Raw genomic sequence first — 72,089 nt, forward strand, 5'->3', positions numbered from 1 at the left:
GACATGTAGTCAGACTTTTTTAAAGAATGAAGAGAGTATGTTACATTTTAAAAAAAGTGTCATCACATAGCTGTTTTTGTCAACTCTATATCTGGCTATAGAGGAAAGAATATAAAGAAATGTGTAAATTCATAGATAAAAATGTGTTTTAAAGTGTAGAATGGAGGATTAGTGGGCTAAAAGGAGTCTTGGGGTGGGGGGGATCAGGACCATTAAAATATCAATATGTTATGTTACTTTAGACTAATGGTCAGATGAAGAATAAAATTGAGGTCACAAAATGGTTAGGCTTGGCTCTAGGAAAGGACAGGGATTTGTAATTATGGAAATAGAAGCTTTGATTCTTACAGACATGGGGACATTTAAGGTAGGCGATCAGTGTATAGGAAGCATATGGAGGCAACAAAAATACCTATCGTTGAAACATGAATATAGAGATTCCAGTAGTATTTTCTCCAGTTTCTGAAACTATTTTTACCCTGATTATTTTTAGTCATTTCTTTTCTACCTCCCTCTCCTGAGGCATGATTCATCTCGTTTATCAAAATTCCTGCCTTAGGCTAGTTCTAACAGCCCATTCTTCCTTTTCATTATGAGAATGTGACCACAAATCCTTCTGATGTTGACAGAGAAGGTGGGGCACTACCAGGTCTCATTGCATTGAATCAATATAATAACCTATAAAAAATGATGGCAGTCTTATATTCATGTGAAACATTTTGTGGGCTACGGTCACAGCTCTTTCAGCCCCTAGGAAGTGAGGGGGTATATTAATTCAAGATATCAATGGTATTATTATTTATATTATCAGTATTAAATATTAGGTGACTTTCCAACTCTTTCTGCAGTTTTATCCTTTTAGGTATGACTGGTTCTATTATCTTTGATTTACAATGTCATCATACTAGATATATGATCCTTTGAAACTAAGGAAGGATAAGCAAGATATTCAAAATGTCCCCATGTCTGTCACCACTACAGCAACTATTTCTATAATACAAAATCCCCATCCTTTTCTAGAGCCAAGCCTAATCATTTGGTCACCTCAGTTTTATTCTCTATTAGATCATTAGTCTAAACTAACATTACGAATTTTTTGTATTTTAACAGTCCCTTCCAGAAACTCTTTTTATTCCACTAATCCTTCATTCTATACTTTAAAACATTTTTTTAATTCTATAAATTTACACAGTTCTCTACAATTTTTCCTCTATAGCCAGAAATAGAGTTGACAGAAACAGTTATGCAGATACTTTTTAAAAATTAACACTCTCCTTTCCTTGACCAGTGTCTTACTATATCTCTAAAATACATAAAACACCTTTTTAAATCTCTGAAATAAAATATTAAATTATATTATGTTAGACTTTTAAAAATTACTGTCAACTTTTTCCATACAAAGATATTGAAATCTATCCAAATCTAAAGTTTTTCTTATCTCTTTAATATTTTCTATTTCATCTTCATGTTCTTATTTGCTTAATTTGTTCTATGCCTTAAAGATCTATGTGTTTGTTTTTATTTTTAAGTTGAGTGCAGAGTTGACTTAATATATTCCTCAGCCCATTGCACATTGTCATCATTGGTCAATTCAAGGCTTCCACCTTATCTATTGTTATTTTTCTTCTTCTTCTCAATGTCTGCCCCCATTCCCCTCTTACACATGGGCACCACCCTATTTGTGATACAGGTCTTAAATATGCACATATTCCTGTAATATTATTATGTGACGGTATTTTTAATCTTGTGTATAGGATATTTTGCTGCTTAAGCTTCTCTGCTTCTTACTTTTCGTGCTTAACACATTTGAAATTTTACTCTGTGGTATTTCCTTCCTTCCTTCCTATAGTTGGTTTTTCCATTGACTTCATGGTCCATATTTTACATGTTTTTGATCAATAACAACACAGATTGTTTCCAGCTTCCTGCCATTCCTAAAAATTATTTTTTGCCATTCTGACTGTGTAAACTGATATATTATTGTTCTTTAATTTTTCCTTTATCTGATTAATAGTAGGGTCGAGTATTCTTTCATATATGTTCCTGTTAGCCATGGTATTATCTACCTATACACTGCTTGTTCGCCTATTTTCCCCATTTTTCTATTGAGATTTCTGTCTTTTTCTTATTGACTTACAAATGTCTTTCTTATTATGCCATCTATCTGTTGATTTTGTCTGTTGTCTATTAGACGGAAATCCTTAATTTCAATGTAATCAAATGATCCATATATTTTTGCCATACAGTTTATATGTTGGGGTTTTATTTAAAAAGTTTTTTCTATGCCTGAATTACAAAACTTTTGTTTACACTTTTATTCGTTTTATTTAATAACAAGTTTTAAATCTGTCTACCATCTATGCCATGGAAATGTGCACTGTTAGCTTTATTTTTCTTCATATACTAATTCTGTTTTCCAAATACCATTCCTAAATGATCATTTTTCCCTGTTACTTTGTGGTGCTATGTTGAAAGCTAAACATTGTTCCCATCCATTGGTTTATTTGTCTATTCCTGAGTTAATACTATACCGACTTTTATCACTAGAGATTTGGTTACATTTTAATATAGGTAGAATAAGCCCCTCCTCTCTAACTGTCCCATACACCTTTAATTTTCTTTTTTTTAAAATTGGCTTTTATTCTTCCATATGAATTTGAGCATGAGTTTGCCAAGTTCCAAAAAATCTGTTTTTAAATATGTCTCTTAATGATTATATATAACAGCATATTTTTGGATTTTGATTTAAAATCAGAAACCTATCTCCTACAACATTTTGAAAATATTATATCACTGTGTTCTACACTCAAGCATGCCTTTTTGAAGTCTGAGGCCAATATGACTTGTTTCCCTTTATGGAGAGTCTCCTTTTCTCTCTAGAAACTTTTAAGTTTTTCTCCTTGTCTTCAATAGCCATGTATTTTACAATGTTTTTAGGTTTGGGTTTCTTATTCTCTATGCTGTTTCATTCTGAAGCCCTTTCAATCAGAAGTTTTCCAACCTTTTTCAATTAGAGAAATTTTTCGATGTCATTTCTTGAAATATTTCCTTTTCTGTGTCTACATACATTTTTTTTCTTTCCAAATGGAATTTCTTTTTAAAAATACTTTGATATTCCTATTGCTGACTGCAAGTATGTTGACTTTTTTTTCCTCTCTCTTTATTCTCTCCTAGGACATTTTGGGAGAATTTTCTAGCCCACTTTTCCATATTCTGTCCTATTATTTGGCTGTATCTTTTAGCTATTTATCCAAGGTATTGGTAATTTATTTAAACTAACATTTTTCACACCAAGTGTGCCTACTTGGTTCTTATTTATAAATGCATATTCCAACCATTCTATCTTAATTCTTTAAGAATGTTTACTAGTTTTGTTTAGAGTTTTTGGCTAGAATTTTCAGAAGCAGTGCTAATGCTGGGTCACCTAGTACGTGCAGTTTGGATGGCTGCCTTTCTTTGCAACAATTATGCTCCTCGGGTGTACAGTTATTTTTGTTTTTGAACTTGTTTTGCTCTGGCTGTTATTGGAAGATGGAGGCCCAGGTTCTAGCTTGTGCTCCTGAGGGTTGAAGAGTAGGTGAATGTGGATGTTGATCATTGGCAGAAAACCCACCATGCCACAATTTGAACATGACCATCCCTCTTTGCACTTTCCTCACCAGATGACTGTCAACCCTTGATGGTAGTCAGATAATGCTGGGGATGGGTTTGGAGATGGTATGGGGTTTGGAGATGCTATGGGGTTTGCCATGCTCACAGGTCTCTTTGTTATCTCTCCTAACACTTGTCAGGTTCCTGTGTAGCCTGAATGCTATCTGCTGGCCCTGTGGCACTGGGTAGTCAATGCTGTTTTTCTGTCCCTTGAGCTACCATGTGGCCAGGAAAGTTCTTAAAGATACAGATTAAAAGCCCACCCTATCTTTTTCCTCCACCATGGTACTTTGTTCCTCTACCACATCCATGTTCAAGCACCCCTCTCAATCTTTGTCTGCTTTTTTTTTTTTCCTTTAAATCCATTTTATTTTACATCTACTACATCTTCTGGGGTGAGAGAAAAGGAGAATAATGGCATTTAAGAAAATTTTCGTTTTGTTGAGTTCTATTCACATTGTTTTCAAATGATTGATTTCAAAATAGTGCCAACTTTCATTGAATGCTATGTTTATACTAGGCCTGTGCTAAGAGTTTTGTACATATTACATCATCTAATTCTCATAAAAACTCTAGGAAATAGATGCTTTCATTGTTCTCATTTTACAAAGGACAGAAATGAAGTCTAGACAAGGTACTTCACGTAGGAAGTAACAGAGCCAAGGTGCAAATTTAAGCTGTCAGATTCCAAAGTCTATTCCTTCCAGTCGATAGTGTAATTAGTGTAATTTAAATTAGGTTTGTTCTGGGCATCCGTGGATTGACTTCATAATATCCAAAAACCTTCTAAAATTGCGTCCAAAATTTTTGTGTTTATATATACGAGGTTTTTTGTTTGTTTGTTTTTTGTTTTTTGTTTTTTTTTTTAACTACAGATTGAATTCATTGCTTTAACTGGATTGTCAAAGGTTTCTATGAGTCTCCATGAGATGAAAACTGACTTTAGGTGAAGTCAAATTACACAGGTGCTTTGGCACTGAAGTCAGCCAGTAATGTTAAAATTGCATATAGTGATTTACCTCTGAAACTTTCTTAAATGACCCTTATGTTGCCTAGACTAGGTCACTGGAAGCTCAAAAGCCAAGGATTAGTATGTATTTTTCATTTCTCTTTGCTTTTAGGTGCCAGTATTTTTTTCTTGGGACAGTGGAGGACAACTAACTTTGAAAATGTGATGGGGATTGACAAAAGGGGGCATAAATAAAAGATTATCTCTCAAGAAACGTGTTTAATTGTGTTTATTCCAATGCTTACATTGAGGCGAAAAATATGTTTAAAACTCAACTTCAACCTGGTATGAAGACAAAAGAAATAGCAATATGTTCAGTAGCTTGTTCTGCATGCCCTAAAGCCTGTCTGTCTAGTCATAATCAGCCCCAGGAGGTGTCAATTTGGCCTTCTTGAGTGCTCAGCTGATCCTATTCACTCCAGCAGAATCTGGTAGGTTTTCTATTCATGGGTTCTAGGGAAGATGAGTCCTGTTGAAAAACTTCTAACAATTTTCTCCTGTTAATGGAAGATTTTATGATGAAGCTTAGATAAAGATCTCTTTGAGGTGCCATTGATTCAACTTGTCTCAATTTCAGAGCTGACTATAGCTCTCAGGGCTCCTTTGTACCATGAGTTCCCTCAGTTCAATTTCCCCAGCCCCGTTTTCAGGGCAACTTAATGTCTCATCCCCAAGGGAAGTCTAGAACTAAACTAACTTCAGAAAACAGGTAATTATGCTGGGCAATTAGATTAAACTTTGCTCTTCTGAAGTAAGCTCTAAGGCACAATCATATTCATAGAAAAATACTTAAATGATAGACATGTAGTACTTTTAAAATATTGAAAGAGGGTAGCATGCATAGTTTCTTTAATGGAAATGGAGCACAGTATGCTATCTAAGTAAAATGAAGGGTAATTAGTTTACATGTCTATTTCAGAAATTGAGAGGGTAGAAAATATCAAAACTTACCACATACTGCTTTCAGAATTCAATTATTCATTTAAAACAATACTGATCCGTAATACTGAAAGAAAAGAAAAGAAGTCTGCCAGCTTCAGCCTTGAGATATTTTGTGTTCTCTAGAGTCAATTTATTGGTTTTTGGTGTCTGGTCCCACATGGACCTTAAATAAAACTTTTCTATGAGGTGTTAGCCAGTAGCTTGTAGAAAATGTTTTCTTGCCAAAGGCACAGAATGTGAATCTTGAGTTTTCCCACAACGAGTAACTGAATCTGAAGGTGTCAGGAGTAAAATGACTCCATCTTATAATCTCTCCCAGGGGCAAGGAGCTTCTCACTTCCAGAATAAATTGATGATGAGGTCCACTTTCTACCTGCCAGCATGATGATCAGCAAAGCTTTCACTCCAGCTTGCTGACAAGAGAAAAGTGCCTGTCCCAATTGGTAGGTGTATGTTATTTATGGAATGGAAGGCTTTATAACCTGGTATGCACAATGGTTCCACTGAAAGTCTTCATGTGTTATAAGCACAGCTATTTGTAAATTGCACTCACAGAGGGATACCACTCCTCCTTCCCACATACATGAATTTTATTCTTCCTTCTCTTCGCAGTTTCCCAATGTGATACTCTATTTGATAGCCCCTAAGCATCTCATTCTAAAACCCCAATCTGGTATCCTCATGTGTAAACTATAATACAGCTTACGTGAAATGTAAAGGGCTTTCACATTTGTTTTCTATATCCATTTAACTCTGAGCAAATATCACCATCTCAGTTTACAGCTGAGGACACACAGACGCAAGACAGGAGCTATCACTACACAATCTGTGTTCTCTACTTTTCTACTGTTTTCCTTGAAATGAAGTTCTCAAAGGTATGTAAGATTCATTCAAGTTGTTTGCTAAATGTAATAGGAATTCTAGTTAATATGATGCTTAATATCACCAGGCACTCTTTTAAGCACGTCACATATATCAACTGAATTTTTCCTCACAACAGCTCTGAGTTAAGGACTATGATTTTCGCATTTCACAGGGAAGAAAGTGTAAGTACAAATAGGTTTTTTAATTGCTTAAGGATTAACATTTAGTAAAATCTGGAGCTGGAATTCAAGCCAAGGCAGCCTGGTTGCAGAGTCTACCCACTACACTGGTCCCTAAGAAGAGTCCTTGTTCCCTCTTCTACAGATTTTTTTAAAATTAGCATCTGAGGGTAGATCTCTGGAATCCAAATTTTCTTTTTTTTTTTTTTTTTGTACTGGTTCCTTTATTCAAATTAAGATATTACAATACAAAAACATTGTTCTAAATGTAGGCTTATAATGAAAATCATACTATTCCATACACTTGCATAAATGACTTAAACAATTGAGAGACAATATTTCCCAAATAGTATATCATAGAGTTAATAACTGAAACACACCATGAAAATGCTCTGTGGTCAAACAGATTTGGGCAATGCTGGTTAAGTAAAGTTAAAGAGTTGGTTTTGCAATATGACTTCTCAGAGCTATTAATATGTTAGTATATATTTGAATACTCAAGAGGGAGCTATAAGCAGTAAGCAAAATTTTTTTTAGAATATATTTGATGAAGAAATTATTTTTAGATGGAAATCTATAAGGCTGTTTTATATAAAAAAGGAAGGCACTAATCTTTCTCTTCTGAAATGCCAAACTTCAATGATGAGTCCTGCAAACTGGTTCCTTATGGCACGATGCTATCCAGGAATAGGATAGCATTGATGTAGGATTGGCTATGTGTTCGTATCTGAGTGTTAGCATGACATTTGCATGCTATGTCATGGACTGAGAATCTGGGTTAGGTTGTCCTGACAGCAAACGCAATTGTGATATTGTCAGTATACCACTCTCTCTATTTACTCATCTAAATGAACCACTCTACAAGAAACCTTTGAAATTTAATAAATTCAACTCATATTGAACTCACAATTTAATTTTAATTCATATTTACGAGCTATTGAAAAAACATTCCACTCACTTGAAAATTCAAAACAAAAATAAGAGTATTCTTTATTCCATAATTGCACCGACTGAAAATATTAAATAAAAACAAGACGAGAACTTGTCTCTAAAGAACTTTAAGGAGTCCATTTCTCAAAAAACTATGCCATACTATAGATTCTTCAATATGACCTACAAAGAGACTTAGACTCCCACACATTAATAATGGGAGACTTTAACACCCCAAATTTTCAACATGCACTTCCCCAAACCCTCAGGTGGCTCTCATGCCAGGGTTCTCAGATCACACTTTGAAAAACATTGGCTTTAGGATTCAAACACACTGTTTGGTCTTCAGTAATAATATATTGCAATAAAAGTGTTCCAAGGGGGCATTACAAACTAACTGTTTATAAGCAACGGAGCAAAACAGGAGGATGGGACAAGAAACAGTGCTTGAGGGTTTAAAAAGGTAAGAAGTTAATAGAGTTAAAGGAGAAAATTGATATTAAGAAAAGCCACGGGAGAAAAACAGATACAACACCCCCCTAATAATTTTCCTTGGAGCTGGACTACTCAATACCAAGGTTGGAAATTAAAAGTTAATTTTTTTTCTCAAGTGGTTTTGAGAAAAAAAAAAGTGGAAACAATGGCAGAGGGCTTGGGTTAAAATTATTTACTAAATAGTAACAAGCCAAGTTTCTTGACTTGTAGGATCTATAGCTACACTGTCTAAAATGGTAACCACTAGCCATATTATTTAAATGAATTGAAATTAAATAAAATTTAATATTTAGTTTCTCTATCACCCTTGCCACATTGCAAGTATTCAATAAGCACATATGGCTAGTGGACAGCACACAGATCTAAAATCTTGCCTTTTTTGCAGAAAGTTCTATTGGACAGCACTAATCCATAGAACTTCTCCCAACTATTCTTTTAATTTTTTTCTTACTGTTAGCAAAATCCTATCTGTTAGAGCAATTAAATAAAGAACATTTAGCATTCGCATTTTGCCTGCCTCAAGAACACTGAAAAGTTTAATATGTCAGTTTACAGTCCTGGTCACTTATCAGCATATCTCAACAAGGACTTGTTATTTTTCCACTGTTAAAGATGGAGTTATGTGGGGTTGGAGGGAGGATGATGGTGTGTGAATTATAAACCATAGCAATCTTCCCTCAAATGTGAATGGGTGATTTCCCAGGCAAATGTCACAGGCTAAGGGAGTTCCAGGTGGACAGGTATTCCAGGATGCATGCACCATGAGGGCAAGGAATCACATCAATGTCACCATCATGGCTTTTTACATTTTGTTTTTAGTTTGGATATAATTTTTACCCTCCATTATTACTGACAGCAGTGGATGGAAAATTTTTAAGCTGTCTCAGTCTGATATAAGTCAAGAGTCATTTCATTAGCTTCACATATACAACCCACTACCATACAAACTAAAGCATTTGCTGAATAAGCCATATGGGGGCTCAATGGGTCTGCAAAGACTCCTGAGTAGTCTGTCCCCTCAGTTCAGATCTCCTTCCTCCAGCAGGCTAATCAGCTGTTGGCCAAGAGTCAGCCTCCTGTGGCTGGACTGCTTTGACCTCCCACTGGGTGCCAGGGGCCATGGAATTATTAGAGCAGTGGTTCCAACATTTCTGGGTCAGCTTCCTAGGGTCATTTTAGACAATCTTCTAGAGGTTCAATAGATAAATATTCACTCCCAGGAGTGAGTTTTCTAAGGGTTCCAGTTAGCTCTAATATAGTGGATACTCTTTCCAATGATATAAGCACCAGATAATTGGAATGAACTTTATAAAGAATAGCTATTAGCTATTAGTTAAGACAGTTTAAAATGCCTTTTCTTTCAGCTTCAATTATGAATTATTATACATGCAATTATTAGTTATGATCACTCATGCCAAACTTCCCTTTCTCATACGAGATGGAACCCTAACCAAAATCTCAGAATCATTGAAATTTAGGACTGAAAGAAAATTTTGAGATTAGCTATTCTAACCTCCTGTTTTACAAATGAAGAACTGTATCTTAGAAAGGCTAAGAAATTAGTTCCCAAGTTAATTTAGAGAATTATAATTACTGACGTGTAACTCCTAATTTCTTATTCAGTACTATTTTTACCATTTTCCTTTTCTGCAGGAGTAAAGACTTGCACTATCACACAGAACGTACAGAAATATTTTACTGTACATTCCCTATGAAAGGAAGATGTTTGAGCTTCAGTTCCAGAGAAGGCACTATTTAGCAATAACTAATACATGTGTGATGCCAAGTAGATGCTAAGCACTGTCCTAAGCACCATGGTTACATGATCTCATTCAGTCTTCTTGACAGCACTCTGAGATCCAATTATTATTCCCATTTTATAGATGAGTGAGCTGAATCACAGCAAGGTTAAGCAATTTGCCTAAGTATACACATCTAATGCTTGGTCAAATCTCAGTTCAAACTCAGGAAATGCAGTTGCAGACTCCATGCTCTTACCCTGCTGCTTTGCTGTCTAAAGACTCATATCTGGAGCTATCAACTAGAATGAGTAAATACATGCAAATGAGGTTGGAAAAAATGTCTGTGTGCCTATAATGCTCAGTTCTAAGGCAAAATTTTGATAACATTTTCTAGTCCATGTTTATAGAAACTAAAAGCTGTAGTTTTCATTACAGCATTCATTATTGAAGACATTTTATTTGTTTCTAAGCCAACCCTTTCAGTGATCTTAATGAGTCCAGCAACCAAGTAGGCAGAGCAGTAAAACCTCCTACTTTGGTGACGATACTTAACAGTCATTTCTAACCAGGAGCAGCAGCAATGGCAGATGAATGTCATTCTCTGCTCTCTGGGGTGCAGCTCTTCAGAACAGGAACAAGTTACATAATCAGGAGGGATTTCCATTTGAAACAGTCTGGGGTGGTTAATCTGGGAAATGCTATTCCTGTTTTCTGGGGATAAATGTTGACATCACAATGAAAAGCGAAAAAAATGTTCTGATAAAAGTGAACTCACTTATTTTGGTACAAGCACGCTGGCTCATATATGTAAGTCCCCAGCATTGTCACAAAATAAGTTTATTGAGCTAGAGGTTAAGAAAAAGTGATTTCCAGAATGAACACTCACCTAGGATATGTCACGTTCATAAGGATGATGTAAATATATTTAAAATATGGGAATGACAGTCTGTCTTCAGAAGATTGTAAGCTCTTTGTTGGTGAGGACTATACATTATGTTTCTTAGCTTTCTGCCTAGTACCCAACACAGTCCTGGGCTTAGGTAGGTGAGAAAGATGTATGGCTGAAGCAATGGGATTGTGGTCAGACTCGTCCATGAGGAAGAATTGTCATGACTCTTCCCTGCTTAAATCTTGGCTATTGCTGCAGAAAGAAGCTTTGACCCTTTGAGATTAGCTCTCAGTTCTTTAGCCAGATGTGAACCTCTCTGAACCACAGTGATCTTGCTTAAAATGTCTATCCCACTGGGTAGTGGTAACAATACATTTAGATACTTATGAAAAATTATTTATAAAATCAAAAGCTACATATGGTTATAAGTTGTTAATAAGTCCTCCCGTAATCTGATAATCAGGATTGAACAAAAATGATTTGATTGATAAAAATATATCCACTTCCTAACCCCATCATGACTTATGCCTCTGACAACCTCCTCTCTGCTTATGGGTGAGGATTAATTATAGTCAAAGTTTCTCTACTCTCCTGTCCCTACCTTCCCTCATTTACTCGATGTTCAAATAGACTACTTATAGCCATATAAGTTATGTATATTTTTAATCAAAACATCACAGAAAAGAAATCCTATTCAAAGCACTATAGGAGTGACCCAGTGTTAGAAATAAGTGTTCATCATCCAACTTCAGTCACTTCTAACTGTAGCAGCACTTAATGCCAATCAATTTTTTTTTTTTTTTTTTTTTTTTTTTTGAGACGGAGTCTCGCTCTGTCGCCCAGGCCGGACTGCGGACTGCAGTGGCGCAATCTCGGCTCACTGCAAGCTCCGCTTCCCGGGTTCACGCCATTCTCCTGCCTCAGCCTCCCGAGTAGCTGGGACTACAGGCGCCCGCCACCGCGCCCGGCTAATTTTTTGTATTTTTAGTAGAGACGGGGTTTCACCTTGTTAGCCAGGATGGTCTCGATCTCCTGGCCTCATGATCCACCCGCCTCGGCCTCCCAAAGTGCTGGGATTACAGGCGTGAGCCACCGCGCCCGGCCGCCAATCAATTTTTAACAGAGGAGCTAAAGAACGATGATAACATAGATGAAAAAAGTCTCTGGGTAGTGAATCATCACCTACAGAAGTACTTGTGAAATTTTCATATTCATGCTGATCACCTTGCTAAAAGGCAGATACTAAATGAGCAGAAATGGGGTTGATTCTGAGTTTCTGCACTTCCCAGGTGACATCAAACACTGCTGGTCTGTGATCTACACTTTGAGTCACCAGAACTTAGACTATGCTCACTGACTTTTTTTTTTTTTATTATAGCTTAAGGTCTAGGATACATGTTCATGATGTGCAGGTTTGTTACATATGTATACATGTGCCACGTTGGTGTGCTGCACCCATTAACTCGTCATTTACATTAGGTATATCTCGTAATGCTATCCCTCCCCCCTTCCCCAACCCCAGGACAGGCCCCAGTGTGTGATGTTCCCCTTCTTGTGTCCAAGTGTTCTCATTGTTCAATTCCCACCTATGAGTGAGAACATGCAGTGTTGGTTTTTTGTCCTTGTGATACTTTACTGAGAATGATGGTTTCCAGCTTCATCCATGTCCCTTCAAAGGACATGAACTCATCCTTTTTTATGGCTGCATAGTATTCCATAGTGTATTATGTGCCACATTTTCTTAATCCAGTCTATCATTGATGGACATTTGGGTTGGTTCCAAGTCTTCGCTATTGTGAATAGTGCTGCAATAAACATACGTGTACATGTGTCTTTATAGCAGCATGATTTATAATCCTTTGGGTATATACCCAGTAATGGGATGGCTGGGTCAAGTGGTGTTTCTAGTTCTAGATCCTTGAGGAATCACCACACTGTCTTCCACAATGGTTGAACCAGTTTACATTCCCACCAACAGTGTAAAAGTGCTCAGATTTCTCCACAACCTCTCCAGCACCTGTTGTTTCCTGACTTTTTAATGATCGCCTTTCTAACTGGTGTGAGATGGTATCTCATTGTGGTTTTGATTTGCATTTCTCTGATGGCCAGTGATGATGAACATTTTTTCATGTGTCTTTTGGCTGCATAAATGTCTTTTTTTAAGAAGTGTCTGTTCATATCCTTTGCCTACTTTTTGATGGGGTTGTTTGATGTTTTTCTTGTAAATTTGTTTGAGTTCATTGTAGATTCTGGATATTAGCCCTTTGTCAGATGAGTAGGTTGCAAAAATTTTCTCCCATTGTGTAGGTTGCCTGTTCACTCTGATGGTAGTTTCTTTTGCTGTGCAGAAGCTCTTTAGTTTAATTAGATCCCATTTGTCAATTTTGGCTTTTGTTGCCATTGCTTTTGGTGTTTTAGACATGAAGTCGTTGCCCATGCCTATGTCCTGAATGGTATTGCCTAGGTTTTCTTCTAGGGTTTTTATGATTTTAAGTCTAACGTTTAAGTCTTTAATCCATCTTGAATTAATTTTTGTATAAGCTGTAAGGAAGGGATCCATTTTCAGCTTTCTACATATGGCTAGCCAGTTTTCCCAGCACCATTTATTAAATAGGGAATCCTTTCCCCATTTCTTGTTTTTGTCAGGTTTGTCAAAGATCAGATGGTTGTAGATGTGTGGTATTATTTCTGAGGGCTCTGTTCTGTTCCATTGGTCTATATCTCTGTTTTGATACTAGTACCATGCTGTTTTGGTTACTGTAGCCTCGTAGTATAGTTTGAAGTCAGGTAGCGTGATGCCTCCAGCTTTGTTCTTTTGGCTTAGGATTGTCTTGGCAATGCAGGCTCTTTTTTGGTTCCATATGAACTTTAAAGTAGTTTTTATTTTTCCAGTTCTGTGAAGAAAGTCATTGGTAGCTTGATGGAGATGGCATTGAATCTATAAATTACCTCGGGCAGTATGGCCATTTTCATGATATTGATTCTTCTTATCCATGAGCATGGAATGTTCTGCCATTTGTTTGTGTCCTCTTTTATTTTGTTGAGCAGCAGTTTGTATTCTCCTTAAATAGGTCCTTCACATCCCTTGTAAGTTGGATTCCTAGGTATTTTATTCTCTTTGTAGCAATTGTGAATGGGAGTTCACTCTTGATTTGGCTCTCTGTTTGTCTGTTATTGGTGTATAGGAATGCTTGTGATTTTTGCACATTGATTTTGTATCCTGAGACTTTGCTGAAATTGCTTATCAGCTTAAGGAGATTTTGGGCTGAGACGATGGGGTTTGCTAAATATACAATCATGTCATCTGCAAACAGGGACAATTTGAGTTCCTCTTTTCCTAATTGAATACTCTTTATTTCTTTCTCCTGCCTGATTGCCCTGGCCAGAACTTCCAACACTATGTTGAATAGGAGTGGTGAGAGAGGGCATCCCTGTCTTGTGCCATTTTTCAAAGGGAATGCATCCAGTTTTTGCCCATTCAGTATGATATTGGCTGTGGGTTTTTCATAAATAGCTCTTATTATTTTGAGATACGTGCCATCAATACCTAGATTATTGAGAGTTTTTAGCATGAAGGGCTGTTGAATTTTGTTGAAGGCCTTTTCTGCATCTATTGAGATAATCATGTGGTTTTTGTCTTTGGTTCTGTTTCTGTGCTGGATTACGTTTATTGGTTTGCGTATGTTGAACCAGCCTTGCATCCCAGGGATGAAGCTCATGTGATCGTGGTGGATAAGCTTTTTGATGTGCTGCTGGATTAGGTTTGCCAGTACTTTATTGAGGATTTTTGCATCAATGTTCATCAGGGATATTGGTCTAAAATTCTCTTTTTTTGTTGTGTCTCTGCCAGGCTTTGGTATCAGGATGATGCTGGCCTCATAAAATGAGTTAGGGAGGATTCCCTCTTTTTCTATTGATTGGAATAGTTTCAAAAGGAATCGTACCAACTCCTCCTTGTACCTCTGGTAAAATTTGGCTGTAAATCCATCTGGTCCTAGACTTTTTTTGGTTGGTATGCTATTAATTATTGCCTCAATTTCAGAGCCTGTTATTGGTCTATTCAGGTATTCAACTTCTTCCTGGTTTAGTCTTGGGAGGGTGTATGTGTCCAGGAATTTATCTATTTCTGCTAGATTTTCTAGTTCATTTGCATAGAGGTATTTATAGTATTCTCTGATGGTAGTTTGTATTTCTGTGGGATCGGTGGTGATATCCCCTTTATCATTTTTTATTGCATCTATTTGATTCTTCTCTCTTTTCTTCTTTATTAGTCTTGCTAGTGGTCTATCAATTTTGTTGGTCTTTTCAAAAAACCAGCTCCTGGATTCCTTGATTTTTTGAAGGGTTTTTTTGTGTCTCTATCTCCTTCAGTTCTGCTCTGATCTTAGTTATTTCTTGCCTTCTGCTACCTTTTGAATGTGTTTGCTCTTGCTTCTCTAGTTCTTTTAGTTGTGATGTTAGGGTGTTAATTTTAGATCTTTCCTGCTTTCTCTGGTGGGCATTTAGTGCTATAAATTTCCCTCTAGACGCTGCTTTGAATGTGTCCCAGAGATTCTGGTATGTTGTGTCTTTGTTCTCATTGGTTGCAAAGAACATCTTTATTTCTGCTTCATTTCATTATGTACCCAGTAGTTATTTAGGAGCAGGTTGTTCAGTTCCCATGTAGTTGAACTTATTCCTGAGTTCTAGTTTGATTGCACTGTGGTTTGCGAGAAAGTTTGTTATAATTTCTGTTTTTTTGCATTTGCTGAGGAGGGCTTTACTTCCAACTATGTGGTCAATTTTGGAATATGTGTGATGTGGTGCTGAGAAGAATGTATATTCTGTTGATTTGGGGTGGAGAGTTCTATAGATGTCTATTAGGTCCACTTGGTGCAGAGCTGAGTTCAATTCCTGGATATCCTTTTTAACTTTCTGTCTTGTTAATCCGTCTAATGTTGACAGTGGGGTGTTAAATTCTCCCATTATTATTATGTAGGAGTCTAAGTCTCTTTGTAGGTCTTTAAGGACTTGCTTTATGAATCTGGGTGCTGCTGTATTGGATGCATATATATTTAGGATAGTTAGCTCTTCTTGTTGAATTGATTCCTTTACCATTATGTAATGGCCTTGTCTCTTTTGATCTTTGTTGGTTTAAAGACTGTTTTATCAGAGACTAGGATTGCAACCCCTGCCTTTTTTTGTTTTCCATTTGCTTGGTAGATCTTCCTCCATCCCTTTATTTTGAGCCTATGTGTGTCTCTGCACGTGAGATGTGTCTCCTGAATACAGCCCACTGATGGGTCTTGACTCTTTATCCAATTTGCCAGTCTGTGTCTTTTCAATGGAGCATTTAGCCCATTTACATTTAAGGTTAATATTGTTACGTGTGAATTTGATCCTGTCATTATGATGTTAGCTGGTTATTTTGCTCATTAGTTGATGCAGTTTCTTCCTAGCATCGATGGTCTTTACAATTTGGCATGTTTTTGCAGTGGCTGGTACCAGTTGTTCCTTTCCATGTTTAGTGCTTCCTTCAGGAGCTCTTGTAAGGCAGGCCTGGTGGTGAAAAAATCTCTCATCATTTGCTTGTCTGTAAAGGATTTTATTTCTCCCTCACTTATGAGGCTTAGTTTGGCTGGATATGAAATTCTGGGTTGAAAATTGTTTTCTTTAAGAATGCCAAATATTAGCCGCCACTCTCTTCTGGCTTGTAGAGTTTCTGCCGAGAGATCTGCTGTTAGTCTGATGGGCTTCCCTTGTGGGTAACCCGACCTTCCTCTCTGGCTGCCCTTCACAATTTTTCCTTCATTTCAACTTTGGTGAATCTGACAATTATGTACCTTGGAGTTGCACTTCTCAAGGAGTATCTTTGTGGCGTTCTCTGTATTTCCTGAATTTGAATGTTGGGCTGCCTTTCTAGGTTGGGGAAGTTCTCCTGGATAATATCCTGCAGAGTGTTTGCCAATTTGGTTCCATTCTCCCCGTCACTTTCAGGTACACCAATCAGACATAGATTTGGTCTTTTCACATAGCCCCATATTTCCTGGAGGCTTTGTTCATTTCTTTTTACTCTTTTTTCTCTAAACTTCTCTTCTTGCTTCATTTCATTCATTCGATCTTCAATCACTGATACCCTTTTTTCCACTTGATCGAATTGGCTACTGAAGTTTGTGCATTTGTCACATAGTTCTGGTGCGATGGTTTTCAGCTCCATCAGGTCATTTAAGGTCATTCTCTACACTGTTTGTTCTAGTCAGCCATTTGTCTAATCTTTTTTCAAGGTTTTTAGCTTCTTTGCAATGGGTTTGAACTTCCTCCTTTAGCTTGGAGAAGTTTGAACGTCTGAAGCCTTCTTCTCTCAACTTGTCAAAGTCATTCTCCGTCTAGCTTTGTTCCATTGCTGGCGAGGAGCTGCATTCCTTTGGAGGGGGAGAGGCACTCTGATTTTTAGAATTTTCAGTTTTTCTGCTCTTTTTTTTTCTCCATCTTTGTGGTTTTATCTACCTTTGGTCTTTGATGATGGTGATGTACCAGTGGGGTTTTGGTGTGGATGTCCTTTCTGTTTGTTAGTTTTCCTTCTAAAAGTCAGGACCCTCAGCTGCAGGTCTCTTGGAGTTTGCTGGAGGTCCACTCCAGACCCTGTTTGCTTGGGTATCAGCAGCAGAGGCTGCAGAACAGCGAGTATTGCTGAACAGCAAATGTTGCTGCCTGATTCTTCCTTTGGAAGCTTTGTCTCAGAGGGGTACCCGGATGTGTAAGGTGTCAGTCTGCCCCTGCTGGGGGGTGCCTCCCAGTTAGGCTACTCGGGGGTCAGGGACCCACTTGAGGAGGCAGTCTGTCCGTTCTCAGATCTCAAACTCCGTGCTGGGAGAACCAGTACTCTCTTCAAAGGTGTCAGCCAGGGAAATTTAAGTCTGCAGAGGTTTCTGCTGCCTTTTGTTCAGCTATGCCCCGCCCCCAGAGGTGAAGTCTACAGAGGCAGGCAGGCCTCCTTGAGCTGCGGTGGGCTCCACCCAGTTTGAGCTTCCTGTCTGCTTTGTTTACCTACTCAAGCCTCAGCAATGGTGGGCGCCCCTCCCCCAGCCTTGCTGCCACCTTGCAGTTCTATCTCAGACTGCTGTGCTAGCAATGAGTGAGGCTCCATGGGCATGGGACACTCCCAGCCAGGTGCAGGGTATAATCTGCTGGTGTGCCGTTTGCTAAGACCGTTGGAAAAGCTCAGTATTAGGGTGGGAGTGACCCATTTTTCTAGGTGCCGTCTGTCACTGCTTTCCTTGGCTACAAAAGGGAATTCCCTGACCCCATGTGCTTCCTCACCCTGCTTCAGCTCACATTTGCTGGGCTGCACCCACTGTCTGACAAGCCCCAGTGAGATAAACCCGGTACCTCAGTTGGAAATGCAGAAATCACCCGTCTTCTGCGTCGCTCACACTGGGAGCTGTAGACTGGAGCTGTTCCTATTCATCCATCTTGGACTCTGATCACTAACATTTTTAAGTACAAGAACATACTTAAATTTTTAATTATTGACTTTATTCTGATTATAAATTTTAAAAATATGTGGAAGTAAAAAATCCTATTCTTACCACCCAAAGACAACCACAACTAAGTTGGGGTATATAATATATACATAAGTACCAAATCAAAATTGGGGTTCCTGTATCTACATTGTTTTAAAGTTGCCTTTCCACTAACTTTAAAATTACTGAAGAAATACATATTAATTTTAGAACATTCATAAAATAAAAATAAGGAAACAGAAGATAAAAACCACTTGTAGTCTTATCACTTAAACACAAAATACAAACAACATTAACATGTTAATCTATTCTCTCCCATATCCCTACACATCAACTCCAACTCCATGGCCACTGTGTATGTGTACCAACATCATGATGACATCATGATGATAAGATTGACGGAAAGGCACAGATTCAGTCAGGTAAAGTTGCTTGAAATAAAGGCTATAAAAATGTTAGTTTACAATTATGGAAATGTATGCTGTCTCTCTCTCTATATATAATTGCAAATGGACAAAAAATGGACAAAGTAAAAATCAATTACATGTATAATATTCAGGAATTAAAATGATATCCCAAACTTAGAAAAAAAGTTAGATTGTTAATAGCAGATAATGGAGGCATGAAGGATTTTTGCAAAGTCCTCAATGTGCCCCATGGATGTAGAGCCATGACTGATGCCAGACAAAGAATGAGGACCCCTCCAGGCATGGTTAGTCAATAGTACTGACTGTATATAATCATTGCATATTAAGGCCGTATACTTTATAGCTTCTCTTTTGAAAACAGTCTGGCATTTTATTACTAACATAATTTTTCACCAAAAAATACTCTCTTATGAGATAATTTTTAAATGTTACCCTGAATTTCATTCTATACTTTCAACAAAACTTACCATTTTCCTATTTCTAGACCTTTTAATTATTTCTATTTTCCAAATTTATAAATAATGCTGTGATATACATTCCTATATTTATTATAATAAATCCTTGTCTAATATTCTTAATCTGGAGAACCTTTCAAAGGGTGTGTATTTTATATGTAATACAGCCTTATAGTTTAAAAAAAGTCACAAAACAACCTTCTTCTGAAACCATTACCAAGATATAGCTATTGTTAATATTTTATAAGTATCTTTATAAATATTTGTATGTGAATGTATATATCCATATATAAATTTATAGTAGGGTTTAGGGGGGATTTTCTGCAAGAAGAACTATACTTACTATACTTTGATTTGTTATTTATTTACCTGAATCATTTTAATGAGTTCATAGTAGCATGGGATTACATGAGTTTTCATAGATAATCATTATTTTCCAATAGCCCACTGAAAAACATTTGTTTTTGCCCTTCTCCTGCAAGTAAAATTGCTAGGCCAGAGGGTGTATTCATTTTCCTTTTTATTTTGACAGATAATAGTCTGCAAAAAGGTTTTACTGATTTATACCTCCTTTCTACAATGGTAAAGAGGTTCCATATCCCCACACCCTTGTCTACAATGGGTAGTGTGTTTCTTTATAATATAAAATTTTAAATATTTAGCAGTTTCAGTTTCTTAGAGCTTTAAATTTTCATTAGAGCTCAACTCTAGCCAAAATTTCATGAGCAACAATAAGCAGTGTTTTATTTATTTTCTAGCTATGTCTCTTTTTTTTTTTTTTTTTGCTTTTTCTTTGATGTAATAGTCACTTACAAGTATGTTCCTACGTGTTCATGTGTCAAATAACATTCGGGAGGATGGACTGTAACCCCAAAACGGTGGGATAGGAATTTGTGATGATTCTTGAAATCCTCTGTCTCCCTATTCCGAATAAATTATCTAAAAATTTTTTGTATGCTTGCTTTGTCTTAGACTGAATAAGTAAAAACTTTCAATTTTGTGGTATTTCTATGTATCTTTGTGGTTTCTGAAGTTTTGCCTTAAAAATAGCTGAAGCTATATTATCTAATATATATTAACATGATAATTTACATAAAACTATGTTACAGATTATACTCTTTATGATTTTATTGTTATACTTTTTGGCATCATTTAACTTTTTTGCTTTTTCTCTTAATGCAACCTGGCTTAATGTTAATGTAGGCTGTCAGTGTTGTGTTTTGTGTGTTTGTTTTGGTGTTGGTTAGTATTTGCCAGGCATGTCTTTGCCATATTTTTACTTTCAAATTTTGCTTAATGATTCTCTATAATAATGTTAAATATTAGTTTTTATCAATTTAAGAATCATTTTATTTTACCAGAAGAGTTTTTGTTTTGTTTTGTTTCTGTTTTTTTTTTTTTTTTTTTTTTAACATCCTAAGCCTCAGATGGTGCTATAGGTAGTTCCCCTGGATTCATCCATTTTTTGCTCTGGATTTTGTTAAAATAGCATACTACAGTTTACCATATCTAGTGACACTGAAGTTTCTCCTGAGATGGAAGCATTCACTAGTTTTCAGGCTATTTTTCCAAATCAGGGTAAATTAATGGTTACATGGTAGAGTGAATGCTTCTGAGATGTTTTCCTGACTTCAGACCTTATATATTTTCCAAAGAACTGTAGTTATAAATCAATGCCAAGATAATGAATCAGGTCATAATTTTATGGAAAAATAAATAAGAACAACTTACTGAAAAGGATATCCTGTGAACTCTTTGGGTTGATTGTTAATATCTTCTGGCCTGCCAGAAAGGTCAGTATGGGTTTCCCCTTTATCCTTTCCCAGAAGTTCATGGTAATTGTGAAAATTAGCGACAGGTATGGCAATAAGACATTCTCTTGCTAATTCTAATTATTTTAAATGGAGGTGAAACAGCCACATCTTTGCAGTTTTCCAATTGAATCAATGTCAATCAATAAGCTAGAGGCCAAGAGGGTAAATTTTCTTGACTGCTAATAGCTGAATAACCCTCTATTTCCTCATATGAAATGATTATCTTTGATCCTTCTTACTGCCAAGTTGCTCTAAATTGGAAATAGAGATGTGAGCTGATGGATAAAAATGTTGATGTAAAAATCAAATTCTCACAAATCACAAAAAACAGACCTGCACACCCCCACATCCACACTTACATACTGAATCCTGTATGAAGGTCAGTTAGAGCCTTTCTATATCACCAGAAGTTTATATGCAACATTTGAGTTCCTGTGAGCACCAGAGGAATACATTTGGGTAGAACAAGAAAATCCTTGAACTAGGACTTTGATGACCCAAGTTCTAATTGCATTTTTTCCATTAGTACATCACTATTAAAATATCACTTAAACATTATCAGAAAAATGTGAATGACAGGTCTATGAGGTTCATAAAGTTGTTAATACCATATAGAAAAATTTGAGGAATTTTTCCAGAGAACACAGACAGCAGTCTAACCAATATGCTTCCAGGTCTCGAAGGCTGCCATCACAGTGTTGTGTGGTGCTGCAGTCTCGTGTGAGGTTAGACTTGGGGAGTATCTATTGCCACGGTAATGTGGTTACTGGCAGCATTCAATGCCTTGTGAATTGTCATACTGATGGCCTCAGTATCTTTTTTTTGTTTGTTTTTTTTTTTTGAGACAGGGTCTCTCTGTGTCATCCAGGCTGGAGTGCAGTGGCACAATCATACCTCACTACAACCTCAAGCTGAGCTTAAGCGGTCCTCCCACCATAGTCTCCCAAGTAGCTGGGACCACAGGCATGTACTACCACACCCGGCTAATTTTTAAATTTTTTGTAAAGATGGGGTCTGGCTATGTTGCTCAGGTTGATCTCAAACTCCTGGGCTCAAACAATCCTCGCACCTCGGCCTCGCAAAGAGCTGGGACTAGAGAGATGAGTCACCATGCCTGGCCAGCCTCATTTTCTTATTGGCTGTAGGTCATAGGCTGCCATCAGTTCTTTGCCAGGTGAGCTTTCCCTGCATGGCCATTTCCTTTCTCAAAGCCAGCAAGAGAGAGAATTTTCTCAGAAAGACAGGTGCAAAATCTTATGTAATGTAATTCTGTACTTGTAATAATACATATCTCATTACCTCTATTACAAACAAGTCTTAGGTCACGTCTACACACAAAGGAAGAGAATCACATGAGGATGGGAATAATGGGAAACAGGGATCATGAGAACCATCTTAGAATCTATTTGCCACAATAGGAAAGGAGCCAATACAAGAAAGCTAATAAGCAGGTTACTACTGTGAGCATCAATTCTGCTGAGATCTTTTGGGAAATAGTGCTGAACTGATATGGTTTGGCTATGCCCGCACCCAAATCTCATCTTGAACATCTTGAATTATAGTCCCCATAATCCCCACGTGTCATGGGAGGGACCTTATGGGAAGTTATTAGATTATAGGGGTGGTTCCCCCATGCTGTTCTTGTGATAGTGAGAGAGTTCTCACGAGATCTGATGGTTTTATCAGGAACTTTTCCCCCTTCTCTCTGAACTTCTGTCTCCCACTGCCATGTGAAGAAGGACATGTTTGCTTCCCCTTCTGCCATAATTGTAAGGCCTCTCCAGCCATGCAGAACTGTGAGTCAATTAAACCTCTTTCCTTTATAAATTACCCAGTCTCTGGCAGTTCTTTACAGCAGCATAAGAACGAACTAATACACAAACATATCTCAGAATTGTCCCATTCCAGAAGCAAGAGAATTAGAGTATTGTATCAGTCTGAGATCTCAAGAGAAACAGAAAAGTGTGTGTGCTTGTGTGTGTGTGTTTGCACACACGCACACACACTCACACAGAGATGAATTTATTAAGAAACTGGCTCATGTAATTGTGGAGACTGGCAACTACACAATCTGCAGGACAAGCGGAAAGGCTGGAAACTTAGGCAGAAGTTGGTACTGCGGTTTCGAGGTAGAATTTATTCTCTGAGAAATTCCATCTTTTGCTCTTATGGCCTTCAACTGATGGAATGAGGCCCACCATATTATTGAAGGTATTACTTTTTACTTAAAGTTAACTACATCTGCAAAATACCTTAACAGCAACACCTAGATTAGTGTTTGATTAAGTAGCTGGCACTGTAGCCTAGCCAAGCTAATACCTAAAATTTAGTTTCCTAGAGCTGCCATACTAAATTATGACAAACTAGGTGGCTTTAAACAAGAGAGATTTATTCTCTCACACTTCTGGAGCCTAAAAGTCTGAAACCAAGGTGTTGGCAGGGCCACATTCTCTCCAAAGTCTCTAGAGGAGGATTCTTCCTTGCTGCTCCCAGCTTCTGGTAGCCCCAGGCATAGCATCATGCTACCGCATAACTCAAATCTCTATCTCTGTCTTCACATGGCTGGCTTCTCCCATGTCTGTCCATATACAAAATTTCCTCTTTTTATAAAAACATGAGTCATGTTGGATTAAAATCTATCCTAATATAGTATGGCTTTATTGTAAAATGATTACATCTATAAAGTCTCTATTTCCAATAAAGTCACATTAATGGGGACCAGGGGTCAGGACTTCAGCATATCTTTTTGAGGGATGCAATTCAACTCATAACACTGACTTTTATAGGTATTTGTACACCATCTGTTTCTGCATTGGTTGAGGGTTACTCCCAAGACTATTAACACTCTAGCAATTCAGTCTGCTTGGTGAGTGGGCCAAGAACACCGAGGCCAGAAAAAAAATAAAAATAAAACCCTCAGGCAGAGTTTGCTATGAAAAGCCCTTAGCATATATAAGATCAGGGAGTACTGAAGGAATATGGTGATGTGGGTGAGGTGTGGACACTGTTCCCTGCACATGGAAAATACCAACCAGGAGGCCTCAAAAGATGATATTTACCTAAGAATTCACACCGTGTCTATAGTGTATTCATCATTCTCATAGATCCTAAAGCAGGGTATCAGGTGCCTTACATAAATACTTCTGAAACCTAAATATCTAGGGAGTAGAAAATCTACTATTTTATAACTATTTTTTGAAGTAATAGCAGAATTCAACCTTCTTTAAAATTATTTTTTAATTTTTGGTGAATACTTTATCACCTCTTTGGCTATGCAAAGGTTAAACCAAATGCCATACCATAATGGTGACATATGAGACAAACTTTCTTATTGTGATCAGAATTGTACCTCAGAAGAGCTTGTTTTGATTTTGCCTGTAAACCAGACCTTACACTAGCTGTAGAGAAAGAGTGTTTTGATTCTATCATTGGATGATGCAAGAAAATTGACTGTGAGGTGCAGACTATAGGTAAGAAGGTTCTAGTGTCCCTGTTATAGAATTTATATGTTTATAGATGCCCAGGTCCCTGCATTTTCACAGCAAGTGAGGGCTCATAATGTTACAGGTCCTATGGTGGGGCCTACTCTGAAGATTGAGGGAACCACAATACCTATATTAGTTTGCCAGGCCTGCTGTAACCAAGTACCACAAACTGAGTGGCTTAGACAAGAGAACTTATTGTCATACAGTTCTGGAGGCCAGAAATCCAAGATCAACGTATCAGCAGGGTATGCCCCCTATTAAGGCACTAGAAAAAGGTATGTTCCAGAACTCTCTCCTAACTTTTAATAATTCACCTTGGTTGTGGCTGCCTAACTCCAGTCTTCACATGGCATTCTCCTGGTGCATGTGTCTCTGTGTTCAAATTTCCCATTTTTTGTAAGGAAAACAGTCATATTGGATTAGGAGTCCACCCTACTCCAGTATGATTTCATCTGAATTAATTACACCTGCAACAATCCGATTTTCAAATACGGTCACATTCTGAGGTCCTGGGAGTTAGGATTTCAACATATGAATTGGGAGACACACTGTTCAACCCATTACAATACCTTTGTCCAATTTTAAAAATTTTTCTTCTTTTTCTTTTTCTTTTTTTTTTGGTCATTATTCTTTTCTATAACTCCATATCTTTGGTGAAATAAACTGGGTTTGTTCTCAAGCCTGTGCCAGACCTGTGGTGATGCTATACAGGAAAACCTCCAGAGAAACTTGGTAATGCTGATTAGGAAGCAGAAAAAAAAAGCAATTGGAAAAAAAACAATCTGCTGCTGGTAGGGAAGAAAGAAGATGGTTGACAGAGATGCTAAAACCAGCACAGGTTTTCAGGATCTGTAATCACTCCTAAAAAACCCAGAAAGACCCAGAGGGAGAAGAGACAGGATCCCCTACTAATCAAGCGGGATGGAGACTGGGACATTATGTCCATTTGGAAACTAAGAAATATTTGGGGATATGTGGTTTTAAACCTCATCTTGCCAACACCATCCATCACGTTGGCACAGACTCACGTTAATAAAGCTCAATGAAATGGGTATATTTCAACCACAATCTCAACTAGTTATTTAGAATGATAAATACAATTATGAGGTAGATTAGAATACTTGAAATAGCCATTTGATACATAATTCCCTGAGGCCCATTTCTTGTAGGAAGTCCTTTTTTTACTTCCATTAAAAAAAATACAACCATAGGCAGATTGGACATTGATGCCAGTCTTCTTTCCAATGCATTTTCTTCTCATGGGCCGAAGGATGCCTGCTAAGTGCAGGTCAGAATAAGGCAAGTGAGAATTATCTGACTGGAACACTCAGGTATGTCGAGCTCTGGAGGCTGCTCTGCCCATCTCCATAGAGGATATACCCTTTGCCACCCTCCCAAACTTAGAATTGGAAAGAGTACAAAAATATTTGGTCTTCTCATTTCTAGTTTTCTGGCTGATTTGTATCCTTTGTACACATACATCCTTCTCCAAAAAAAAAAAAGAAAAAAAAAGAACATCAACTCTTGTGTTTAGATCTCAAGATACTTAGGCGTCTTCATATTCCATTTCTGTACTTCCGAGTTTCCAATGTTCCCAAGCCCTTCGGACACAGAGTCATATGCATTTCCCCTGTGAACTTTCCCTGATGACTGACCACAGCCATAATGTGTGGATTTTGCTACTTTATCTATCAGATATCATTATGTTTCTTATCTCCAAGTTCTGTGGAAGGGAGTCCTCCTTCTGACTTCCAAATTCTAACAAAATACTGGACATTGGAATGCCCCCACTTATCTGGCATATGTCCAGATTTTGTGTAAAATATCTTATGTGATATTATATTATTGTGAAAAATGATCTCGGGATCTAATCAAACCATCTATCTCATTGTATAAATAATTACTTGGAAAAGGATTGTGTGAGATGCTCAAATACATAGAGGTGGTAGATGGCATTGCTGAAGCAGAGCCTGGCCTTTCGGACTCTCATTTTGACATCTCCCTCTGCTCCAGGCTGCCTTTGGCTACTGGTTCCTCCACATTTCAATTGCTTCTGCCGCATGCGGGAGAGGGCTCACTGATAATGATCTGTCCTTTCCCTTATCCTTTTTCCCTCTCACACAGGGGAGAATGTTACAGGACCAAATCACTGAAATGTAAAAACATTTGGAGGGTTTAGCTTGTTTTATTTTTATTTTTTCTCATTTCTTGTCAGGGAAAGAACACACCACTTTGTCATCAAGACAAAGTAGATTCTTTAAGAGGATTGTTTTCAACAAGGCTGCTCTGTGGTGAATATTGGCCATGACCTGATAGAAAATGAATTGAGCCGTTCAAACATGTTAGTAGCCTAATACTGAAAATTTATTTTCCCATTCTAATGAAAGATGATGGCTTCTTCAATCATAAACTTGGTCTAGTTTTATTTAAATATTGCAAGTGTCATCAGCATAGGATCTATTGTGCTGGGCTTCTAAAGAGAGAAGCAAACAGTCATTTTCTGAGCTTGATTGGGCCTGATGTGTTATGATATGTAGGATAATTTATTCTTGCTTTAAGTCCAATTAAGGTGAAACACTTCTCAGACAGCAGAGGTTTTGATGGGCTAACCGAGGCTTATGTGGATTACAAAGATGTCCTCTGGAAGGAAAATTTACTTTGAGACAGTCCATTCCACTTTTTGAGATGGAAAAACAATTTTTCTTAGAAATGTAGTGTTACTGATAAATACCAGAAGTCAGTTCCTATCTCTGAGTTAATCACAGCAACTACAAGACTGAATGCTCACCCATCTTTTACTGTTCCACAGGCATAAAATGGGAGAGCAGAATGCAGTTCAGCAGAAAACAGGAGAGTGCAGGTGCTGAGGCCACATCAGCTGAGTGAGAATTCCACCTCCTTCCTCTCCTAGGTGTGTGACCTTCACAATGTGCTTGGCCTCTCTGTACCTCAGTTTCCTCATCTGGAAAATAGAAATAATGATATATAGTGTCTATTTTCAGAGCTGGAGTGAGAACTGAATATGTTAATATATGTAATGTAGGAAGAGTACCTGCTGCTGATAAACTAAATATTAGCTAATATAATACTTGTTATCATATGCCACGTTTTTAGCCAATTATATTTAATTTAGAGCACAAAGTCTGATATCTTTGAGGATGTCCAGATGTGATTCATGTATCTATCTTTAATATTATTGAAGTAACATTAAATTGACTTCAGATTTTTATCTAAGTCAAATAGTCAAATATTGATTTATATTTGCTTAATAGACAGAAAATAAATCTCAGAGTCAAATAGTTCAGGAGTTAAATCACAGCTCTTCCATTTTAACATTTCAGTAAACAAATAATTATCTTAATTGTGTCTTACATTCCTAGCTACAGAATGGAACAATAATACTTATCCATAGCTAATATGTATTGAGCACTACTACATATCAGGCACTGATTTAAGCCCTTTGGATGTCATAATTTATTTAATCTTCAAAAACACTCTGTGAAAGAATAAGTCCATTGCTCAAGCTGTTACAGTTAATAAATAGCTGAACTGAGATTGAAATCCCAGCAGGATTCCAGATCCCAAACTCTCAATGTATAATGTATTCATTCATTCCACAAATATTTATTTTTTGCCTTACATGTGTCTAGGTGGTGAGGATATAGCATTGCATAAAAGGGAGAAAATAAAAAAATGTCTTCTGACAAATTTAACTCACTAAGGTGACATGTGAGTTAATATACAGTGCAGCATCGTCCATTAGAAATATAATGCAAGCCACAGATCTAAGCCACATATGTAACTTCAAATTTTTAGTGGCCATATTCTAAAAAAATAAAAAGAACCAGGTAAAATTAATTTTAATAATATATTTATATAACCCAAAATATTATCACTTCCACAAGAAGCCAATATGAAAAAATATTAATGAGGTCATTCTATTTTATAGATATTAAATTTTCAAAACCCAGCGTGTATTTAACACAGCACAGTTTAATTCACACTGGCCACATTTTAAGTGCTCAACAGCACATGTGGCTAGTGGCTACAGTCTGGCACAGGGCAAACTTACAGGATAAGAATGAGTCCACGAGAGGAGCTCAGTGCAAAGACTAGGAGTGGAGAAAGGGCTCTGCATGCCAAAGTGACTGGAACAGAGTAAAGAAGAAGGAGAGTGGTCAAGATGAGGTTTAACAGGGAGGTAGGGGCCCGATCAGGCAGGATATTGTAGGTCATGATTTAGGCAATTCATCTGGGAAAAAGCAGGGATTTCTTTGCCCTTTTGTTCTAAAGCACAACTCCCTTTATCTTTCAAAATCTGAGACCTGAATCCAGTGAGTGTATAATGAATGACTAAATGACCTGCAAACTTTGTTAGCAAAAAGTTGTTTGTGTTAATGATCTTTGCATTGTGTCTCATTTACTTTATCAAAGCAAACTAATGCCTCAAGTCACCTGAGACATCAGTGGCTGAAATACTAACTTCCAACACAGTGTTCAATGTGGGAGCCAATCGAATTTCATCTCTGCAAATAGCATACATGCATAATCAGTTTGGAGAGTTGATATGAAATGAGGCATTTTCATCCAGAGTTGGTTTAGTTCATTAAGGTTGGCTTTGATTTAAATTCCAAGTGATGCTTACCCTCAAAACAGTTAATTCAAGCTCATACTTACTGATAGAAATAAAAAAGAAAAACAACAGTTAAAACAGAATGAAATTATGTGATTCCAAATGTTTTATCCCTTCTCTTCAGTAACCTTAGAATTCAACAGGTGTGTGGCATAGCATCATACAAAGAATGAATATTTGCCGGTCCAAGAATGGTATGATTCCTGTATTTTTTTTTTTCAGATTTAGACAGCACATTCAAAGGTGACTCTGAAATGTTGTAATCTGAAGAACCTGGAAGCACTTGAATCTGCAAAACCTTCTATATCTAACAATAAGCCTTAACAAATTGCTACACATAATTACAGGGACTTCTCCCTAGGTAGCATTCATTATAAGCTGTAAATTTTTAAAAAGATTTAACACTTGTTTTTACACCTTGTTAAAATGTTGTGTCCTTCGCAGTCTACTACTAAGACAATCTTACATTATAAATTTGGAAATACTTCAACATGAAAAAATTATTTTTATATTTTTATCTTGATAGGTAAGTTGAATGATGTTGAGTTATATACCAATAACATTCAAGGAACTATTCGCAAGGAACTAATCTCAATGCTGTTTTCTGGATTTTCCTGCTTTAACAAAAGCCTGCCTTCTTGCTCCATTCCTATTACACAGAACAGCAGTCTTCGTATGAAATTAACAGAAGTGTGTAAGTTCAGGTCACTACTAAGTAAGCGGAACTATTGGAAATCTAGTTTCTACAAATTGAAAATCTCTGTTTCTTATCCTTATCCTTGCAACGTCAAAGGTTGTTTCATCTGTTCCCTCCCTCAGTTAATGTATATCTATCCAACTTTTTATTTAAGACACTAAGATGATCACTGTAGAGGGGTAGGGAAAACAAACAAACAACAACAACAACAAAAATAAGCACATTTGAAAAAACATAAGCGACTCCTAATTAAGAATGTTGCATACATGATTATAACACAATTTAGAATGGGATGTGCCAAATGCCCCTGAAAGATATATACAAAGCAATATGATAATTTAGATAAAGAAGGAATTCCTGGTGAGATTCAGAGATATAGTTATTGAGGATGGTTCTCAAAAATGTGTAGAATTTCAATAGAAAGATTTTTGAGTGAGTAGGCATTTGAGAGAAGGAATCTGTTCAACAGAATGATCACTTTATTTTGTTTTTAAATTGAAGTCTCAATAAAAGGACAAGAGTGAGAGACAAGCAGGCTGGGATCTGGTTCAAGTAAATCCTGAATGGTAGGCTGAATATAAACCTCATTCCATGGAGATTAGGAAGCCTGTGAAAATGTTTCAGCACAGGAAACATTTTTCTTTAGATTTTTTTTTTTTTAGTAGAAAAACACTTAGGATTTATTGTAAGAGAAATGGACAGAAAACAGACAGACCAATTGCAAAGTAATTGAAAGTCCAGTGGTAAAATTGCAGGGGTTGAGGCCTCCAATCTTTGTGACATTGTGAAATTTTATTCTCAAAGCCTAGATCTTTGAGACACGGTAGGGGAAAATGATGATGATGACACAAGTTTCTAATCTGGCCAACGTAAAAAATAGAAAAGTGAGTGAGCTGCTGGTTTGTGGGGAAGACGATGTGGTTGGGACCAATAAAATCTGGCTATCTATTATCCTCCTTAGATTGTGGAACTGAAAGACAAGCTGTAGTGAGAAAAGAGGCCAGGAGGAGGCGTAGAGACAGATATTCTGGAGATAAGACAGACAGATGACAAAGATTCATGACATTCAGACTGTTCCTCTCTAGATAAGACCAGGCCTCTTCTAACAAAATCCCAGGCAAGCCAACTGCAGATTGTAGCTATTGGTTTTCTTCCTCCCCTTATTAGAGAATGAAATCTTAGTTGCATTGTTTCATTAAAAAATATATGTATAAACTGTTGGATGTGGGAGACAAGGGTGTTGAAATGCCTGACCTCACTTTTCTTTTAAGAAAAGGGTTTTCTTTTGTAACTAGTTTTTTTGTGTGTGTGTCTAGAAGGATGTTTTGTGTGTTCATCCACAGAATGGGTAGTGAACCTACTCCAGAAGAGTGAAAGACCCTAACTTTCTAAAAGAGATTTTTGAGATTATCTTACAGTTTTATCTACCTATGTCAAAAAATTACTTTCGGCCACCTTTCCTTGGTCTAAGACCTAACCATTCTTCCAAGTTGTTGTAGTCTGTTCTTCATTCTCCTTTAGCAATGGATTTACAGCCACTATTAACGTTTATCTATTGATATGTAAGTCTCTCTACTAGATTCTAGTATCTTTGCGAACATAGACTGTTACTCATTTTACCAATCTGCAAGTACTTTGCAAAAAGAGGTTGATAAATGATTAGGGAATGAATGCATGTGTAACAACCTGGTTTACTGAGAACATCCTATATGCCAGGGATGTTCTTAGTACTTTGCGCTTGCCACCTCATTAATCTTTGCCATAAACCTATAAGATCGGGACTGTTACGTTGCCTAAAGCAAGGTGAGGGTTAGTACTGGTTATATAAGTAGCAGAGGTAGAATGTGAACCTAGGAAGCCTGGCACCATAGCCTGTGATCTTAGTGACTATGTATATTGTATATTGCTGGTACTGTAGTTCATGTCCTGATTTGCTTGCCACATATAGGGGAGGAGAAAGGGGCAAAATGAAATTTGGAGCAATGACTTTGAAATCATGAGTATATGATTTCATACAAGTCATAAATTAATTTCTCAGTTTCCTCATATAAAAATGGATTAATAGAAGTATTTATTCATGAAATCCTTGTGTCAAATAAATGAGACAATGCACATAAAAATGCACATAATAAAAACAAATCTTCATGATAATGCAAAGTATGCCTAAAGTGTTTAACTCACATCTTCTCCTTTGAGATCACAATACCACATTCCATCTGGGAGTGAGATCTTAGCATCTACCCTTCTGCATTTGATGCTATACAACATTATTTTTCCCAAGAGCAATGATTTCTCATCAGTATGACGCTATCCAATAACAGTCGTAAAAATATAGAAAGTAGCATTCATGTCCATTAGTAAGAATGATCGACAGGCCAAAAAATTAAGGGCCTTATTATTTTGTAACTAAAAATGAATCTCTCTCAAATGTTAAGTTGGAGGCATTTCTTATTTTCTTATTAGGGGGTGATAATTAAGCTAATAATAGCATACTTTACTCTGTGTGGTGGCACACTGATGCATTTTTCTTTTTAACCAACCTACCGTGTTATATGTAGTTACAGCACTCGGAGTACATAGTTAAGCAAACACATGGGTAGCAAAGAAAGGTCATTATTAAGAGATTGTTTTATTTATTTAAAAAAGTATTTTTCTTTGAAATTTTTCTAACAAAATGGTATTCAATCTAGAAATTACAGTAAGAAACAAAAGATGCTAACTCTAATGAAGGAGAAGTGACAAAAGAGGTTGGAGAAGAAATACATGCTTTAACGCTCCTATTCTCCAGATAAAATAAGGCACCTGATACTAACACATGAGTCCCTGCCAAGAGAAAATAATCATTGTATTGTAGTGGCTCTTTGTGCACAGAATTTAAGGACAGGGCCTACTCTTATCCTTGAGGGAAAAAAGTAAGTATCTGATTTAAAATATCCACTAATGTGCTTACAAGAAATAATGCATAACCCATTAGCAAGCCTTTGCATAGCAAATTAATAATTTGAGATTCGGAATTTACCTGAAGGTCTCAGATTTATACTAGTTTAACTTTTTCTTCACTTCTTTTGAATTATGGACATGGGAACAATTTTTCATACTATTTGGTGAGCCTGTTACTTTTAGCAATAGCACTTGCAGTGTATGTCTTGAATTTGAATGTGTATATATGAAAGCTACAACCAAATGGCCTATGAGATATTATTAGTTTCTTTACACAAAATCTGCTAGAATATGATATTTTAAAATTTTACAGTATAAAGTAAAAACTTTCAAAATATTAATTGAATCTCAATAGGAAGCGATGTAGCATATAAGAAGTCCAGTTTACTGCTTTGAATTGTTCTCTTAATAAATCTCACTATGCTAGAATGATGACTCTCATATTTTGCCTGCATTAAAATCATTTTAGAAGGTAATTGGTTTAGCTTGTTGTAATACTACCTGATAATATTTCTTTTGCTTTTCAAGCAAAGAATAAGGTATCATTAAATTATTGGTGCATGGGGAAGTAATGTATTACAAATGTTAGTGAGTACAGAATATAAAATGGACTTGAGAAAAATAAATACGCTTCATTCAGGAGACTTACTGCAGGTTTCGTTGGATTATTTAAACTCATTCAGATAGGTTTCTATTTGATGGGCAAGAATTGCTTGGTAACCCATTCTCTTTATTTTTCTTATATGAAGTTTACTAATTGAAAAATATATAGAAAATACATTAAAAGCATTAGAAGGTGTATTTTGGAAAATTCACCTAATCCTACTTTAGAATTAAAATGAGATGTGCTATTGTTTTGAACATTTAAAAAAATAAGGTATATCAAAGTTTAATTTTTGTTGTTGAACCTGAAATTAGAGAAATAAAATGATTAGGTTTACATAACTTTAATGCATTTTTTTAAAATTAGAATGTCCACAACCATAAAATGAAACAATTTTTTCAAATAGACTGTCCTAAGTGATATATCGGTATATAATAAATATAAGATATAATGTAATAAATAAAATAAAATAAGTATGTGATAAATATGTAAACGTGTGTGTAACTATACTTTCTACGGATGATTTTTAATAAGTTAAAACATAATACTATTTTACTAAATTGAGAATATTTTAATTCAGTAGATATATCAAATTAGCTGAATGTTTTCCTTCCACAGAAATTTTTTTAAAAAATCAATAGCCCATTGTTTTTTTCCAGACTGAGGCGAACTGAACGAATTAACTAAGTCTGAGGGAGTGGGTAGTTCGTAAAGTCATAGCCCAAGAGTCTAAAGTTTCCCTAGCATCCAGCTTACTCTTGTGTGTACAATTATATACATCATTTTAACAAATTTAGCAAGTGCTGCTCACTGACTTAGCCTGATATTTCACCACAATACACAACTGTAGGTTGGAGGGCAGGTGCCTTGTGAACTGTGGACAGAGTCCCGATCAGCTGAGCACACACAGTATGTAAACATGTCAGAATAGATAATGGATACAGTGATAGATGCTTCTGTGGTGAGGAAAATCAAAGAAGCTGTCATTTAGCTTGACAAAAGAAAGGGATGGAAAGCAGGACCGACTGCCCTGAGCAAGGAAGACAGGTGGTCCAGCTGAAGAAGGGAGGGAGCAGTAATGATCTTGGAGGCAGTTAATGGCTGTCTGATCTATGGCATCCTTGTACATAAATATAAGCCATTTACCAGCTAAAAATGCTTGAGAAGGCAAAGGAATAGAAGTCACCATTATTTTTCCCCTTATCTTACATCGGTTATTTGGCAATTTGGATAAAATGAATATTTAATTTTGAGAGATTATGGAAGACTATCCTCTAACTACCAACATCTGCTATAAGAAAATAATTTTATGTACAAGTACTATACTCTGGTTGGTTAGTTGGTTGTCAAGCTGTAGAATTTATGAGCTGGGTTTAATGAAATTAAGTGGATGTTGTGATTGAAGAAACTAGACATCTTGTTACATGAAGAGTTAAGAGCTAATTTATTTGTTACAAATCTCACAGTCAATGCCTCAATCAATTGGGGAAAATGTCCAAAAAGCTGAAACATAAACATGTGAAATACATCCATGGTATGGTAAGCTTTAAGGGAGTTGACCATTTCAGTTGATAAAACAGGAAGGATTATAGAAGCCAAATCAGCTTAAGGCAAAAGTTCAAGTACCAATTAAGATAGAGCCTAATAGAACCTATTCGTCAGCTATTAAGTGACTCTGTAGACAGTGAAAGTCTATTTGTTACAGAGATGAGATTTGTTCACAATTTTAACTATACTTAAGTATAATTTTAAGTATTTTCAGATTTCAGATGAACAGACGTGCTAGAGGTTAAAGGGAGAAGATTACTGTCATTAAAATGCATATTTAATTGAATTGTCCAGGCCTTTGATTTTTTCCTTCCACATTCCTTCTGCTTTAAGATTCAATTCTTTTGTCTATAGAAATTATATGTGGGAAATTATCAATGCAATACTTTTTGTTTATTTACCCTAATGAATGGAAGCAGTGATATCAATGTAAGTAGATAAAAGCAATCTAAAAATACTTGTCTTTAATGTTATATTTAAAAATTTGCATGATTATTTCTGTATATATATACTGCATAGCTACAGTAAAAGATGTTTGATTGCATATTATATTTTGTCTCAATCTCTCTATATTTGCTACTAGCCGACCACAAAAAAAATTAAAAAATAAAATAAAAAAACATGGATTCTGACACTTAAATCTTGAACTGGAACCAAATATGCCAACTTTTAACATACTTCCTTGCCTTATTAGAAAGCTGGTCTTGGTCAAAGCATTTACTTTACTGAGTCTCAGTTTCTTGTTCACAGAAATGAAGTGAAGAATGTTTCTCTTATTGATCTTGCCATGGAGAACAAATGGAATAAGGTATGTTACTCTACTTCGATAAATGCACAGATTAAAACTCAAGGCCACAGACAAATGAGCTTGGTCTCCACCTTAAATAAAATCCTAGAATGGAATAGAAAAATGACTAGTGTTTACTAGGAGAGAATAAAACGTATCTAACCTCATTTCTTTGTTTCATGGAATTCTTAATTGTTTGGTCAGGAAAATTAGGAAGGAATATTATGTCTAAATTTTAAGACCCTTGACAAAATCCATTTTGATCATTTTGCAAACAAGTTTTATAAATATAGAGTGAATTGAAGAAAAAAGAGATATTAACTAAAATCCTCTGTGCCAATTACAGTGCTTGGCGTTAACATGTATTATTTTGTTTAGTGCTTCCAAGCTTGTAATCAACCTCTGAGGGATAGTGTAACAGGGGTGGGTGAAGTACATGCTCTAGAACTAGAGTACCTGCTTTAAATCTCAGGTCCCTTGCTTTCAAGCTGTGTGACCTCAAACAAGTTATTTAACTGCAATGCACCTCAGTTTTCTCACAAGAGGCACATTGTGGTTATAAACAAAATAGTTCACAGCTTAATAGAGTTATCATGAGGATTAAATAAGTAAATACCTATAAAGGTTTTGGAATACTGCCTGACACATAGTTAGCAGTTAATAAATAATATTTGCTAACAGCTTTTAAGCAATTATTAAATGTTAACTCAGAACACTGCAGTTCATTAAGTGATTTGTCCAGCCTCTCATACAAATTAAGAAATGGAGTAATGATTCAGGTCTGTCTGAATCAGACCCATCTCCCTTTATGGCTCCAACACTTTATTCTTTAAACATCTCCATACCAGGCTGTATGGACTACTGGACTCTGCCAAAAGTATGGGGTGACAGATTGGGATAATATCACAGCGTTGCAAACAGCTAAGAATGCAACATTAGATATTCCTGTACTTAAAATTACGATTCAGGCTCATCACCAGTGGAAACTTCTCTCTAGTCATGTTTTTATGCAGTCTTGGCTGTCTGCCATATTCTCCAATTAATATCTCTCACTCCTTCTATCTGTCACTTTCTCTCTCTCTCTCTTCTCTAAACTCACTGTTCCTCCTCTCTTCTATGATTTCCATCCCCTTTACATGCCTGATAACTTCTTATGCCGCATGGTTTTGCTTCCATTTTGCTTAGTTTTTGTTTTTTTCTAGGCTATATCTTCAAGACCTCACCTGCCACTTTCAGATTGCATATTAAAATTTTCTATTATGCAAACACTCACACACAAGTTTCTTACATAGGAGAAACTTGAGTTTCAAGAGGTAAGATAATATCTTCCGAGCTAGTCATTTGACCAATTTGCCTCCCTGCTTTAAAAACCTGGCATATTTTCCCATTACCTCTAGGATAAACTCCTTCATTTGGCATTAAAGACCCCTTTTAATCTGTTCCTTAGCTAGTTTTCTAGTGTAACCTTCATTATAATAAAGAAAAGTGGAAAATAAAGATTATGGAAATTTTTTTAAACACTTGTAACTTCCACCACATAATGATAAGATGCATTACACAGTTGATGTCCATCTTTATGTCCTATCTGTGTAACTACATAAATTTTACATTATAAAAATTGAAAGCCACTTCATATTCTTTCTTAAAACCTGTTTTTAAGAAATAAACAATAAATTGTTCTCTAATATTAATAAATATTAATATATAATACCATTCTTAATGGTTGAAGAGAATGTTAATATAGGGCACTAATTTTATCAGTTCTGTGATCTCTAAATAGTTATACTTTTCCCAACTTTTTGACACTATAACCATCACTGTTATAAGCTTCCTTGTAGCCAAATCATTGCATATATCCTTATAAATATTAGTATAAATTTATAAATGTAGAATTGGCAGCTTAGTATATACGTGTAAAAATCGTGTTTCACTCAAACCCCGGGTAGGGCTATATGTTATAAAATTGTAAATATGTGTCAACGCTTTGGTGAAAATTATATCTTACAGCTGTACCCAATGTTGCATAACTCTTTCTTAGCACGTTAGGATATGTATTCCTATATATCCAAATATCTCATTTTCAGTACGTGAAAAATGTTGTTCTTATATATCAAACACTTAAGATATTCAATAATCGTATTTTGAGAGAACATCAGAAAGTAAAAGCTAATTTTGTTAAGAAGTCTATGACAGTCTCAGAAGCAATGAAAATTCTTATGTATCCATTTATGTGTGACTATTAAGTTAAAATAAAAGAATTTGTTTAATACTAAACTTTGTTTACATGATGAAATTAAATTTAGAAAGAATAAATAAATACTAAGAAACACATGTAATTCTCATCAGTAATCATAATCAAATGGGCTCATATTATTGCCATTAATTATAAATTAAGAGTTGGTGATGGTCTCATAAACATTGATGCTTGCATGTTCATTGTCTGGAGCTGTAACTTGGAAATGATATTCTGTTGATCCTTATAAAGCCAGGGTTTTATAAGACAAAAGCATATCATATGGCTAGATAGAAGATAGCACGTTGGGCCCTGCACATGATTCTTGTTCCGACCTCTGTAGGATGTGTGAAGTCCTGGGACTGATCGATGGGAGTGGGTGATCCACAGTCCACTGTGGCCTGTTTCCTATCAGGGTGGAAGCTCTGGAAGGGCATATCTGCGAGAGCTGGTATGTTGGGTGTTGTGATTGTGACAGGCATGTTAGGATGTTCAGAACAGTTAGGCAAGGTCTGTCAGTGTGTCTGGACCAGTCCTCCTTCGGAGCCACCGATGTCCAGAGGAGCCTGCGTGTCCCTGTGGTTGGTATTCCATGTTCAGGAGTCCCAGAACAAGCTCTAAGTACCTTCAGAGTGCTCAGGATGTCTAGGCCATCAAGCTAGAATTCTCCAGGAAGTCAGAATGTTGCCCATGTCTTTGTTACTCCCAAACCCCTGCAGAGGTCTATATGAAGATAGACTTCTCCAGTTGGGAATATAAAGCGTATGCAAAGAAGGATGCTAGAAGCAGGATTTTTATTCCCTTTCTTGTTCCTAGCATGTGCTTCTGGAGGAGACAGGGAGTGAGGATCCATCCAGAGCCCAGCCTAGGCTAAATAAGACTCCTGAAAATGCTATAGAAAAAGTTCTCTAAATATTTTAGTTATACTGCTAATACAGCACTAACACATTGTACTTTGATAGACTTTAGCCACTTTAATATGGTTTAAAAAGAACTTTCATTATATGGTTCCAGAATGGGTTTTCCGGAAATAGACTCTGAAATCAGAATTTTAATCTGAAATAAGAATAAGAAATAGACTTGGAAATACGTTTATTTGGTCAATAAAGGAAGCTCTGATAGAGAAGAGTGCAAATGAGATATAAGAAGTCAGTATCTTATTAAGGTAGTTACCACTGAAGGTAACTGAAGATTACCTGAAGCAACTGAAGTCTTCGGTTGAAGACTGCTGTTGGGGTAAGCGGGCAGCACTTCTGGCCAGGTTCAGAGGCAGGTAAAGTGGCTTCAGTGCTATTTGCCTGTTAAAGTCCTCAGGCTAAAAAAGAGAAATGGTGATGTGTGGAATTTGGACCTGCATATATTAAGGAGATACAGGCAAGACTCTCACAATGTCTGCCACAGATCCCTTTCTACTTACCTAGCCTCACTTCGTTCTTATGTCACATGCTCTAGGAATTCTTACTAGCTTGCTGTTTCTTTCACTATACAGGATATTTATTGGATATACACTGTGTTCTAGGTACTTCATCAGGTACTCAAAATGCGAGAGCAAAGATAGAAAGGGTCCCTGCTTTCATGGACACAATGTTCTTTCTTCTTTCTGAAATATTATTTTCATTGCCCACTGTCTTAGTCTGTTCAGGCTGCTATAACAAAATATCATAAGCTGGGTGGCTTATAAACAACAGACATTTATTTCTCATGGTTCTGGAGCCTGGGAAGTTCAAAACCAAGGCGTCTGCATATTTGGGGTCTGGTGAGGGCCCACCTCCCAGACAGCTGTCTTGTCAGTGTAACATTACATGGCAGAAAAGGCAAGGCAGTTCTCTGGGGCCCATTATATAAGGGCACTAATTTCATTCATGATGTCTGTGCTCTTATGACCTAATCACCTCCCGAAGGCCTCACCTCCTAATACCAACATGTTGGTAATTAGGTTTCAACCTATGAATTCTTCTGGGATGGGGAGTTACATTCAGACCATAGCATCCACCTAATACACTTGTTCACAAATGAAACTTTGTTTTTTTCCTCACAAAAATGAGAGCCTGACGAAGGCAGAAACCATCCTGCCTCATTCACTGCTAGAGTCTCAGCCCCTGGCAAAGAGTTTGGCATACAGCATGTGTCCAACACATTTCAGTTGACTGTGTGATACTATAGGTGATTATAAATGTGAAAGTTGGCTTGGTTAGAGGAGGATATCCTTGAGGGCACTCGTGCCTTATTCAGCTTTGTGTCTCTGGAACTTAATATATCTCTGACACATTATAGATATTCAATATTTTTAATAGAGTTAAATTCAGTTTAATCAAATTGAATTATTGTTTAAAATACATTGACCCAGATATACTGATAACTTGAAATCATGTTTCATAAATTATCGTTGAAGGAATTGGAAATATTACATTTGAAAAAGACAAACCTCGGAGAGGACATAGCACTTGTCTTCAAATGTCATTGGTACTGATAAAGAAAAGACACTGGACTTGTTGAGTCTGTCCCAGAAGAAAACAGATTTTAGCACTAAATTAGAGCTATCAAATTTAATATGCTACTGTCAGGGGCCATTAGTTGCACATCATTGGAAGTGCCCAAGCAAAGACTGGAATGTGGTAGAGAAAATTTAGCAGTAATACATGCAGTTGATATAAGTACCTGAGATTCTATGATTCTTCTAGATAATTACAAAGCAATGTATTTCTTCATCTTTGTCAAACATAATTTTACAAAGAGTGTTCTAGGAGAAAATTATCTCTACCTTTTCCCCAATGAGGTTGTGTGTTCAGCTAATTGTTGAATTGCTTTATACCTCACAAGTGGTTTTCACATAATCCTTGCAGAGATTCCTTGCATAGGCAGACAAAGTATTATCCCCATTTAACATGAAAGATGACAGATGCTTATAGAAATTAACTCATTTGTTAAAAGTCACACATATAGTAATTGATGGAAATAGAAGTTGAACCTAGGTTTTTCTGCTTTCTCATCCTAAGCTGTCTACCTACCATACCATGCCACTTCTATTATTACTGAAATTCAGATAGGAAAAACACAACCATCTTTTTAAATAATAATGCAGCGCCTCCCTTGCAGAAGAACTCTGACAAGCCCTCTGTAATTTGTAGTTGAGAATTGAGTTTAAGTTGTATGATCAACAGCACACAAATAAGTAGAAACAAGATCAGGTTTAGAACACAGGGCTCTAGTAACTCAGGTTGCCCCGCATCATCTTACTGCTTTTTCTGGGAGGAATTATGATGATGCTTTTATGTTTCTGAACAGGAAATGTTTATAAATCTTAATGTACCATTTGCAAGTGATGTTACCTTATGAATATTAAAAGATTAGGAAATGACATTGGCTTTTGTTGAAAACCTTAAGTGACCCTATAAGCAGACACAACAAATGATTGCTTTTATTTTGGTGCCCTCTAAATATTATTAAAACTCTTTATAGTTGGCAATAAATAATGACAAACGAATGCTTGATTTATAGCAATTATAGTACAGATGAGTTGGATTCATGTGCTGCACTGTAATGAAGATAATAGCTCAAAACACATGAGAAACAGTCACTCAGTGAAATATGAGCTGATTTGCATGATCCATGTCCCTTGAGTAACCTGTAATTGGCTATTATGAAATGGACTAAGAATGATTTGGACTAAGGAGAGGACTGGATTACTATATATTTTACATGGATATTTTTTATTTCCAACATCAGAATATTTTGTGGCATGTAGAATCTGTGCCCCCATATCTAACATGTGGAGGTATTCGACAGCTAAAGGCCATTCTTCTCTAACACCTTTGAAAATTTTTTTCATTGAAAATAGCATCACATCAATTTTATTCACAGGAAACATCACACAAAATTGTCCTTTTTTAGCTTCAAAATGTCTTACATTATTTCTTAGTAACCCTTTTAAGAGTAGATTTTGAGGATATGGCTGAAATAGCATTGTGGAATTCCCAAAGGGATTCCAAGTATATGTGTGACTTAATTTCTTCAGCAAGGAAAATTTAGGTAACTCTTATTTTTAATATTTGAGATCTTAGGACACTTCTAGTGAAAACTGGCTTCATTAGTGTTTTAAATATTTGCCTGAATCTTCCCTGGACACTCCTCCCAGTAGAAAACCACACCAAAAAACAATACACATAAACATTGGTTATTTTTCTTTCTTGGTGAAATTAACTGCCATTTTTGAAAAGCAATGAAGGGAATTGTACCAAACAGTATTTAACGCTTAGACCTTCTGTCACGCTTCTGAAATCCCATTCTCATTTTCACACAAATAACCCAAGGGATACAGTTAGTCCCACTGTAAGTGGGATCATCAATGTTTATCCTAAGCTATGGCTACAGCAGCCATAATGGGAAAACATATACCATAATTAAGAGCTATAGCCAACTAATTAGGTCAAATTATATCTAATTATAAATCCAGTAATCTATGTCCAAACTAGTTGCTGGTAGCTAAAGGAAAATAATATAATTTTCATTAATCTCCATTATGGTTTATCCAACATCTTCTGATCTCCTGACGATACACTGATCCTCATTACTGTTTTCTTTCATATGGACCACTGCAATACCTTATTTCTCTGCATCAATTTTTGCTTCCTTCCAATTCATTCCCCATACTGCAGCCGGAATTATTTTTGTAAACTCAACCTTATCATGTAACTTTCTTGTTTAAAACCTTCCAAAGGCCAACAGAATAAAGAGTACATTTCTTGACAGGTGTCCAGGATCTTTTATGATCTGACTCCTGCCTAGGTCTCCTACTTGATCTGACAGTGGAATCTCCCTCACTGTCTTGGGTGAAACCTTTGTTCAGATTCTTACTCGTGGCATTCTTCCTCTTGCATTGCGGATTCTCTGCATTTGCTTCTGTCTGGTTGGGAGTACTTTCTACCACCTCCTCTGCTTTACTTTCAAGTGATTTGCTTCTACTTATTTTTTAGATCTCAGCTCAAATCACCTCATTAAGAAAACTATCTGTTACCACCAGTACTTTTCAATTGTGGTATTTCTTTTTAATTTCTTTTAATTGTAAAATTATGTGGCTAAGGTCTATCTCTTATTAGACTATACATGCCATGAAGATAAGGATGACATCTGTTTTGCTCACAGCATATCCAGACTATTCTTGTACAGTTCTGGCACCAGTATATGCAATAAATATTTGTTGATCAATATGTAAAAAGTAGACGAACATGTAATTCAATGGTGAGAAATAAAGTTGAATAATGTGAAGACAAATTCATTGTTTAACATCGTAAAAAAGTACATGCATTTGTCTCTTCGGCCCCCAAACCTCTCACTCAAAATGTATAAACACACACAAACAACGAGAATAGGACAATAGTTAAAAGTAGACTAGAGAGTTAAACAAATTAATTAGGGATTGAAAGTGAACTAAATGAGCTGAATCTGTCTTAGCAAAGCAGGGATTGCTAACACCTTAAAGATCTTTGAAATGAATACCAAAGAGAGATAAACTGATTTCTACCCACAGAATTCCAGAAAGTCTCAGATACTAGAGGCACCAAGTATCATGGAAGTAGAGTGAGGTGAGGGGCTGAAAACAGGGGGATTGTTTGAAAATCTGTTGAAAATAAAATGCCGTTGTACAATCCAAGTACCACACTTCTCTACCCGACGTGCATTGAACTACCAGATGATAAAGCCTCTCTCTACCTTCAGTTGAAACAGGAGAAGTATTGGTTGGTGCAAAAGTAATTGTGGTTTTTGCCATTACTTTCAATGGCAAAAACCGAAATTACTTTTGCGCCAACTGAATATTATCTACAAAAGTTTCACTGGAAAATCCCAAGACTCAGAAACACCAGACAAGCGGAGATCAAGTATAAGACACTGCTCTGGTAATGGGAGGAATAAATGAGAATCTACACACACAATTTGAAAACTCTATGTCTCTTTGTTATACTCAGCTCCAAGCATGTCGGCAGAGATGGACAGAATAGAATACTCACCGGGCAAAAGATGAGAGTATTCTATTCTAGAGAAACTGATTACCTCTAGATAACAAGCCTACAGATAATGACATTTGTGGGTTTTGGAATAATTTTTTTGTGTTTTTACACAATTGTATTGCTATTAAGTTCACCAATCAATAAGTCACATCAATGTATACATAGCTTCTAATCATCTTCTTAATCACTTACTCTTAAATTTGATAGTTACTCAAGAATAACCAAATAATTAAGGAATGTCTAGAACATGAAAGAGAAGGAACAAACAAAGGCATTTTCATAGGAAACAGAAACAAGGCAGGCAACAGAAGAAAATGTTTTGGAAAATCCTCTAAGTAATTATTTCAAAGTAGGATATGAGGCTGCATCCAAGAAATAAGAAAATAACTCAAAAACAATGCATCAGAAAATGAAAAACATGATACCCAAACTGAAAATTTTAATAGGAGGTTTGGAAAATAAATTCAAAAAAATCTCCAAAACTGTTGAATAAAAAAAAAAACCTGTGAACAATACATGAGAAAAGAATTATAGAATTAAACTAAGAAGGCTAACATATGGCTAAAATTAGTTCCAGAAAGAACAGAAAACTGAAAGGGCAGAAATTATCAAAGAAATGATATATAACCACAAGACTGTCTTCCAGAACTAAAGAATATCAGTTCTCAAGTCGAAATAGGCCATGTGGGGGTCTGGGGGGAAAGGTGATGTACTTTGTAATTTCAGAATGCTGGAGGTAAGAAAAGTTAATGAAAGCCAGGTCCCAAAGAACTGATACAGCTTCAGAGATTGGCAAGCACGTTGACTGTTGATTTAAGGCTACTCTCATTTTAACTCTTGAACAAACCAATAAACAAGCAGTGCAAAGGTATATAGAAGACAAGGACACAAGTAAACAAACATTGCTCCACATGGCTTCCCTGGCTCTTCACAGAGGTACATTACAAGTTATGTGGTCAAGATGGCCCACATGGACTAAGGAGTAATCTGGTGAGATGAGCTCAGAAGTATAGCCTCATTGATGCTGCAATATTGGGCTAAGATAGAGCCATATGAGCACTCAAGAGTCCATAATTAGTAATTTAAACCATATGAAGGAAGTCTTGCTATGGGCCAGCCATGGTGGTTCACGCCTGTAATCCCAGCACTTTGCAGGGCCGAGGTGGGTGGATCACCAGAGGTTAGGAGTTCGAGACCAATCTGGCCAAAATGGCGAAATCTGATCTCTACTAAAATAACAGAAATTAGCCAGGCATGATGGCGTATGCCTGGGATCCCATGTACTTAGCAGGCTGAGGCAAGAGAATCACTTGAACCTGGGAGGCAGAGGTTGCAATGAGCTGGGAGCATGCCATTGCACTCCAGCTTGGGCCACAAGAGCGAAACTCTGTCTCAAAAAAACAAACAAAACATCTTACTATGTCATAATCCTACAATTATCTATTCTGTTTCCTGTTCCTCACTAGGCTAACATCTGTTCTGACCACATCCTTCCAAACCAATAAAGGCACAGGAACCAGCACGGCATCAGACATCTCAAAAACAATCTTGGGAAAAAAGGGGATTAAAGACAAACCTTCAATCTCCAAGGGAGATTGATTTCTGAGCTAGAATTCTGTAACAATCCTGACAGATAATAAAGTGTAAGGGTAAAATAAAGACATTTTTACGCATGTAGGCTCTCAAAAATTGTTTAATTTCTGTGAACCCTTTCTCAGGAAGCTAGAGGATGTATTCCACCAAGAAAATAAACGTTTTAGGATCTAAGGAGCAGGGGTTAGTACATAGCAAAACCAAAGAGATTTTCCAGGAAATGGTGAGGAATATCCTCAGGACAATAGTTGTACATACATCTGAGTGCAGGAACAGAAAGATATGGGAATAAAACAGAACTGATTGAATGCTTAACTAATCTTGCCTTGTAGAAAACAATATAACTTAAAATATTTAAAAATGTATTTTTAATTTCAGAAAAAGTAAAAGAAAGTACAACAAATGTAGTGTATGCATATTATATTATTTTGCTAAGCTCTCAGTATTATCGATATAGCTATAATATTATAAACATTATTGGGATAATGGGCAAGATATATAATATGTAAGGGCCAAATTCTTATCTTCTAAAATATGCATTAATCCTTTCATCCTGCCATATCATTTCTAGGAATATTTCCCAAAAGAAAATTGTTAAATTTTTAATAACTTATGGCCAAGGTTATTCACTTTGATATTATTTATAATAGCAAAAAGTGGATATGATTTGATGAATTTAATGGACAACTGACTCAGTAAACTATGGTACATTCCCACAATAAAATATAATGCAGTTATAGAAAAGGAATAAGGAAGATCTTTGTATATCAAGTGATCTCTTAGATATACTGTTAAATGGCAAAAGTCAAAATATACAATTGTGACTAATAAATGCAGAGCAAATAACTGAACTACTAAATCGCTACTTTGTAATTCCTAAAGAAATTTTTAAATCAAGTTAAAATCATCATCACATGAAACTGTTAGAAAAAGGTTTTAAATGGAATTTTAAAGTAGAGACATTAGGTTGTCATCCCCTGAATCCAAATTTTAGTCATAACATCTACTGAGAATAGGAGGACCAAACATTATCCAGACCTGATGTTCTTCTGGAGGTCTGACAGGAAATCTTAAGTCATCATCTTACATTCGATTTTTTTTAACTCTTCTTATTTATCTTAACAAATGCCCATAATTGGTACATTCTACTCCATAACATATGCACTTATTGCACTTATTTTGATACAACACTATCAATGTTTTAATTATATGCCACTGAGCAAAATTGATGCTCTAGAAATATGTACCTTATATCTTCTGTAGTTTCATGTAGTTTCCTCCTTTCTTGCTTAAAGATTTTCACCATAACCTCTGTGTGTGTGTGTGTGTGTGTGTGTGTGAGAGAGAGAGAGAGAGAGAGAGAGAGAGAGAGAGGCAACATTTTCACAAAGTTTGGTGGTTAAGGCAGAAGAATCGCTTGAACCTGGGAGGCGGAGGTTTCAGTGAACCAAGATCATGTCACTGCACTCCAGCCTGGGCGACAGAGTGAGACTCCATCTCAAAAATAAAATAAAATAAAATAAAATAAAATAAATAAAGATAGAAAAAAGAAAAAAATTAAAAGAATGTCTAAGATGATACTAGGAATGTCTTTCTTTGGTCGGTTTTATTTGAAAATAGAAGAGACATAATTAGGATTGTTGGCAAGTGAAGAAAGGCTAAGTGGAAGAGTATGGATTGAAGATGATAGAATGAAATAATGTTTGATGGATCAGTACAAAAAATAGAAGAGGAGAAAGGGAAGAGAACACAAAAAAACACTGCAGAAAATACAGTAGCTCAGTGAACTATGGCATACAATATTCAGTCAAATTAACATCAACTCAAAATAGGTGGGACTCACTTCCATATCCAACTCCAAATTTCTCCAGTGAATTTATCTCACTTTCTAGACTGTCCTAGTATGTTAGATACTATCCTTTGAATACAAGTGAAATTTTAATTCCTCTGCTTACTATGTACTAGGCACAGTTCTAAGTGCCTAAATGTATTACCTCAAGCAATCCCTTGAGTGGTATGGAGCAGGATATACATCTTCATTCCACAGATCGATAACTGAAATACAGAAAGGCTAAGTAACTTGCATAAGTCAGACATCTAGTAAGTTGTAGAGTCAGGAATCAAACATAGGGATTCTAATTCCACAACCTGCATGCTTAATCAACTCTAATATAAGCAGTCAGGTTTGATTCCTTATGGATTTCCATTGTTAAAACTGTATAATAATATTCTCTTTTCTGACTTTTAACACGTCTTTAAAATAACAGCAAACTGAAGCAACTTCAAAAGTAGAATAAAAAACATTTTTAAAGAAGAGAATAATAAAAACAGGTATTCTTTGTATAGAACAGAAGATTTCTAAGATAAAAACAATACTATTCATTCATGCAGTAATTTACCAATATAAATATCACTAGTTAATCTTAAAGTTATGCAAGATGACTGGTCAAGGTCCTAAATGATCCATGGAAAATTAGTTTCACATATAAATTCAATTGTGTTAATAGTGGTTATTAATCAATGTCAACAACAGCAAGTAAAATAAGATTGGTTACTTCTATTAATAAGTGAACAAAATTGGTGTCTTCTGTGACTCAGCAAAGGTTATGTTAAACATTAAACTGCAAAAACTTTTTATCATATTATGCATAGTTTTTCATCTTATTGGCCCTGACATGTAATGATAAAAGGGCTGAGATTTATAACTAAATATGTGCTGGATGTAGTAAATATTCTGCTCTAAAATCCTTATAGCACTTATAGCTACTGGGTATTATTAGAGCAACTGGACATTATTATAATGGTTTAATTAAATGGTTTAATTGCATTCTGGACATTTTCCCATTTGCACAAAAATAAATCTCTTTTTTTAGTTCCTTCTGTTCTTAGTATATGTACCAAAAACTAAATTACTTAATTGGTTGAAAAAAACACAGGAACTTTTCATTTCCTTTTAAATAGAATAAAATGCTCATATGTTCTATAATGGTGCTAACAGCTAAATCTCTTAAGAATAATATATTCAAACTGATATTTAACTTGGCAATTAAGGAAATTATCTTAGTTTCATGTTCTGTTTACACTAGGAAGTTCGTATTTAGGTTAACTGAGGGTTGATATTTTAAATGGTGGCAAATTTCCAGAGTCAAATGGAATCTCTCATGCAAGACATAATTCAAGCTAGAATTGACTGCCTTCAGGCAGACAACACTTCTACCAAAAGTCACCAACATCTTGACTCAATATATAAATATTGAGGCATCACAGGGCTGTTGAGGCAACCAAGACTTGCAAAACTAATATATCAAAGAAAAGAGAGCCATAGAATGGTGAACCAATATTTTGTGAGTCATTTTTCCCCTATAAGTATTTGTATATCTTGGATCTCACTCAGAGACTGTGAATCCAGGCAGAAAGCCATAGTGATAGGGTAGAGATGCCAGCAGAGCACAATCTCACAAGACTAGAGAGACAAATGTCAGGAGGTCCAGGCCCTATGATTAAAGGGGCTGAGATCCAGTGAGATGGGAGTCACAGAGTGAACAAATCCAATTCTCAGTGGTTTCCCCCTCTAGACATTTTCCCTATTCTTAAGCTTCTCAGAGAAAACAGCTAAAATGCTAAGCAGAAAACCACTGGAAAGCAAAATGAAGTTAGAATTAGTAAGATTAGTAAGCTCACCGGATACAAGGTTTGTCACTGTATTCCTATGTTATGGGCTGAATTACGTCACCAAAATTTATATGTTGAAGTCCTAACACCTGATACCTCAGAATATGACTATTTGGACATATGGTCTTTAAGGGGTTAAGTTAAAATGAGGTTATTACTGTGGATACTAATCCAATATGACTGGTGTCCTTATAAGAAGAGATTTGGACACAGAGAAGGAAGACAATGAGAAGACACAAAGAGAAAGCAGCCATCCAAACCAAGCATAGAAGCCTCAGAAGATACCAACCTTACCAACACCTTGTTCTCAAATTTCTAGCCTCCAGAATTATGATAAAATAAATTTTTGTTTTTTACAAACAACCCCATCAAAAAGTGGGCCAAGGATATGAACAGACACTTCTCAAAAGAAGACATTTATGCAGCCAAAAAACACATGAAAAAAATGCTCGTCATCACTGGCCATCAGAGAAATGCAAATCAAAACCACAATGAGATACCATCTCACACCAGTTAGAATGGCGATCGTTAAAAAGTCAGGAAACAACAGGTGCTGGAGAGGATGTGGAGAAATAGGAACACTTTTACACTGTTGGTGGGACTGTAAACTAGTTCAAACATTGTGGAAGTCAGTGTGGTGATTCCTCAGGGATCTAGAAATACCATTTGACCCAGCCATCCCATTACTGGGTATATACCCAAAGGATTATAAATCATGCTGCTATAAAGACACATGCACACATATGTTTATTGCAGCACTATTCACAATAGCAAAGACTTGGAACCAACCCAAATGTCCAACAACGATAGACTGGATTAAGAAAATGTGGCACATATACACCATGGAATACTATGCAGCCATAAAAAATGAAGAGTTCATGTCCTTTGTAGGGACATGGATGAAACTGGAAACCATCATTCTCAGCAAACTATCGCAAGGACAAAAAACCAAACACTGCATGTTCTCACTTATAGGTGGGAGTTGAACAATGAGAACACATGGACACAGGAAGGGGAACAACACACTCCAGGGACTGTTGTGGGGTGGGGGGAGGGGGGAGATATACCTAATGCTAAATGACAAGTTAATGGGTGCAGCACACCAACATGGCACATGTATACATATGTAACAAACCTGCACATTGTGCACATGTACCCTAAAACTTAAAGTATAATAATAAAAAAATTAAAAAAAAAAATTTTTGTTTTTTTAAACCCCCAATCTATGGTACTTTGTTACAGCAGCCCTAGCAAACTATGTCCTATAAACCATCAATGATTAGAAATACTAAATTTTAAATGAATAATACTTCAATAACACAGATAGTCATCAAAACTAAGAAATAAAATAATTAAAACATTCTATAGTTGAACTTTATCCCACTAACTAAAAAATACTCCTTAGAATCCTGCATTTTGGGGGCATTTCATAATTCCAGGAGCAGTCCTATGTAGCATATCTTAAGGTTCCATTCCTCCAGAAGTTCTGAGTCACAGAAAAACTGAAGTTATTTCTATAATGTCAGAGTTTCAAGCTTCTCTTCCTCAATTAACTGACAAACAGTGATGACTGTACAATTCTCCAATGGTACTTTAATAGGAAAGGCCATTGACTAAATGTATAGTTCTTAACAAGATTAAAAAGCAAAAAAATGGATGAAAGCATTAAAAGGAAATACAGAAAAACATTTTTAGCATTGTTTCATAAGGACCATCTTCAGAGGCAAGAAATAAAACAAAGCCATTATGAAATATATTGACATATTTGACTTCATGATGATTAATATTCTCTGTGTAGCAAAAGACACCATAACTGTCATTAAAAGACAAATGAGAGACTGGAAACAAACTATTTGCTATAAACCCAAGGAGGTTCAATGAATGACTAAGGGGACTCAATTTTCTATCTCAGAAACAGTATATGTAAAAAAGGCATTAATATTGATAGAAGTACATCATAAGCACTGGGAACACAAAGGAAAATGAGGCAGAGTTATTGCCATCTAGGAGCCCATAATGCAGTGGCAGAACGTTTGAGTAAACGAACTGTTACCAGAGAAAGTGGACTGCTATAATGAAGTTTTACACAGAAAGGTACTTTGAAGTGAGAGGACCTAATATCAGTTAGGGTCAGTGAGATGTGACATAGAGAAGAAAACAAAACGTGATGGGTGAGCAGTGATGCTGCAAAGAAAAGGAAACGTGTCAACAATTTCTCAAAAGCAGAAGCAAAAACTAGGCAGACAAGAAATTGGAAGGAGTCTGGGACAAGGTAATGATGTATGAGGTGGGCAAGAAAAAACATTTTAGGCAGAGAAATTCTACACATGTTGAATTTCTACAATTTTAGTTTATGCATAGTTTTCTTAAGTTTCCTCTGAAAACCCACACATTTCTACATGTGTAGTAGAACTTCTACATATGTAAAAGTGTTTGGGTTTTCAGAGGAAACTTAAGAAAACTATGCATAAATTAAAACTGCCATCCACAAAGAAAGCAAATTTCCATATCCTGATTGTAGGAGTATGGGCATTCGGCATTGTACCACGCCACTGGTGGTGAGCAGTAGGGTCTGATGGCTACTTTGCATATGCCTGAGATGGGCTGACTCAGGCAGGTCACAAATTGATGAGGGTTAATTTCTGATATAACTTCAAGTTCATGAAGTCATTATGTCTGATGTTACATTTCTTTTTGCTCAAGTACTGACCCATTACCTGTCTCCTTAAATCTTTAGCTCCTGCTCTCTTTTCATAAATGAAGTCTCAATACTACGCCATTTACCATATGCCTGGAATCCACATCCCTGTCAGAGTAGATTATTCTTTCAAATAACCACAGCAATACTAGCTTGTTTATATAAATGCAACAAGCTGCATTAGAAAAACAGGAGGATAGCAATTATAGAATCTTTCTCTTCATTTTGTTTCAAAATAAGTGACTCAGCCTATCCAATATGTGGACCCCGGAAAAACACAATGAGTCATTGGTGACTATCCAATGGAGACCATTAAGCTGTCAGCACCTCCTCCTACCATTCTCTGCTGGTATGAAGTTCTCTAAAGTTAAATTCAACATTATGGAATCCCAGTTATTTTGTGGAATCTAATTATAATTGCTGACCAACAGATTAACAACCATGCAAGCCCTCTGCAAACATAGCTAAATTATGGCTGCTACCAAATTTTTATTGGATTAAATTATCTATGACATTTTCTAAATTTTGCATCTATGCCATGAAAGAAATAGTAATTAGAAGACCATTAAATCTTAAAATGACCTAAATTATTGGTAAAAACTTAAAGAACAAAAATTGATTCAGTCAAGAAATATTTGTGAATTTCCTTCAAATTGTTAAAAAATAAATACCCTAGAATAGATATTACCTATAAGAATAATAAACAAAGTTCAAATAGACTTTCTCTTTTCTAAAAACACAATCAATTTCTTAACATTATATATGTAAAGAATTGAAGTTGGCTAAATTTTACACTTTTAAAATGTAAATGTTTTATTTTGATTTATAATCAAAATATTATGTGTGCTCAAGCATGTGTTGTCTGCAAAGAATACAATGCCCAAATAAAAAATACAATTCACCAAATGTTACATTATCTTACCTTTATTTCACAGATAGAGCTAAATATTGTCAAATTAACATGCTCAAAAGTAAAATATGGCATGCCAATTTGACTTATCATTCCCCATCAAAAAATGAATGATGAATATCAGTTTTAAAGCATCTTAACTCATTTGCATGATACTGTGTTTAGTTTCTCTTAATTTGCTTTATGCTGTGATTTTATGTCTGCTAGAGCTATGAATTGAGTTAAATATCTAGATATGGATTTTGTAGGAATTTAATCTTCACCAAGTCAATTTTCCAAATCAAATCAACTCCAACATATCGGAGTATGTACATTTAAAGACTGGTCATATTGACAAGAACAGAAGCATTTTGTTGCTTCTAATTCATATATGTTGTTAGCACCCGTGAATTTAAACTCAGATAAACATATGGTCAAATAAAAACATAATTTGACAAATATCATAAGGATAATAAACATTTTTATGTCAATGTACTGTAAATACATTAAGAGGATTTTCAGACATTCGAAATTCATTTTCAAAGTGAATGAGTTACCGTTTTTGCCTAGGGAAATATACTAAGTCTATAGAGAAATACAAGCAAACAACTCCATTCTGTTTGTGCCCAGAATAAATGACAGAGCTTATATTTTCTAATTCATTTTGTCTCTGTAGCATTAAAGCAAGCATTTTAAAATGGCTCCATCCTTACCCTTACAAAGAGAGCAGACATATTTTCCATAAATTAATGATGATCAATTTTAAATGTATCCTCAGTATTTTTAACTACTTTAGTGTCTCTAGTTAACTTTTCTCGTTTTTATAACAAGTATTTAAAGCTAATTGCACTTTTCCCAAACATCCAACCCCTCTCCCCACCTTGCTTCTCTTTATCTTAGCAGATAATCTCACCACTTGTTTTCTGAGAAAAACTGAGCCATTTGATGGGTATTCCTTGGTTTTTAAACATACGATCTACCTGTGTCAACACCTATTCTATTTCATCTCCTCCTGTTGCAATTAAAGACATTTCCTTCCAGCTCTCCAAAGCCAATGCCTCTATGTTTAGATCTCCACCATTACCATATTTTCACAAATACACACTTGAAAATATGTATGTATTCTCTTCTCCCTGCCTTTCAACTTGTGCTCTCAATTTGATTCTTCCCCTCAAGTTTTTGAGTACTCTTCTATTAAAAAATAAAACTAATAAAAACCAAAACTGTCCCCTGATCCCACACTCCCTTTATCTCCATCACAGCCAACATTCCTGTAAGAATTGTCTACTCACCACTGTCTCTATTTCCTCATATCCCACTCCTTCTTCAACCACTCCAACTTGACTCCTTCATACATCATTCCATCAAAAAAGCACCCCTAAACTCACTAATCAGCTCCAGAAAGTTTAGTCAAAAGGGTACTTTTTGGTCTTTATCTTACTTGATTCAACATTTGTATTAGTCAGAGTTATTCAGAGAAACAGGTAAATAGGATAGATAGATAGATAGATAGATAGATAGATAGATAGATAGACAGATAGATGGAGATAGAGATTTATTATGGAAATTGGCTCATACAATTATGGAGACTGAGAAGTTCCCATGATATGCTGTCTACAAACCGGATAACCAGGAAAGCCAGTGATGTGATTCCATGAGAACCAGGGAGTCTGATGGTGTAACTCCCAGTTTGAGGCTGAAGGACTGAGAACCAGGATCAGGGTTGTCGGGGTAGTGGAGCCAGAATGTTCTGTAAGTCCTACAGTTTAAAGGCCTGAGAATCAAGAGCTCCAAAGTCCAAGAGCAGCAGAAGATGGATGTACAAGCTTAAGAGAGGGGAGAATTTGCCTTTCCTCAGCCTGTTTGTTCTATTCCTGACCCTCAATGTATTGGCCGATTCTCATTCACATTGGTGAGGATGAATCTTCTTTACTCAGTCTACTGATTCAAATGCTAATCTCGGCCAGAAACACCTTTATAGATGCTCCCAGAAATAATGTTTGACAAGCTATCTGGACATCCCTCAGCCCTGTCAAGTTGACACATAAAATTAACTGTCATGACATTTAATAATTATTTACTGAGCACTCATTGTGTTTGAGGAACATATACTTGGGACATATCAGAGAACAAAGTAAAGATCCCTTGCGGAGCTTATATTCTTAAATAAGACTCAGCAGTATGAAGGCTCTTGACCACTCACTTCTACTTGAAGCGTTTTCTTTCCTTTGTTTCCTTGAAACAACAATCAGCTGGTTTTCCTTCTGTTATATTTGCCATTTCTCCTCTGGTTTATTCTATTTTAGCAGACCATAAAAATTTGAAGTTCCTCAAATTTCTGTCTTAGACTATCTTCTCTTCTTATGTTCATGATAGCCACCTCTCTGAAATCTGAAACCAATTGTCTACTTGACATTTCTCTTAAATTATCAAAATTACTTCATATTCAACAAATCAAAAATTTAATTCATGTTATTTTCTCCCAAATCAGTGTTTCCTAGCTCAGAGAATGGGACCACCATATATTTATACTATATTATTGTGTATTATCTTCCTTTCCAAATCTAACATGAAGTCCTTTCAATTTTATTTACCAAATATCTCTTTTTTCCAATCTCTACTGCACTCAATCTAGCCCTGGTGAGAATGACTCTCTCCTGGGTTAATACCATAATCTTTCCTCAGTCTTCTTGCATCCTCCCTTATGCCTGTTTCTGTTTGAAGCCAGAGAAATCTTTTGAAAAAGAATAATTATGTCTAAGATCATTTATTAAGATAAAGTGAAATGCAAGGATTTGTGGGTTTCTCAGACACTCCCCATTCTCCAACATTATCTCACACCATCCTCAACCTCATTCTCTTCCACATATAGTGGCTTATATTTGCTCTTCTGTGCTTACTATATTACAAACCATCACAAAGCATTTATACATACTGTTTACTTAACCTGGAAAATACTCCCTCATGGGTGTCCCCCAGATCTCTATTCAATCTACTTTCTTAAGGAAACCTCTCCTGAATGTTTTGATTATGTAAAATTTTTCTACTTTTATCTCTCCTCTCCATCACAGTACTTCTGTGAAAATTTTAATTTGTGACATTTGCTAATTAATATTATTTGTCTCTCCCACTACAGCACATGCAGCATGATGTCAAACACTGCATTTGTATATTTTCACCATTGGATCCCCAGCACCTAACTTGGTACCTATAGTGTAGTAGATTCTCAATAAATTATTGATTTAATTAATACATACAAAGAACTACTGTTACTGGTTTAATTGCATCCCTCAAAAATATATATGTTGAAGTCCTAATCTCAAGGCCTCAGAATGTGGCCTTATTTGGACATAGAATCTTTTCAGGGCAATCAAGTTAAAATGAATTCATTAGAGGGGTCTCTAATCCAATATTACTGGTGTTCTCATAAAAAGGGAAAATTTGGACACAGAGACATACATACAGGGAAGATGATGTGAAAATATATAGGGAGAAGACGGCCATGTACAACCCAATGAGAGAGGACTGGAATAGATTCTTCCCTCAGAAGGAACCAACATCTCAATTTTGGACTTCTAGCCTTCAGAACTGTGACACAATACATTTCTGTTGTTTTAGCCACCCAATCTGTGGTACTTAGTTACAGCAGCCCTAGCAAACTGATAAAACTACTTACTAATTATAAAAACATTGTGCATATGTCATCCTAGGTATTAGAATTGAAAAATCTGTGTATATATACACATGTTTGTGTTAAGTGTTAGAAAAATCTTATAGACTTCTACTCTATCTATATTTTAAGAGCTACTCAGTCTTTTTTCCAATTCACATTTTGGGCTTACCTCATGATATTCCAAATTTATAAATGAACCCATGCCCAAGTAACATGTATTTTAAACATCCCTGGTGCCAGTTATTTCATACCCTGAAGTATAAGAAATATTTCACTATTCTGAAAGCTAATAATGAGTTGTAGTTTAAGATTTGGTGGTGAGCGCCTGTAATTCCAGCTACTCGGGAGGCTGAGGCAGGAGAATTGCTTGAACCCGGGTGGTGGAGATTGCCGTAAGCTGAGATCGCACCATTGCACTCCAGCCCTGGTGACAAGAGCAAAACTCCATCTCTAAATAAATAAATAAATAAAATATATTTACCATTGCTCTACAGTCTTAAGATGCAGCCATGCCACTACAAGCTTCTACAATCTTCTCAACAAGAGAAGCCCTAAAGAGATATATTTCACTTTTGCTCACATTTCATTAACCACAACTGGCCACATAGTCACATGGTTGTACTTATCATCAAGGAAATGGAGAGTTTAATTCTCCAAATACCCAGAAATAGAGGAGAATTGAACATTATTAATGCCTACTACAAATCTACTGTGATAGTTAAAATTAGGAAACTTGCTAGGGTAGATCAAATAGCTCCTAATAAGTTCTGCTTCTAAGAGGGAGATTTTAGGTTGGTGACTTGGGCTCAACACCAGATCTGAGAGTTCCAGGAGAAGAAATGGTTCTAACACTGCATATTACTGAAGCTAGAATCCCTTCCCACTCCAGTTACCTTAGCCTTGTAATCTTGCTATGGGAAGGATACTCAACCATGTGCATATAAAGTAAAAGAGCTGTGATCTTGCAGCACAAGCACGGAACATCACTGTGGTACCAGCAGATATCTAGGTTAGCAAATACCTCACCACAAGAGTAGGCAAACATTCATCAGTTAAATACTCACTAAATATCTAGTGAGTGCCTATGTCAGCCAGTTAGGTTCTGGAGAAGTGATGCAGCAACAGAAACATTCTCTGTTATCATGGAGCTTAGAGTCTAGTACAGAATTCAGCCAAAATCACACTAACAGATGAATAATTTAAAACAGAATGAATACGCTGAAGGAACAACTCCATGATTTCTTTTTACAAAGAACCTGACCTCCACAGTGTTAGGCCCACTCCCAACCTTTGCAAGAGTCAGGACAAAAGTACAAAACCCAGGCCCAATTGCCATACATCTCAATCTTTATTAAACCAAGCAAACTATTAAATAGCATATTTATGTTTTCATACACTGACAAGTATGCCTTTATGATGACAGAATTAAAAATTATATGTAAAGTTCTTGCTTGAATATGACTAAAAGCAGGCAAAATATCAAGATGACTGAATTTGTTGTTGCATATATCTAGATGCTCTATTGATAGGCCTGCAATGTTTGGATGACTAATAAGATAGCAGAACATATAATTGATAAATTATTACATATTCATTCTATAACATTCATTTTCTTGTCTTCCTTAAACCAAATTCACTGGTTGTGTTGTTGAAACAAATTTTTTATGTAATTTTGGTTCTATTGACAATTATGAGCTAATTTAATGTATTTGCATTAAAACAAAGTAAAATAACATAAAACGTTAAACATTGAAAAATTAAAATTATTTTTCTTATATGTTCTTCAGAGTATTTTTTCTTCTGAAATATTCAAATTACCATTAAAATTAAAGAGTAAATATTATTAAATTGTATTATTAAATGATTAAATATCAAATATTTAAACAAAAATATTTAAATAAAACTGAAATGTTTTTATTTTAACTTAATTAAATTATATTACATAATTTATAAAATTTAAAAACTATTTTAATATTCAATACTCCTAGTTACCAACATAAAAAATCTATATCTACTTCCTCTGTATCTGGATCTACCTATATGCAAAATAAGAATAATATGAACTGTTTGACATTGCAAAATCTTCCTCAGTCACCATTTGCAACTTTTGCAAATACAGTGCCAATTCACGAGTACTTCTAAACCATAAATTGGAACATCATGAGAAACAAACAAAAATAGATGCTGTGCACTACTGGGAAATGATACTTCATTATGTAAGAATCTATTGCATTCACAGAATCTGAGAGGAAAAATTTGACAAGTGAATTAATTTGACTTTTTTCTTACCTAAGAACTTCCATGGCTCAAATTCTTTCCACATTTCCTAGCTTTTTCCATCTTCAATATAAAGAGCAACACAACCTACCAACTTTCACAATATGAATTAAAACCTTTTATTTCAGGAACATAGGGCAAGATTTTGGAAGGATCATTTCCTGGGTACTAATTGGTGTTGGTTAATTAGACCTGATATTTATGATTATAGGTGGTGCTGTACTAATGTTGAGTGCAGGATAAGACCACAAATGACAGAGGGGCTTGGTTGTTTTTTTTTTTTTTTTTTTTTTTTTTTTTTTTTTTTGTGTGTGTGTGTGTGTGTGTGTGTGTGTTTGATACAAAGGTCCTCTCAAATATGAGGCCAGGGCAGGGGCCCTTGTTGTTTGTATTTAAGGGGAAGAAAGCCAGAGAATGAATGTGAAATCCTGCCTTAGAAAGCTGTACCTAAGACTGAAGTGTGAAGAATAACTAGGAGTTAACCATGCAAAGATGTGATGGGAGGGAGGTGAATAGGAATGACTCAGAGGGAACAGCATATTCTCTGTGGCAGGAAAGCTCACCGTTTGCTCAAAGAATTCAAAAAAGACCAGGGACTGGGAGCAAGGGGAAAGAGGAGCTTAGCAAGAGATAGGCAGGGCCAGTCTTAAATGTCCAGAGGCAGCTAATGCTACAAAGGTACTAGTAGCTATATCAGATTTTCCAATTATCTCTGAGTCTAGCATTTATAAAGCAAGACTAAACAAATCTCTGGGTTTTTTAGACATTTAAAAAATGGAGGAAAAGTTCTCAAAATATAGATAATAGATTTCTCTCTAGTAAAGTGACAGGGCTTAGAGTGATTAATTTGAAGAATTTAAAGGCCATAATTGTGTTCTCAGCTAGTGAAGTGGTTCATGATGAGTTCAGATATTTATGCTAAGATTTCTCACAAATCCCAAAAGATTATTACATAAAAATGTTCAACACAGTGCTGTTTATAATGTTGATAAGCCTAGAAATAACCTAAATATCAACAGAACTTTGAATGTTGGATAGTTTTAAAACGTAATACTATGTGATCATTAAAATAAGTGATTTTCTTTAAATTTACTAACATGTAAAGATCTCTGTGATATCTTGATCAGTATAGATAAATAAATGTATGTACAATAACTTCCATTTATATTACATTTTGTGTGTGTAGTGTGTGCATGCATGTGCAGACAGAGAGAGATATTTGGAGAGATGTTGTCTCCTATGGTGAATATGATTTTTGTTCTATTACATTATATAATTAGTTACTATTGATTTACTGATATAGGGGAACACTTGATTTTTGCAGATTGTGGTTGTATGAGAAAACTTACTGAGCTCACTTGTATTGATGTGACCAGACCGCAAGTCTATTGTAATGCAATAGACTCAAAGGTAGTGAACATTCTTGTCTCACTTCAGCGAGAATACTTTTGAGAAATATACTTGTTATAGATTTTTGATAACCTTCTTAGGTGAAGGAACTCCTTTCTATACTTAGTTAGCTAATTTTTTAAATCATGAAGATAATTTTTATTAAAAGCTTTTTTAAATTAATTGAAAAAATTATATGAATGATTTCTCCTTCAATGTGTAAGTGATTATATTACATTAGTAGACTTTTCAGAGGTAAAACTTCTTGTAATCCCCTAGATAAGCCCTATTCACTTGCGATATGTATTCTTTTACATATTGGATTTGACATGGAAATAAAATTGGCTTAAAATTTTCTTTACTTGAACTGCCTTGGTCTAGGTTTGGTATTAAGATTATACAAGGCTTGCAAATGAATCTGAGAGTTTTTCGTCTGTTTATTTACTGAAATAGTTTATATAAGTTGAAGATTAATGACTTGAATGTTTGGTAAAACTAGTGTATGAAGCCTCTTCCTGGGTTAGGTTTCTTGGTAGAGGACAGGAAGTCTTGATTTCTTATTCATTCTTTAATGATTATTTTATACAGTTCTTTATTTCTTCCTAAATCAATTTTAGAAGTATGTATTTCTAAATTTGGATAAGGTTACTGTTTTCATCTAAACTTTCAAATGTATTGAATTACAGTAACAGGAGTAATATCCTCTTTTAATCTTTGATGTATCTGTCCGTATGTCCCCTTTATTATTCCTGATTTTATTTATTTGTGTTCTTTCTCTTTTTATTGTCCAATCTTATTTTGATTTTTATTATGAAAAATTATAGATTATTTTTTAAAATAGAGAAAATGGTATAATGACTCCCATGAACCACCACCATCTCCAATAATTAACAATTAATTCCTGATTATATTCTATGTATACCTCATACTACCTTCTACCCATAAACTAATAATTGCACCATTTCATCTATGTATATATAGTTCAGTATGTATGTTTAAAAGCTAAGGAATAATATTAAAAATGTAACAATATCATTATCACACCTAAACAAATTAAATATAATTATATTTAAATATAAAGTCAGATCTCAAATTTTCTTGTTTCATAAAAACATTTTTGCAATTCTTAGTTCAAATCAGGATCCAAACAAAGTCAATAGAAAAATGGACAAAGGCTATAAATAGGCACTTTATAGTAGGAGAATCCTTAAGCCCAGCAACCAATGGAAAAATTTTCAACATTAAAAGTAATCAGGGAAATACAAATTAAAGTCACAATAAATTATTTTATAATTTTATAAGTAACAGGAATTCTCATAACTGCTGGGGGGAATTTAAATTGGCAGAACCACTTTGGAGAGTAATTGGCACTATCTAGGAAAGTTAGCATCTACTAAACTTGAAGATGTGATCCCACTTCTAGGAATAAATTCTGGAGAAAATTTAGCATGATATAATAAGGTGACATATACAAAATATTCATTGTTGCATTTCAGTTTGTACAAGTAAGGTTTGTAAAAAAATTGTCAGTTGGGAGCAAGATGGCTGAATAGAAGCCTCCACCAACTGTCCCTGCCCCTGCAGAAACACGAAATTTTAACAACTACACACACAAAAGCATCATCATAAGAACCAAAAATCAAGTACACACTCACAGTATCTGGTCTTTAACTTTATATTGCTGAAAGAGGCACTGAAGAGGGTAGAAAAGACAGTCTTGAAACACTGACACCACTGCTTCCCTGTCCCCTAGCAGTGGCCGCATGGCACAGAGAGAGAATCTGTGGGCTTAGAGAAATAGCACAGTGACTGAGACTTGGCATTGAACTCTGTGCTGCCCTGTCATAGCAAAGAGCAAATTCATGCTGGGTTCAGCTGGTGCCTACCCACAGAGGGAACAATTTGGACCAGCCCTAGCCAGAGAGGAATCATCTATCCCAGTGGTCAGAACTTGAGTTTTAGTAAGCCTTGCCACTGCAGGCTAAAGTGGTTTTAGGTCCTGGGTAAACTTGAAAGGCAGTCTAGGACACAAGGACTGCATTTCTTAGGTAAGTCTTAGTGCTAGGCTGGTCTTGGAGCGCATGGACTAGGGTGACACATGACCTAGTGAGACTCCAGCTGAGAGAGCTAAGGCAATGTTTGCACCAACCCTTTCTCAATCCCAGGCAGTGCAGCTCAAAGCAACAAAAGTGACTCCTTCCTTCTCCCTGAGGTGAGGAGAGCAAAGAGTAAAGGGGACTTTGTCTCACATCTTGGATACCAGCTCACCCATAATATGATAGGGCACTGAGCAGAGTCATGAGTACCCCATTCCAGGCCCTAGTCTCCTGGATATTTCTAGACACACCCTGGGCTAGAAGGGGACAGCTGCCTTGAAGGAAAGGCCCCAGTCCTGGCAGGATTCATCACTTGCTGACTAAAAAGCACTTAGGTCCTGAATAACCAACAGTAATACTCAGGTAGTAAGCCATGGACCTTGGGTGAAATTCTGAGATGTGCTGGCTTCAGATGAGACTCCAGCATATTCCCACCTGTGGTGGCTGCAGTAAAAGACTCTGTCTACTTCAGAAAAGCAGAGGGAAGGGTAAAGGGAACTTTGTTTTGCATCTTAGGTACCAGCTCAGCCACAGAGAGGTAAAGCACCAAGTGGGCTCTTGGGGTCCCCGAGTTCAGGCCTAGGCTCTTGGACAGCATTTCTGGACCTGCCCTGGGCCAGAGGGGAACCCACTGCTGTGAAGGGTGAGTCCTATGCCTGGAAGTAGTCACCATAAGCTGACTTAAGAGCCCTTGGGCCTTAAGTGAATATCAGTGGTGCCTGGCAGAACTCCCAATGGGCTCTTGGTGGTGGTGGTGGTGGTGGCCACTGAGAGACGCCTGTGGAAAGGAAAAGGAAGAGTAGGAAGAACTTCATCTTGTAATTGGAGGGCCACCTTAGCTGCAGTAGAATAGAATACCAAGTAGATTTCTAAGGTTTTTTACTCCAATCCCTGGCTCCCAGACAGCATCTCTGGACCCATCTGGGGCCTGGGGGATCCCACTGCCCTGAAGGGATGGGCACAAACCTCACTTGCTTCTTTATCTGCTGATTATAGAGCCCTAGGGCCTTGAGTTAACATAGGCAATAGCCAGGTAGTGGTTACAGAGGGCCTTGGGTGAGACCTAGAACTGTGCTGGCTTCAGGTCTGATCCAGGAAAGTCCTCATGATGGTGGCACAGGGGTTCTTATGTCACCAACTCCCAACTCCCAGCTCCAAGCAGCTTAGCACAGAGAGACAGAATCCATTACCTAGGGAGAAAGTAAGGGAATAGAACAAGAGTCTTTGCCTGGTAATCTAGAGAATTCTTCTGGATCATATCCAAGACCACCAAGGTGGCACCTCTATGAGTCTGCAAGAACCATAGAGTTGTTGGGCTTGGAGCATAAGTTCTTTGAATATCTGGAAATTCGTCCCAAGAAAGAGAGGCAAAAACAAGCCCAGACTGCAAAAACTACAATAAATACTCTTCAATGCCCAGACATCAACAAATATCCATAAGCATCGAGACCATTCAGGAAGTGGAGGGTCCCTGGTGTCTTATTTAGTTCATTAGATGAGCATCATGACCTCACCAAATGGCTAAAGAAGATACCAGGGACCAATCCTGGAGAAACAGAGACATGTGACATTTCAGAAGGATAATGCAAAATAGCTGTTTTGAGGAAACTCAAAGAAATTCAAAATATCACAGAGAAGGAATTCAGAATTCTGTCAGATAAATTTAACAAAGATAATGAAATAAAAAGAATTAGAAACTCTAGAGCTGAAAAATTCAATTGACATACTGAAGAATGCATCAGAGCCTCTTAATAGCAGAATTGATCAAGCAGAAAAAAGAATTAGTGAGCTTGAAGACAAGCTATTTGAAAATACACAGTCAGAGAAGACAAAAGGAAAAACAATTTTAAAATATGAAGCATGCCACAAATACCTAGAAAATAGCCTCAAAGGGGCAAATCTAAGAGTTATTGGCCTTAAAGGGGAGACAGAGGAAGAGATAGGGGTAGAAAATTTATTTGAAGAGCTAACAACAGTGGACTTTTCAAACCTAGAGAAGGACCTCAACATCCAAGTACAAGAAGGTTATAGAACACCAAGCAGATTTAACCCAAAGAAGACTACCTCAAAGCAATTTAATAATCAAACTCCCAATGCCAAAGATAAAGGAAGGATCTTAAAAGCCACAAGAGAAAATAAACAAATAACATACAATGGAGTTCCAACATGTCTGGCCCAGACTTTTCAGTAAAAACCTTACAGGCCAGGAGAGCATGGCATGACATATTTAAAGTGCTGAAGGAAAAAAAGTTTTAGCCTAGAATAGTATATCTGGCAAAAATACACTTCAAGCATGAAGGAGAAATAAAGACTTTCCCAGATAAACAAAAGCTGAGAGATTTCATGAATACTAAACTTGTCTTTCAAGAAGAGAGTTCTTCAATCTGAAAGAAAAGAATGTTAAAGAGCAATAAGAAATCATCCGAAAGTACAAAACTCACTGGTAATAGTGAAAAAAAATAACTATGACTACTTTTTAAGACATAGTACAATAAGACATAAAGACAAACAATAGAAAGTTAAAAAATTGGAGGACAAAGTAAAAGTGTATAGTTTAGATTAGTTTTCTGTGTGTGTGTGTGTGTGTGTGTGTGTGTGTGTGTGTTGAGACAGAGTCTCACTCTGCCTCCCAGGCTGGAGTTCAGTGGTGCAATCTCAGCTCACTGCAAGCTCCACCTCCCTGGTTCATGCCATTCTCCTGCCTCAGCCTCCCGAGTAGCTGGAACTACAGCCACCCGCCACCACGCCCAGCTAATTTTTGTATTTTTAGTAGAGATGGGGTTTCACTGTGTTAGCCAGGACGGTCTAGATCTCCTGACCTTGTGTTCCGCCCGCCTTGGCCTCCCAAAGTGCTGGGATTATAGGTGTGAGCCACCGCGCCCAGCCTTGTGTGTTTATTTTTTATCCAATCCGTGTTAAGCTGTCATCACTTGAAAATAATGAGTTATGAGATAGTATTTGCAAGCCTCATGTTAACCTCAAATCAAAAACATACAACAAACAAAAAATAAGAAGCAAGGAATTGAAGGATACCACAAGAGAAAATCAACTTCACTAAAAACAAGAAAGAAAAAAGGAAGAGAAGACTACAAAACAACAAGGAAACAAGTAACAAAATGGCAAGAGCAAGTTCTTAGTTATCAATAATAATGCTGAATGTAAATGAACTATGCTGTCCAATAGAAAGACATAGAGTGGCTAAACAAATTTGAAAAAAAAAATTGATTTATTTCCTACAAGAAACTATGAAGATGAACATAGACTGAATATAAAGGGGTGGAAAAATATATTTCATGCCAAAGGAAACCAAAAAAAAAAAAAAGCAAGAGTAGCTATACTTACATTAGACAAAATAGATTTCAAGACAAAGACTATAAAAAGAGACAAAGAAGGACATTATATGATCATAAAGGGGTCAATTCAGCAAGAGGATAGAACAATTGTAAATATATATGCACCCAACACTGCACTATCCACATATATAAAGCAAATATTATTAGAGCTGAAGAGAGAGATAGGCCTCAATACAATAATGACTGGAGACTTCAACACCCTACTTTCAACATAGGGCAGATCTTCCAGACACAAAACCAACAAAGACACATTGGACTTAATCTGCACCATAGACCCAATGGACCTAATAGTTATTTACAGAATATTTCATCCAAAAGTTGCAAATATACATTCTTTACCTCAGCACATGGATCATTCTCAAGGTTAGACTGTATATTAGGTAACAAAACAAGTCTTAAAACCTTCAAAAAATTGAAATAATATCAAGCATCTTTTCTGACCACAGTATAATAAAACTAGAAACAAATAACAAGAGGAATTTAAGAAACTATACAAACACATGGAAATTAAACAACATGCTCCTGAATTACCAGCGGGTTAATGAATAGATTAAAAAGGAAATTAAAAAATGTTTTGAAACATGATAATGAAAACACAACATACCAAAACCTACGGGATACAATGAAAGCAGTACTGAGAGGGGAATTTATAGCTATAAGTGCCTACATCAGAAAAGAAGAAACACTTGAAATAAATAACCTAATGATGCATCTCAAAAAACTAGAAAAGCAAAAGCAAACCAAGCCCCAAATTAATAGAAGTAAATAGATAATAAAAGTCAGAGCAGAAGTAAATGAAACAAGGAATACAACAAAAAACATCAATGAAACAAAAAGTTGCTTCTTTGAAAAGTTAAACAGAAGCAACAAACCTTTAGGTAGACTAAGAAAAAAGAGAGAGAAGATCCAAATAATAAAATCAGAGATAAAAAAGGAGACATTATAAATAAAACCACAGACATTCAAAGAATCATTAGTGGCTACTATCAGCAACTATATTTCAATAAAATGGAAAATCTAGAAGAAGTGGATAAATTCCTAGACACATACAATCTACTAAGATTCAATCAGAAAGAAATCCAAAACCCGAACAGACCAATAACAGGTAACAAGATAGAAGCTGTAATAAAACATCTCCTAGTAAAGAAAAGCCTGGGACCCAATGACTTCACTGCTGAATTCTACCAAACATTTAAAGAAGAACTAATACCAATTCTACTCAAACTGTTCCAAAAAATAGAGGAGGAAGAAATACTTCCAAATTCATTCTATTGGGCCAGTATTATTCTGATAGAAAAGTCTGACAAAGACGTAAGGAAGGGATCCAGTTTCAGCTTTCTATATATGGCTAGCCAGTTTTCCCAGCACCATTTATTACATAGGGAATCCTTTCCCCATTGCTTGTTTTTCTCAGGTTTGTCAAAGATCAGATAGTTGTACATATGTGGCGTTATTTCTGAGGGCTCTGTTCTGTTTCATTGATCTATATCTCTGTTTTGGTACCAGTACCATGCTGTTTTGGTTACTGTAGCCTTGTAGTACAGTTTGAAGTCAGGTAGCGTGAAGCCTCCAGCTTTTTTCTTTTGGCTTAGGATTGACTTGGCGATGCAGGCTCTTTTTTGGTTCCATATGAACTTTAAAGAAGTTTTTTCCAATTCTGTGAAGCAAGTCATTGGCAGCTTCATGGGTATGGCATTGAATCTATAAATTACCTTGGGCAGTATGGCCATTTTCACGATATCGATTCTTCCTACCCATGAGCATGGAATGTTCTTCCATTTGTTTGTATCCTCTTTTATTTCATTGAGCAGTGGTTTGTAGTTCTCCTTGAAGAGGTCCTTCATGTCCCTTGTAACTTGGATTCCTAAGTAAAGACTTAAACGTTAGACCTAAAACCATAAAAACCCTAGAAGAAAACCTAGCCATTACCATTCAGGATATAGGCATGGGCAAGGACTTCATGTCTAAAACACCAAAAGCAATGGCAACAAAAGCCAAAATTGACAAATGGGATCTAATTAAACTCAAGAGCTTCTGCACAGCAAAAGAAACTACCATCAGAGTGAACAGGCAACCTACAAAATGGAAGAAAATTTTCGCAACCTACTCATCTGACAAAGGGCTAATATCCAGTATCTACAATGAACTCAAACAAATTTACAAGAAAAAAACAAACAACCCCATCAAAAAGTGGGCAAAGGACATGAACAGACACTTCTCAAAAGAAGATATTTATGCAGCCACAAAACACATGAAAAAATGCTCACCATCACTGGCTATCAGAGAAACGCAAATCAAAACCACAATGAGATACCATCTCACACCAGTTAGAATGGCAATCGTTAAAAAGTCAGGAAACAACAGGTGCTGGAGAGGATGTGGAGAAATAGGAACACTTTTACACTGTTGGTGGGACTGTAAACTAGTTCAACCATTGTGGAAGTCAGTGTGGCGATTCCTCAGGGATCTAGAACTAGAAATACCACTTGACCCAGCCATCCCATTACTGGGTATATACCCAAAGGACTATAAATCATGCTGCTATAAAGACACATGCACACGTATGTTTACTGCGGCACTATTCACAATAGCAAATACTTGGAACCAACCCAAATGTCCAACAATGATAGACTGGATTAAGGAAATGTGGCACATATACACCATGGAATACTATGCAGCCATAAAAAATGATGAGTTCATGTCCTTTGTAGGGACATGGATGAAATTGGAAATCATCATTTTCAGTAAACTATTGCAAGAACAAAAAACCAAACACCGCATATTCTCACTCATAGGTGGGAATTGAACAATGAGAACACATGGACACAGGAAGGGGAACATCACACTCTGGGGACTGTTGTGGGGTCGGGGGAGGGGGGAGGGATAGCTTTAGGAGATATACCTAATGCTAAATGATGAGTTAATGGGTGCAGCACACCAGCATGGCACATGTATGCATATGTAACTAACCTGCACATTGTGCACATGTACCCTAAAACTTAAAGTATAATAATAATAAAATAAAATAATAATAAAAAAAGAGAAGTCAGTCAAAGACATAGAAAAAAAAAGAAACATGTGAGCCAATATCACTCATGAACATTGATGATGCAAAAAATTCTCAACAAAATACCAGCAAACCAAATTCAACAGTACATTAGAAAGATCATTCATAGTGACCAAGTGGGATTTATCCCAGGTATGGAGGGATGATTCAATATATACAAATTAATCAACATGATATATCAGCAGAGTAAAGTACAAAAACCATATGATCATTTCAACTGATGCTGAAAAACATTTGAGTAAATTCAACATCCTTTTATAACTAAGAAAAACCCTCAAAAAACTGGGCATAAAGGGAATATGCCCCAGCATCATAGGAGCCATATGTGAGAGACCCACAGCTAGTATACTGAATGTGGAAAAACTGAAACCCTTTCCTCTAAGATCTGGAACACAAAAAGGTTGCACATTTTTACCACTGTTATTCAGCATAGTACTGGAAGTCCTAGCTAGAGAAATCAGACAAGAGAAATATATAAAGGGCATCCAAATTGGAAAGGAAGAAGTCAAATTATCTTTGCAGATGATATGATCTTATATTTGTAAAAACCTAGATTCCACAAAAAACTATTAGAACTGATAAATAAATTTAGTAAAGTTGCACAATACAAAAACAACATGTAAAAATTAGTAGCATTTTTATATGCCAACAATGAAAAAAAAAAAAAGGAGGAACTTTGTTTACAGTAGCCTCAAATATATTAATTACCTAGGAATTAACCAAAGAAATGCAAGATCTCTATAATGAAAACTATAAAGCACTGATAAAAGTAATCAAAGAGAGCACCAAAAATATGAAAAGATATTCCATGTTCATGGATTGGAAGAATCAACATTATCGAAATCTCCACACTAACCAAAGCAATCTACAGATTCAATGCAATCCCTATCGAAACAACATTCTTCACAGAAATTGAAAAGATAATTATAAAATTTACACGGAACCATAAAAAAACTCACAATTGCTACCCAAAGCTATCCTGAACAAAAGGAACAAAACTGGAGGAATCATAATACCTGACTTCAAATTATATTATAGAAGTAACATAACCAGAACAGCATGTTACTGGCATAAAAACAGACACATAGACCAGTGGAATACAATAAAGAACCCAGAAACAACTCTATACACCTAAAATGAACTCATTTTCAACAAAGGTACTGAGATCATACACTGGGGGGGAAAATTGTCTCTTCAATAAAGAGTGCTGGAAAAACTAGACATCCATATAGAGAAGAATGAAATTAGACCACTATCTCTCACCATATAAAAAAAACAAATCAAAATGGAATAAAGACTTAAGTCTAAGACCTCAAACTATAAAACTACTAAAAGAAAACATTAGAGAAATTCTCCAGTACATTAGTCTGGGCAAAAACTTCATGAGTAATACCTCAAAAGCACAAGCAACCCATGTAGAAATGGACAAATGAGATCTCATCAAGTTAAAAATCTTCTGCATTGCAAAGGAAACGATCAATAAAGTGAAGAGACAACCCACAGAATAGGAGAAACTGTCTGCAAACTATTCATCTGGCAAGTGATGAATAACCAGAATATAGAAGGAGCTCAAACAATTCTACAGGAAAAAGTCTAATAATCTGATTAAAATGGATGAAAGACCTGAATAGACATTTCTCAAAAGAAGACATACAAATGGCAAACAAGCATAGAAACACATGCTTAACATCATTGATCATCAAAGAAATGTAAACCAAAACTAAAATGAGGTATCATCTCACCTCAGTCAAAAATGGCTTTCACCCAAAAGTCAAGCAATAGCAAATGCTGATGAGCATATGGAGAAAAGGATGCCCTTGTGCACTGTTGGTGAGAATATATAATAGTACAACCACTCTGAAGAACAGTTTGGAGGTTTCTCAAAAAACTAATAATAGAGCTACCATATGATCCAGCAATCCCACTGCTGGGTATATACCCAAAATAAAGGAAATCAGTATATCAAAAAGATATGCACACTCTCATGTTGGCTGCAGCACTGTTCAATAGCCAATATTTTCAAGCAACTTAATTGTTCACTGACAGATGAATGGATGAAGAAAATGTGATATATATTCACACAGTGGGGTACTATTTAGTCATAAAAAGGAATGACATCCTATCATTTGCAAAAACATGGATGTAACTACTGGTCATTAGGTTAAGTGAAATAAGCCAGGCACAGAAAGACAAACTTCACATGTTCTCACTTACATGAATTTTTACACTAAAAATTAAAAAGAATGAATTTTTATATATAGAGAGTAGATGATTGGTTACCAGAGGCTGCAGAGGGTAGTGGAGGGAGTAGGGGGAAGTGAGGATGGTTAATGTTTGTAAATAAATAAGACCTAGTATTTGACAGTGCAACAGGGTGACTATAATCAATAATACTTTAATTATATATTTTAAAATAACTAAAATAGTATAACTGAATAGTTTGTAACACAAAGAATAAATGCTTGAGGGGATGGATACCTCATTTTACATGATGTTATTGTTACACATTGCCTGCCTGTATCAATATATGTCATGTACCCCATAAATATATATGCTTACTATGTATCTACAAAAATTAAAAATTAAAAAAATTGTCCATCAAATAGAAAACAGGTAAAAAAAAATGTGATATATTTGTATGATAACGTAGTCATCTTGCAGAAGCAGGATGGACTTCCCCACCCAAACTTTGGATCAAATTTCTAGACCCATATTGCCACACACACTAAGAGGTTATGAAAGGTTTATTACTCACATAATGAGATTTTCTGGGGAAAGCAAGGAAGTTTCCCAAGCTGGTTAAAATGTAGCTTAAGAGTCTAGGGAAAGAAGACTGGAGTTTCTATGGTGGTAAACTCCTAGCCACATGAGATAACCTTTAACCCACGTGGGGAGTGAGTGTTCCTATGTACACACTAAGGCTAGGATTTTTGTGCCAAAGAAGTAAGCACCTGGCTTTTTTATCAGCTTGCCAAGATGTGGGGCAGAAGGGTAAGAAAGAGTGGTGGGGCCTGAAAATTGTCAGCAGTGAAACATCAAAAATGAGTCAGGCTCTTTACTATAAATGAAATGTTTAAAAATTATGGAATGTATACATATATTAACATGAATAAACCTCAAAAACAAAGGTAAGAACTAAAAGTTGTTTGAGGAATAATACACACATCGATAAATTTAGTGTTTCCAGCAAAATATACATTTCAAACATAAAAAATTATATGATGTATTATTTATAAAGACATACATTTATAGTAAAAATGAAAACATGAGTAGGAATGACAAACATAGGAAAAAGAGAAAAGAATGCAATTGGGGTGGCTACAAATGGAGCTTGAAATACATCGGTAATGACTTATTTAAATAATATGACGTTGACATGTTGCAATTATTAGAATTTGATAAATCTGGGTAGTGGGTACAGAGGCATTTATTATGTTATTCTTCTCTGGGTGTTTGGAATATTTTTCTTAAAAAGGTGAGAAAGAAATACTTTGAAGACTATTACAATCAGAATGGTACAGGGTCAATCTTGTTTCCATGCCCAAGTGGC

General features: G+C 36.0%; 2 annotated features.

Moving 5' to 3' along the window:
* Window positions 11,650-11,826: a silencer, noted in NCBI's record as "fragment chr2:181449937-181450113 (GRCh37/hg19 assembly coordinates)". NCBI's record gives its function as "represses an EF-1alpha promoter that drives an FKBP-Casp9 reporter gene in an ReSE screen in K562 erythroleukemia cells {active_cell/tissue: K562}" and the evidence as "EXISTENCE:reporter gene assay evidence [ECO:0000049][PMID:32094911]".
* Window positions 33,962-34,256: a silencer, noted in NCBI's record as "tiled region #10987; K562 Repressive non-DNase unmatched - State 24:Quies". NCBI's record gives its function as "represses a minimal TATA promoter and a strong SV40 promoter by Sharpr-MPRA in K562 cells {active_cell/tissue: K562}" and the evidence as "EXISTENCE:reporter gene assay evidence [ECO:0000049][PMID:27701403]".

Source organism: Homo sapiens, chromosome 2 (assembly GCF_000001405.40).
Source record: "Homo sapiens chromosome 2, GRCh38.p14 Primary Assembly".
NCBI classification, from domain to species: domain Eukaryota; kingdom Metazoa; phylum Chordata; class Mammalia; order Primates; family Hominidae; genus Homo; species Homo sapiens.